The following is a 72089-nucleotide window of genomic DNA, read 5'->3' on the forward strand; positions in this document are numbered from 1 at the left end:
GGGCGCCACGGTGTGAGGTGACCTCTGGCTGTGCTTCGCGACGGCGGGATTCGCAGGAAATCGTCTGAATCAGACGCCGTAGGTGGTGCAACGAAGAGCTGCATCAAGAGGGAGAGATGGGATGTGAGAGCGATGGGTGGGTGGGGATGCGGCGAATCCGGTAGCCTCCGGAGCTGCGAGGTGGGAGGAGAAGGAAAGGAGGGGAGGGCCGGCGGCGAGGTGGGAGGAGGTGGGGCACGAGGTGGTTGGTGGCGGCGATTTAGGAGAGATGGGAGGCATCGGGGGCTCTGTTTCTCGCGAGTCCCTATCTCCTTTCCTGTGTTTTTTTTCCATATGTCCCATTTATTGGGTTAAGAGCTACAAATCTGCAAGGCATATTTGCAACCTTTAATATGCGTATCTATCACGAATTTGCAATGTATAGCCAAACTGTTGTACAATGTGTGTTGCTTTACATGGGGTATCCTTGTAGTGCTTGTAGACCTACGGGTCCATTGTTAGTAGCTAGATGGCTTCCTCTCTCTCTTTTCATTCTCAATACAATGGTCTCTTGGACATCCATATGATGAGAGTCTTTTTGTGGTGTGTTTGTTGGGATCGGATGAACTTTGAGTTTATGATCAGCTCTATCTTTTTATCCATGAAAGTTATTTGAGTCTTCTTTGAATCTCTTATATGCATGATTTCTTGTAGCCTCATATTTCTTCTCTGATATTTGGGTTTTGTTTGGCCAACTTGATCTATTTATCTTGCAATGGGAAGAGGTGCTTTGTGATGGGTTTGATCCTACGGTGCTTGATCCCAGTGACAGAAGGGGAACCGACACGTATATATCGTTGCTATTAGGGATAACAAGATGGGGTCTATTTCTACATAAATAGATCTTGTCTACATCATGTCATCGTTCTTATTGCATTACTTCGTTTTTCCATGAACTTAATACACTAGATGCATGCTGGATAGTGGTTGATGTGTGAAGTAATAGTAGTAGATCCAGGCAGGAGTCGGTCTACTAATCTTGGATGTGATGCCTATATAATGATCATTGTCTGGATATCGTCATGATTATTTGAAGTTCTATCAATTGCCCAACAGTAATTTGTTTATCCACCGTTTGCTATTTTTCTCGAGAGAAGCCACTAGTGAAATCTATGACCCCGGGTCTCTTCTTTAATATATCTGCCTTTGCGGTCTATTTTTATTTGCTTTTATTTTCAGATCCATATTTCCAAAAACCCAAAAATGCCTTGCTGCACTTTATTTTAATTTACTTTTATTCGAGATCTATTTATCCAATCTATCATATTTTTATCATGTCAGTTTGCTAATTTCTGGCGCCGTTGCCCGAAAGGGATTGACAACCTCTTTAACACGTCGGGTTGTGAGTATTTGTTATTTGTGTGCAGGTGTTGTTTATGTAGTATTGCTTGGTTCTACTACTGGTTCGATAATCTTGGTCTCATCACTGAGGGAAATACCTACCGTCGCTGTGCTGCATCATCCCTTCCTCTTTGGGGAAATACCAACGTAGTCTAGCAGACATCACACACCTATATGGGCTTGTACGGGAGAGGGTAGTATGTACTTGCATGATCGAATATCAGCATGTGTTTATTTGTCATGCTAGTGATTTATTCTTGGATTAGATTAATCAAGAAATTACCTATTTAATCAGCAATAACAATACAGTCTTGCTGCCTTGGAGGCATGACTTATTGAACAAAAGAATCTGGAATCAATCGACACCTTAGACAACCTTACCTTACCTTTTCTCCTATGTTTTTCCTTCGGGTTGACTACATAGGCTCTCCCTGGGTTCAAATCCCCTACCATGCACATCAGTGCCTGCCCCACCTCCAATGGATTTTATTATCCAAATTTGTACCGTCCGCCAAATAGCCTTTGCATATAAGTATCAAACAACTTAGTACTACCTCACACTCAGTCTATATTTATTACTTGATACGTCATTACAAAGGGTTTACATGTCAAAATTCCCAACGGTCATGCCCTATGCTCCTTTCTAGATGTTCTTGGCGGCTGTCGTGGCATCCAGCATCTTGGGCTTGCCCAAGCCCTTGATCCTCTTTGTCTCGTGATTTTGCCCCACTTCCTTGTCTGAGCCGAGACATTCAACGTGCACGATATGACATTCTAGTGGTTGAGGAGCTTGATCACCTCCTCCGAGGCATGGCCACAGAGATAACAAGGTGGTACCCCATGCATTGTTGCGGGTTTTGTAGATGAGAGCTGGTGTAATGATAAATGTTGAGATCATGAAAGCAAACTATACTTGCGTGCTCCATGCTTGCTATGTACATGTTGCCTGGCCTTGAGGCTGGCTGTCACATTTTGACAACTTTTGTTGATATGGTTGTCATCAATATTTTGGAAGCAATCTCACTTGAAATTTTGACATGGCCTATCTTAATTTTTGCACCGTTTGCACATGTAATAGGAAAATAGTAAATATTGACAAAAATGATAACGAAATCTACATAATCATAGCAATAAAATTGATAGAAGCCCATATAGATATTCCTAGTTCCATAAGGTGAATCCATATCTCACTGTATGCATAGGATCATCATGTAATTACTAATGGAAGTTTGACTGTGTTACAGTTAAAGCCACAATATAAATAATCTAGATAGAAGGCAATGTAGTTCAGCCCATATACGGTTGCATAAGCTCAATCCATACATGCATATGATCAACCTGAAGTAGTACTAATAAGAGTATGAACGGGTTACAATTTAAGCCACAATATAACAAATTTAAATAGAAGTATAGTTTGTTGCTGCTTGCATGCATGCTTGATGATGTCCTGCATGATATGTAAGAAGGTGCATATGCAAAATAATAAGAGAGGGGAGCTTGCATACCTATACAATTAGCAATAGAGCTATAAATCTATGAGGCGAATGAGAGCAGCAAGAGAACAATGAGGGAGCAGGCGAAATCGCTTTATTTTTCTGGATCAGAAAACGGAAGAAAAAAATTAAGCATGATATATAGCAGATACATATCTACATAATCCATGAGTACTTAGTTTTGAGGGTTGTATAACCTCTTGTCATAATATGGTAGAATACTGACAAAGTCATAGATATAAACCCCAAGTGGTGGATTACATGAAACATTAACCTCGTGAAGTAACACTTGAAGGGCATAATTACATAACCTCTTGTCATGATATGATAGCATACCGACAGATCCAAAGATAGAAACCCCAAGTGATGGATTACATGAAACATTAACCTAGTGAAATAAAACTTGAAGGGCATAATCATTTTTACCCGGAAGGTGATAATGTTCAGTTGTATTTGTATCATCGAATGACAAAGTCTCTTGAAAAACTTGCAGGGGGGGGATTCAACTTCTACGGTGTATGTTGTTCAATAGCATGCTCGGGGGTGGGGTCAGTTTGCTATACAATAGAGGTGGTTTGCAATCTAAGTTGCCACAACTTGTGGAAAGTCCATGTCGAATTCCAAGATACTCTTGAATAGCATGCAAAAAAAGTAGTCTTACCCGTTGCCTCTTTCCGGTCAGTTAATCTGGAGAAAAAGGTACTGATTCATCTTCAAAAAACTGCATATGTGAAATTTGAGAGGTTGAACTCTAGCATTGACAGATTATTCCTATTAGAAACGAATACAATCAATCGTGAACGGAACACATTCATATCAGAAAATAATATGGGACAAACAGAGGTTGTGTGATTCTTTTTCTTCGATGAACCAAGCAGCTATCAATCTGGAGCGCAAGCTAACAGATTCAAAAAGCATAAGCTCGTGGATAGGAAAAACTGGGAGTGGCTGAAAATAGGGGGCATCGACATACCAGAGTGGAGGGCTGAAGCCAAGGACACGAAGAATTGTGCGTGCTCCAGGACGTCTTTTTAAAGACAAAGGCAGCAGCGAGCAGAAGATTGAGTGGCAGGGTAATGGAGGGTGGAGTAATCATCCGCGTTGAATGCTACCGTTCATGAGCAATAGTGGCTGCCGTTTCATGGTGCGAGTAGAAGAAAGAGCAGCGGCGGCGGCGAGTAATAGAGAGAGCGGCGGTGGCGAGTGGAAGAGGGAGAGAGAGAGATGTGCCATGAGTTTTTTTTAGGATCAGATGTGCGATGAGTTAGATGGGCACCATTGGTTTGTTCCCAAAAATACACAATTGGGCTGGGAGCTAACGTGCAAAAAAATACCGGTTTGACTGAACCGTGCGGCCGCCTCTCATCTGGCCCAGTTTAGATCGTCTTCAACCTTCCGCACAGGCATGGATGAAAATAATAGAAACGCACAACTACCTGTAAATCTTACCGTATTGAACAATTTAGTCCATGGATTGCGTCAACTCTAAACATTAAAATTGTTCCCATATTCATCAGGAATGCATTCCACCAAAACGCACAAGATATTGTCCAGTAAAGAAGGAGAACGAGAAAAGGAGCTAGGTCGACCATGGGGAGCGACCGGGCGCCCTGTCGAGAGAACCAATCGAGGGAACTGCAGCTTCCGACTAGGGCGGGATCATAGTTTGTGTGCTGCCACGTCGAGCTAGGTTGAGAAAGCAATGGGGATGAGTTCTTGCGAGCCATGACTGCCTCTATTTTTGTTTTGTGTGCTGCGCTGTGTATATCCGGTTTTGTCGAAGACGGCTGAGAGAGGACGAACGAAACATTATTTTCACTTAGTGGTGGCAACTCTTCGTAAATTTCATCCATTCCCGATCGAACGGCTACATACTGCTAGGCTATACTGTATCAACGGCTGGAAGAATCCAGGTGTTGTGGCTTCATGAGGAGCCAAGGAAAATAATCTAGTGGGGTGCCCCTATTTAGATATAGAAGATGACTTCACTTCCATCATTTGAGCCCCTAAAAAAATTGGTCAGCAATTTTTCAAGGTTGGGGGCCGGGGCCCCCCCCCTCCCCCCACTAGCATATAGGTCTACCATTGCTCATCCTCAACAATGGATCAGCATATCTTGTAGTGTGCTACGTGGGTGTTAGTGGAATCTATCGCTGCAGGTAAGGAAGGCGGCTAAGTTCTAGCATTAGTTAGGTGGAAAAGGCTGATCTTGTGCGTGCCCATGAAGACCATGATCGCAACACAAGCTTCTGATTCTCCTCCTCTACGGGAGGCGAGGGCGCCATTCCCAAGCCCATGACCGCATCTGTTGATCATTCTAGATGTCCGTATATTTGCTAGCCTGGAGGAGAATCCAGTATCAATCCTATAGACATAGAGGAACGTTAGATTACACAAGCCCAGGAGAGATTTTCCATATGGGTGATCGCCATTGGTCATATGGAGCGCGCTCCCTATCGATATGGAAACTAGGTATCCATAATTGTGGGACCCACTCGTCAATGGGTCACCTGAAGTTTGCTTCGCGTCATATGGACTTTTACACGTAACTGCCATATGGAGTGTACTCCAAAAGGACGCCCCGAGGCCATATATGGCGACTGAGAAGCCGGATGGAGGACAATCCATAAATAATGGTGATCCCTGACAAGATGGTAACTGTGTTAGAGTGCCTTTTTTGGCCAAAATCACCATAATGACAGTTATTATGGTGATTGGCCCGATATGACGAATCTGCAACAACTGCGTGACGACTTATGCTACCCAAGTTCAAGCTCTCACTCTTCTGCAGTCTCACCGAAGTCCTTCGAGATCTAGGACCCGACCACCCTACTAAATCCATTGGATTTTGTGCAATAACTAGTGGCTTGAGTTATCTTTACTTGAGAAATGGTCATGCGGCAAGAATAATATGCTGCATGTTGTGGTGTTCTGTCACGGTACCCAAATCGAGTTATACGGGAGATCCTGAAGCGTGACATAGTGGCTCTAAGCCTTAATATCCTAGCCGCATGGATTGATGTGATTCTCCATTCGACCATAAAATCTCCCAAAAGAAAAGCATAATACAACACTGAAGAATGAGTTTTTCGATCCTTGTAGACTATACCTAAATAATAATTAGTGTTCCCGGTTTATTAAAATTAGTGGTGGGGCTAGCTATGGCAATGGTGCACTGGGTTCTAGTGATACAACCTAATGGGAATAAATCATTCACTAAATTATTAGTTATCAATATTCATTTATGGTAGATGATCCCATTGCAATGGACACTGCAAGATTGATCATGCTTCGCCCTAAGTACCTGTTGGCCACCAGTTTTGGCAAGCAATTTTCCATTTTCAGCGCCCAATTAGCAAGACTTTTAGGAGTTCCCGCACAATATCTGCTTTCATATAACAATAGTTTCTTTTACAACCGTTGGACCGCATAAACATATTTTGCTGTGACTTTGACAAAACCACACACATTCGAGTTTGATACAGCAATGGGCTAAATAAACCAAGTATTTTTTGTGGACTTCCACACTCTTCCATCTGTGATGTATTTTGAGTATACTAAGTTGATGAGTGGTCAACATAGTTATTAGTATAACACTAGTGGTGTCTACTATATGGCACCGATTTTTAATGTCTGATATGTAATTTTTTTGGCTGGCTATTCAAATCATACTGATATAAAATAAAAAATCCGAGTACCAATAATTAATTCAATAATACGTGCATCGTAATCACTGTGGAGGATTGCATGGTATACCATCAATGAGTTACACGTAGGTTCTTTTTGAGTTATATATAGAGGTAATATCACTGGCAGTCATAGAACTTGTCTTGGATGTTCAGTTTGATGCTAAAACTTGTAAAATACGGATGTATGGTCATCTAACTTGTTGTTTGGTGCAAATAATGTGCTTTCTACTGTATCTGAACGTACACCCTTCCTGCATGGCCTACCATGCATGTCAGCGGCCCACATGTCAGTGGATAGGAGTAAATTTTTCTAGATAACTCCCTAGATTTTTGTACTTACGGAAAAAAATCAGAAGACTCACTTGTCAGTGAACGTGTAAGAGAAAAATGATAATTACCATTTGGAGGGCGCGGGATTTGAACCAACGAGATTCAGAAGGCGAGCACAACAGGTGGAACCTGCACACACAATGACATTTGTTGTTTCGAAAGGATAACTACGTTATATGACCCTTCAGTAAGAACACCTGGGCCAGCTAGCTTAAATGTGCTAGTGGAGCCCATTTTGCACCTTTTGATTTTTTTTTAAGATGTATGCAAATTATGATCTTAGTAATCAAAATATATTTTTCAATTCAAAAATATTTTTATATTTAAAGTAATCCAATTTTTTTGTAAAATTACAGCTCAAAAATATTATACAAAATTGTACTGCTCATAGATCAGCAAATTTTTTATATAAAATAAGGAAGCCACTAGGTCTCGAACCCACCAGGCCGCGACGAAAGACACCCTTCACGCTCTATTGCCTAAACATACAGAAGATGATTGGTCAATCAAAAAGTTCAATATTAGCTTGAGTATTATATAAAAAATATTTAGTACAACGTGAGTAATAGCATTATGTTCAAACATTTGTGTGTTACAAATATTATACATACAAACGATGATTAGTGAATGAAACATTTAAATATAAACGTATGTATTATATTAGACACGACTGAATATTCATATCAACAATATAAATTTTAAATTATGAATATGTAATTACATGGAAATTGAACGACACAAATGTGCATATAATTATTGAAATGTTTGTATGATTAAAATAATATTTGGGAATTCTAATTTTACAAATATTTGTATTATTTTAAATTATACAAAGATTTTCGAAATATATAAATATTGTTTAAAATAAATAAGTTTTTAAAAATAATACATGTACAGTTTTGAAAGTAAGTTATTTTTTTATAACATGAATGTCTAAACTTTATTTTTCTGACCCAGATCATAATTTACATACTACCGACAAATTTCTTATAAAAATGAAAAGTGCAAAATGGGCTGCACTGATCATAGACCATTTGAGGTGACAGGCCAACGTGCTTTAAGGTAAGGATATAAGATATAGTTATCCTTGTAGTTCTCTAGGTCGCGAGTTCAAATGCCCGCCTGTCTGATCGATAATTATCATTTTTTTCTCTTATACTGTTCACTGACATATGGGTCTCACCTGGGCTTTTCTGCGTGATTAAAAAATTGAGGAGTTATATAAAAAGATTTACTCCAAGTCACTGACATGTGCGCCATTATCACACAGGCAAGGTGTACGCTCAGATATGGTAGAAAGCACCGTATTTGCATCACAAAACAAGTTAGACGACCACAAATCCGTATTTTATAAGTTTTAGTACCAAACTGAACATCCAGCGCAAGTTTTATTACCGCCAATGATATTACCTCTTAGAGCATCTCCAGCCACGCCCCCAGCAGGCCCCCCCAGACCACTTTTTGGCGCCGGCGCCAAAAAAAGGCCTAGTCGCGCCCCCAGGACGACGAAAAGCGCCGGTTCGGCCCTTTTTTCCGCCCGACGGTCGCAGGCCGAACCCAGCGCACTGGGGGGCGATCGGGGGCTCTGACGCAAGGGAAAAGCGCGGCTGGCCCACACCGTCAGGTGAAAAGTCAAGATTTTCTTCCCCGACTCGCCTCCCACCCCGCGCGCCCTCGGCCGCCACTAGCTATATCCCGGCGCCGCCCGCCGCCCTTCACTGCTAGATAGCCATTCCCTGCCGGAAAAATAGCAGAGGTTCGCCGCAGCAGCCCCTCCAACAGCAGCTGGGCGTTTCCGGCCGCAGAGGGGCAGTTTAGCGGCGGGTGCACGCCCACCGGGCGCAAGGTGTTCGGCGATTTGCCTGCCTCGGCGATGGACTCGGCTGACGAGGAAGCGCTCGCCGCGCTCCTGGAGGAGGAAGCCGAGGCCGACGTCCAGGAAGAAGAGCATCTCATGGTGCTCGCCGCCCTCGCCCAGCTGCTGGCGAGCAATGAAAAGCCGCGGCGAGGTGGCTCGGCGCCGGGGCGGGTGAAAGCAAATAACCGGCATCGTCTCGAAGGCTACTGCATGCTCTACTCCGACTACTTCGCCGATGCTCCACTTCACGGCGACAAAACATTTCGGCGTCGTTATCGGATGAGCCGAAAGCTCTTTCTTAGGATTGTGAATTCCATCTGGGAGTTCGATAACTATTTCAAGTGCAAGATGGATTGCACTGGCAAACTTGGATTCACCTCGATCCAGAAGTGCACGACAGCGATGAGGATGCTTGCATACGGAGCTCCCGGTGATTCACTCAACGACTACAGGCGCATGGCCCAGTCCACCAGCATAGAGTGTTTCTACAAGTTCTGTCGGGTAGTGGTGGCAGTGTTTGGACCGCAATACTTGAGAACACCCAATGCGGAAGACACTGCTCGGATCCTAGCACAGAATGCAGCAAGAGGATTTCCTGGGATGCTTGGAAGCATCGACTGCATGCATTAAAAATGGAAGAATTGCCCATTTGCTTGGCAGGGGATGTACAAAGGCGCCAAAGGCGGTTGCAGTGTGGTACTTGAGGCGGTGGCCACACAGGACCTCTGGATTTGGCTTCTTTGGTATGCCAGGAACTCACAATGACATCAACGTGCTGCAGTGCTCTCCTGTCTTTGCCAAGCTTGTTGAGGGTCATTCTCCTCCGGTGAACTTCGAGATCAATGGGCGGCACAACAACAAGGGGTACTACCTAGCTGATGGCATCTACCCGAGATGGTCTACATTTGTGAAGACTATCTCAAACGCTGTGCCAGGAGGCAAGAAGTCCCACTTTGCCAAGGTGCAAGAGGCTTGCCGGAAGGATGTCGAGCGAGCATTTGGTGTGCTCCAATCTCGATTTGCTGTTGTCCGGTACCCTGCTCAGACCTGGTCGAAAGATCAAATGTGGGAGATCATGACTTGCTGTGTCATCTTGCACAACGTGATCATCGAGAGCGAGCAAGAAGACCCAGTGTTTGACACTGAACTATACTACAGGCAGAGTCCTCTAGCCGAAGTTGATCACCAGCTACCGGCAACCTGGACTGCCTACCTCAGTATGCGTCAGGAGATCCGAGACCCACAGGTGCATAATCAGCTGCAGCATGATCTGGTGGAGCACCTATGCAGGCTCAAGGGCGACGCCGGGCGCGACGTGTGATGAAATATGAGTTTTTATTTGTTGAACTATATAATTTCTATTGAACTATTTGTTGTTGTACTATTTTGTTGAACTATTTGATTTTTCTGTGATGAAATATGTGATAAAAATTATTTATGTTCATAATTCAACGGCGAGCCACGGCGAACCACCCCGAATATGGGCCTATTCTCACCCATATGGGCCCTTTATTCGCTGAAAGGGGGCTGAAAAGTGGGCCAATATCGGCGCCTGGGGGCGACGACTGGGCACAAAACCGCCCCCAGCGCTGATTGTATCGCCGGCTCGCCCCCAGGGGGCGATTTTTATGTGTTCTGGAGGGCCAACGGCTGGAGATGCTCTTATATATATGTTGATTCTAGAAGGCAACTCCTTAGAGATGGATTTGCAAGTTACAAGGTTATTACTTAGTATTGTTTACAAGTTATCAATAGTATGAGATCTCCAAACTTAATAAAGTTTATTATCTCTATCCTACGGGAGATTCAAGTCAAGAAGTAGAACTCTGTGAGGTCCTGTTTAGCCACAAGCCCAACGGAGATGGACACAATTTAGCTAAGGCGTAATGTTTTCTTCCTGCTTGTCATCATAATTATCGCATCAAAAATGCTAGATGAAAAAAAATACAGGATTTTACAGGATCTCTTCATCTAGTAACCAATTATAAACTTGCCCCCCCCCCCCACCATTTTCAGGGAGGTGGGCCGTGTTCCTCACCTATTAACCAATCAAATTAACCCTCTTTATAAAACCTTGTAATTCTTTTGTACGTGTAGCGTTACTCTTATCGTATGAATGCTCCACACTTTATTAGTTAAAGTTAACAGGAATGAAATCGTTCACTAAATTATTAGTTACCAATATTCATTTATGGCAGATGACCCCATTGCAATGGACACTACAAGATTGATCATGCTTCGCCTTAAATACCAGTTGGCCACCAATTTTGGCAGGCAATTTTCCATTTTCTGCTCCCAAGTAGTAAACCTTTAGGAGTTCAGGCACAATATATATCTGCTTTAAAAATAATTGTTTTTTACAACAGTTGGACCCATAGACATATTTTTTAGTGACTTTGACAAAATGACACACATTGGAGTGTTATACTTAGACTGAATGCCACGTTGGTACACAAATGAGCTAAATACCTGCGTTCCTTTGGGTGAGGCGGGTCACCCGGGGCGCAGGGGCCCTCCTCCCTGATCTGAGCCGTCGCGGCGGCGCGGCAGATCTGAGTCCGCCGATGGCGCAGTGGCGGCATGGTGATGGGAGGAGGCGGCGGAGCTGCGTGCTTCGTGGAAGATCTGGTGGTGCCGGCTGCTCGGTGGGCGTGCTTGGTCATGACGGCGTAGGTCGCAGTGGCCGGCGGATTGGCCGGTCGGTGGCGGCGAAACATGGCTGGTGGCAGCGGCGTTGTTCTGACTGGATCCCGGGGCGGCGGCCCTGGAGGGTGGCGGCTGGTGAAGCTAGGGCTTCCCGCGGCGGCAATGGCGTGGTGCAGTCCCTGTCCAAGGCGGATCTGTGATGGCGATCTGCTATGGATTGGTTCGGATCAGAGACGGTGACGAGCGCGCGGGATCCTTCTCGGCGGCTCTTGCGGCTTGGCGAGGCGGGATGGGAGCCCTCCTCCTAGGCTCCAGTTGTGGCACACTCAGGCAGTGGCCGGTGCGCCAGGGCTCCTACGGTGGCACTGTTGTTGCGGCTGGTCGCCGGATCTAGGCGGCTGGATCTGGGGCTTTGAAGGCGGTCGAGACGGTGCACAGGTTGTCGGGTGGATTTCTTGGGACGGATCCGGGTGAAAACCTGGTCTTCGGTCGATGGCTGAAGCCGGTGATGACTATGACTTTATCATTGTTTCCTTCATGAAGGCATCATCAAGGTGAAGCTCCCAAATCCACTCAATACCTCCGGGGGAAACCCTAGATCAGCTGATCGGATGTTGGCGGCAATCATGTGTCGTTACCCCCTTGGGGGCGGCATTCTTGGAGGTGCACTCGGCTTCGCGAGACCAGCGGACAGCATCTTTGGTGGAGCGGTGCTTCATCCTACACATTGATGGCGACAGATCTCGACGGCGTGGCGCAGTGCAGATTCGGAGTTCGATGTGGGAGGATGGACTCGCGCAGGAGGACGACGCTGTTTGGCGTCGTGGTGGCGTCGATGGTAGAGAGATCTGGCACGGTAGATGCAACATTATAACTCTGAAGATGGATTGGTGGTAGCTGGCTGCGGCGGCCTCATACCCGGCAGACGTGCTGGTTAAGGAGTGCGCCGGGCTGGTAGGTGCCTCATACCCGGCAGGCGTCCTGGTTGGGACCTCAGGCCTTAGATGTTTAGGTTTGGCTGCGATGTCTGTTTGGTATTAGGCCCAGGCTATCAGCGCCCCTTCATTAATTGGATAGGTGTAGCCACAGTTGTTGCTTAGACGGTGGCTTTAGTCTTACTGTTGTATCCCTTTGTAAGGTCTTGTGAGAATAATTAATAAAGTGGCCGTATGCATCGCCCAGATGCAGAGACCGGGGATCCTCCTCTTTTTCTAAAAAAAATTGATTATTTTTTTCTTTACTTCCACATTCTGTTCCTTCCGTGATGTATTTTGACAATACTAAGATGATCAATGATCATGATAGTTATTAGTATAATGCTAGTGGTGTATATGGCACAGATTTATATTGTCAGATACATATTTTTGTTTGGCTGGCTATTCAAAACATACTGATATAAAATAATGTTTCCGAGTACCAATAATTAATCAATAATACGTTCATCATTACCAATGTGGAGGATTTTATGCTATACAATCAAAGTGTCATATGTAAGTTCCTTTTGAATTATATATGGTGATTCTAGAGACAACTCCTTAGAGATGGATTTGCAAATTAGTACAAGGTTATTTACGTATTGTTTACAAGTTATCAATAGTATGAGGTCTCCAAACTTAAGAAAGTTTATTATCTACCACTAAAAAAATGTTTATTATCTCTCTCCTGCGGGAGATTCGTGTCAAGAAGCAGAACTCCGTGAGGTCCTATTTTGCCACAAGTTGAACGGAGATGCACACAATTTAGCTAAGGTGTAATGTTTTCTTCCTGTTTGACGTCATAATATTCTTTTGAATTCTCCACACTTTATTATCTTGCTTCTGATGTTTTATCTTATTTTGAGAATTGTATTTTTTGAGTTAAAATAAAGGTAGTTTTTTTCTATAGAAAAAGAGTGGCCTATGTGGGAATTTCCTATTTGACGCATTATGCGTCAAACTGTCGATCTTTCGCACACGAGCCGGCGATCAAGCGGTGACATGGGCTGGCCTCTTAACGTGTTGCAGCGTTTTTCGGTTTTGCGAATCTTCTAGAGTTTTCCAGCCGTTTTTTTCTGGTTTTGAGAACCTTTTCTAGAAGGTTCGTAAACCGTTTTTTACTTTTCCTTTTCCTTTTTTCTTTTTCAATTACTTTTTGCCTTTTAGTTCCTTCCATTTTCTATTTTCTATTTTTTGTTTCTTTTTCTTTTTTACTTTCATTAAAAAAATTATTTTTCAATAAGAATGTTCCTGTTTCAAAAACAATGTTTGTGTTCTCAATTTTTTCTATATTTCAAAAAATGTTCACTTTTCCAAAAATTGTTCATTTTTGAAAAACCGTTTGTGTTTTCAAATCTTGCTCCATAGTTCCGTAAATTGTTTGCATTTTTTGTTTGTGTTTCAAATTTTGTTCTGACTTTCAAAAAATGTCAGCGTTCCATAAATTGTTGTGTTTCTAATTTTTTTAGGAATTTCAGAAAATTTTCCTGTTTTGAATGTTTGTGCTCTGAATTGTTTTCTGGATTATAAAAACGTTGACGTTTTGAAAACAAAATCGTGATTGTAAAAAAAGGTTCATATCCACAAAGATTGTTCAATTCTAGAAAAGTGTTCGCGTTCTAAATAATGTTCTGATTTTTTTAATATTTGTTCACAAATATGAAAAGTGTTCGCGTTTCATGTAGCTTTCACATTTTTGTTAAAAAATGTCGGACCTTCGAAATTTCAAAAATAATCGAATCTGCGTTATACTTGGTCATTGAGGCTCTCCGCTGCTGTACGGTCAACAGTGCCAGCTAGTTTAACTGGCCGGCAGGTCATCGCCTTTTGCGAGGTGTCTTAGATTCGATCCGTCGGGGGAGCAATATAATATATTTTTGCGTTGCTACCTTTGCATCTCTGAGACTAGCCACAATGGGTAGTAACATAGAGTGGTAACATGCTCATGTTACTACTCTATGTTACTACCTCTATAGTGAGAAGTAACATATGTGTAGTAACATGCAACACTTCATTTATTATGCTATAGACTCATCTTGCCTTGATATGTGTGATGTTACAGTAACTAGCTAAGTTACTAGAACTACCTCTCTTCATTAACTCATTGCCACATAGACAAATTTGTTGAGTTGGACTTGAAGTTACCGCTGAAGTTACTCCCACTGTGGCTAGTCTGAAGTAGTAGCATGTGTGTTCAGCCGACAATCTTAAAATCACTAATTAAGGAGTACTCATTGCAAAGAACACTCCACTTTCCCAGGTCAGGACAAGTGGCGCACATGCAGCGCGCCACTTGTCGCAACCTGGGAGTTTTTCCTTTTTTCGTAGATCCGTTTATTCAAAACGTTTTATCTCTTAAACCGTGCGTCCAAATCTCGAATCGTTTTCACCATTGGATTCCTCGCGTCGAGATCTTCAAAACTAGATCCCATGTTGATAGGTTTTGACGAACTTCTTTTTTCACGAAAAAATCGAGCGAAAAAACCGAACCGGAAGCACAGTTTTTTTCCTTTCCGAAAGAGGCACGCCCGTGCCTCTCGCGAAATCACAACCGTGCCTCTCGTGGAAACAAAATCGTGACTCACGTGGAAGGAAAAAAAAACAGAAAACGCGTTTTTTTTCCGTTTCCGAGAGGCACGGCCGTGACTCTCGCGAAAGCACAACCGTGCCCCTCGCGAAAGCAAAACCGTGACTCTCGCGTAAGAAAAAAAACAGAAAACGCGTATTTTTTTCACTTTTCGAGAGGCACGGCCGTGACTTTCGCGTAACCACAACCGTGCCTCTCGTGGAAGCAAAACCGTGACTCTCACGAAAGAAAAAAAAACAGAAAACGTGTTTTGTTTTTCCCTTTCCGGGAGGCACGGCCGTGACTCTCGCGAAAGCACAACCGTGCCTCTCGCGGAAGCAAAACTGTGACTCTCGCGAATGAACAAAAAACAGAAAACGCGTTTTTTTCGTTTCCGAAAGGCACGCCGTGACTCTCGATAAAGCACAACCGTGCCTCTTGCGGAAGAAAAACCGTGACTTTCGCGAAAGGGAAAAAAAAGAAAACGCGTTTTTTCGTGCAAAAATTTTTTTTTCGAATTTTTTTTGATCGAAAAGCTAAGAAAGACCGGGGAAAACCAAAACGTCGAAAAAACCCGGAAAAAAACCGTTTAAAAAGCCGAAAACGCGTGCGAAAAAATAAAAATAAAAATAAAATCCGAAGGGAGCGTCCAGAGCGTGACACATGGCGAATGGCTGAGAGCGCGCCAAGTGGCGCTGATCGTTGCGAGGCTCCCGAAGGAGCGCTCGTTAACTAGTTGCTCCCCGACAATCTGATAGGAGGAGCTCCCGCTATGTGGGCTAAATCCAGACAAACTTGGAGAAAGAGACATGCTAAATGGGCCGGAAAATCTAATGCACATGGGAAATTTAATCTAATTCAGCTATTTGTAATTCGCGATTTAATCACGAAACGCGCCACTTCTAATGTAAGGATTGCTAAAAGGAAAATTTGGGAAAAAGAACCCATTGTATGGGAAATACTTCAAGAAGTTATGCGGGGACATCCTGTACTGTTAAATAGAGCACCTACCCTGTATAGATTAGGCATACAGGCCTTTCAACCCATTTTAGTAGAGGGGCGTACTATTTCTTTACACCCATTAGTGTGTAAGGGTTTCAATGCGGACTTCGATGGAGATCAAATGGCTGTTCATCTACCTTTATCCTTGGAAGCTCAGGCAGAAGCCCGTTTACTTATGTTTTCTCATATGAATCTCTTATCTCCCGCTATTGGGGATCCTATTTGCGTACCAACCCAAGACATGCTTATCGGGCTTTATGTATTAACGATTGGAAAGCGTCGAGGTATTTGTGCAAATAGATATAATAGTTGCAGAAACTACCCAAATCTAAAAGTAAATTACAATAATAATAATAATTCTAAATATAGGAAAGATAAAGAACCCCATTTTTCTAGTTCTTATGATGCACTGGGAGCTTATAGACAAAAACTAATCAGTTTAGATAGTCCCTTGTGGCTACGATGGAACCTGGATCAACGCGTCATTGGGTCAAGAGAAGTTCCGATTGAAGTTCAATATGAATCTTTGGGGACTTATCATGAGATTTATGCCCACTCTTGGTCATATTCCTCACCCTAAGAAAAAAAGAAATTCGTTCGATATACATTCGAACCACTCTTGGTCATATTTCTTTTTATAGAGAAATAGAGGAAGCCATACAAGGATTTAGTCAGGCCTATTCATACACTACCTAAACAAGAAAGTTAGATTCGGCGATGCCCCTCCCCTTTCGGGGGGCATTCCGATTTCCCTAGTATCATCATTATTTGCCACGCGAATCCAGATTGAGATTGAGGCAAGTTAATTAAATTTTCGAATCACTGACTCAGGCCCATTGTCGAATCCTACTCAGCAATTGTCGAATCCTACTCAACCGAAAAGGGGGTACTTATGTATGGCGGAACGGGCCAATCTGGTCTTTCATAATAAAGAGATAGACGGAACTGGTATGAAACGACTTATTAGCAGATTAATAGATCATTTTGGAATGGGATATACATCCCATATACTGGATCAACTAAAGACTCTGGGCTTCCATCAAGCCACTACTACATCGATTTCGTTAGGAATCGAGGATCTTTTAACAATACCCTCTAAGGGATGGTTAGTCCAAGACGCGGAACAACAGAGTTTTCTTTTGGAGAAACACTATTATTATGGGGCTGTACACGCGGTAGAAAAATTACGCCAATCTGTTGAGATATGGTATGCGACAAGTGAATATTTGAAACAAGAAATGAATTCAAATTTTTGGATAACGGAAATTTAATCATGAAAATCAGAGTCCATCAGAAAGAAGTCCACATCACCCCCCGGGGTTTCAGAAACCCACTAATCCACCCCCTCACCTCTAAAACCGGTTAATTAACCCCCTAAGAGCTCTAATACCGGCCAAATGACCCCCTAATCCCAATTCGAGTGGTATTTGCCGGTGGTTTTGCTTGTGTGGCTCTCCACGATTGCCACATGGGCTTGGTAGGGTGGTTCTTGGACTTAACTGCTCCTCATGTTTTCTTGACGGGTTAACTGCTCCTCATGTTTGTTTGGGCCTCGTTCCCTCTTTCCTTTCAACGAGATGGCCGCGGGGCAAGACGTGATAATCGCCGCGTGAGCATAGCAGCGCGACTACTCCAGGTGAGGCGCTCAGCTCCTCTACGCCCCGCACACACGTCCTTCTCTGTGTGAACCACGCATTGAAACTGGTGCTTGCAACGATCCTTTCTGAATTCAGATGTCACACGCCTACCTAGATAGTCTTCGATCAGTCCAGTGATTAGTACTAACGCACCACAGTTGCACTGGGCTACTGTTTGTTTAGTTAATGTGTGTATATCGTGATTATCTCTATGCACTTGAACAGTCTAGGTTCTGAAGATTTTAAAGCAGTTTTTTCGAATTCAGAAGATACGACTTGGCTCCCTGGCCACTGCCATTTTCCAAGATTTCGATTTTTGCTCCATGACTAATCTGGACCGACATCTTAGTATTCTTTTCATGGTACTTGTGTGACCATAATTAAACAACTAGCCGGCCGGTGAGCTACAGTACACATTGAAACAGTGCTCTGCAATCAACAGTTCCCTTTCAGACACTTGCCTATAAATAGTATAATGTACACCATTTGGGCCCCTGGGATGATTCCCTGTGTTTTTTTCCTGCAAGTACTAATGCTCTGAGCATGCTTCAGTTTCGGGCTCTTGAGTAGTTCTCGCAGCAGCTCTGCTCTCTCCTTCCTCCGGTCCACGAACATCTGTTGCAACAAAACAGGGCATGTACTTCAGAAAATGGCATAAAGTTCAGTGCATATGCATCTGTATTGTACAAAATTAGTACACATGATGTACTCCATGCGCCGCTGTTACACCGAGCCATGACGAGGTGGTCCATGTCCATGGCGTTTCCATGTCCCGGGAGATGGATCGGAGGAGGAGAGAAACTAGGGAGGTGGGGCGGCCATGGAGACAAAGAGAGGAGGATAGGAACTAGAGAACAAGGACGGGCAAGCTTCAGCTGGCGTCCATGGAGACGAACAGGGGAGGAGGAAGAGAGGAACTAGGGATGGGGATTGGGGATTGGGTGAAACTTCAGACTTCTGCACGCCTCATATCTCTTCTGCACGTAGGCAAAACCGCTTGCAAAAACCACCATAATCAGCGACATGGGGTGCTTTGCCTGGTTTTGGATAGTCCAGGGGGTCAATTAACCGGAATTAGGGCTGGGGGTGTGGGTTAGCCTGTTTCTGAAACACCAGGGGGTGATGTGGACTTCTTTCGAGTCCATCACCGAGTCTCTCTATCGCCGGAGCCCCGCGGAAGAAAAATAATCTCTCGCCGGGGAGGGGCCAAGCACAGCCCCGCCCCTCCCCGCCGTCGACGCTTCTCGAGACCCTTGTGACGGCGAGGATTTCTGGGCCAGGCACGGCGACCCTTCGCCGGAGCTCGCAGGGGCGCAGCAGCCTTGGTACCGGATCGGATCTCGCGAGGTACAGATATCTCGCCTCGTCTCATCGACCCGCCGTCGATTTCAGATTGAACAAGGTGCTTCTTGCTGCAGCCCACTCAATCAATATCGTGGCTGATTAATTTAATTTAATTTAATTTCTGCAGATGTTTTTAGACGTGGCGGAACAGAGAGGAGAGGGCACTTCTCTTCTTCTTCAGATGTGCGGCTCAGCCAAAATTTGTGTCGGGTCAGGTACCGAAACAACTCATGCTAATTAACTACTGTATTTTGTTACTGAAATGGTGATGGGGAATACTAGCAATCTCGGAACACGGTCCAAAAACACAAGCACATAAGCTGCTATGACAAATGGGTCAACATTCCATCAGATTGATACCAATGTCTCTGATCAGAGAACAAAACGAGGCACTGCAGTTAAAAATAATATATTTTTTCAGAGAAAATGGGCCTAGCCCCGGCTCCATTGCATTAACAATGAAACCCAGCAGAACACGGTCATGTATCAATCAAGTATTACAAAGCTTAACAGCTTAGAAAACTAAAGAGCAACATGCCCGCCGGGGGAAACTCCCCTCGACGCTAGTTAAAATAAAATCAATCTGCGTTTGTTTGTATGTTGAAATATTATTATTAAGTGAAGTAGAATAACGCCTAGCCAGCATAACTCGGACAAAATTGTCATCGTTGGCTATCAGAAAGTTGTTACAGGGTTGGAGCGCTTTTTTTTTTCTATCTTAGGGTGAGGAATGCAGGGAGGAAGATGTCAGGAATCCGAGGGCATCTGCACTGCTGTGCAGGTGGCGACGATAGGCAGAGGTTTGTGGTGTCAGTTTCAGGGGAAGCGAATCGGGATAGATTGGTGACATGAGATGCATTCTGCATGATGACACTGACCTTAATTCGAGAGGATTACTGCATCTCCCTTCTAATGATAGTAGCAATTAACGCTAAGAATTGAGCAATTATTACAGTTTATGTATAAGTATCGCAATGAGCTAACGACGTTACATAAGCATGACAACACACAAGTTATGATAGCTAATAAGGTTTAAGTATGAGCATATATCAGATGACTTATTACAACACAAACTTATAGCTCCCTCCGTTAATAGTAACATAACTGTAATGTTGGCATAGTAATGGTTGTTACTGTTTGATGGCCTTTGTCTAAGTCCGTAGGGCTATTTGTTTTCAGTGATCTACATAACGGTTTATCCAGCGACTTATCCATCTGAAAGGGTGACGCATGGCAAGCCGCGCCCTGAATCTAGGGAGTTAAGCTATTCCACAGAAACTGCTGGTGGACAACCGACTCTTATAAATGTAGTAACAGTTGCTGCTGAAGGTAGAATATAAACTCACTCTAGCAGAAGACTGTAATGCTAGACCATATTTTGTCAACGTAAGATAGTGCCTTTTGATAACTTCTAGCCTGATTTTCCTCAGTTTGCTTAATAGACTGAAAATAAGGGGACTAGGCAAGTTCATCAATAACCAATTCTTGAGGTTTAGCTTCTTGAAATAAAATTACCAGATTTTCTGGACGAGGACAAGAGCCAAAAACAAAAAAAGAACATTAAAATAAACTAGAGATCAGAGTATCTAACTCCTTGGCATACATATATAGCACACTGAAGAAATGGCATTTGTACTGGGCTACTGGCTAACATTATTACTACAGAAACATATTTACTGTTTACTAATGCGTCCCAGCCACAGTAGTAATCCACGCATGACACAACTGCAGTAGTGATATAGGTGGAACCGTGGAAGTAGATTACTATGGTAATATATGTCTGGTTCACTCTAACAGTGTACAAACAAACAATCATCAAGATGAACAACACACAGAAAGAAGGAACAAATCTCACACATCCAGTGGTCTGGCCTGGCTGTATTTTGGCTTGGTGTCTCAAGTTGTAAACCACCTTCCTGCTGGCTGCACATTCCTTCACAGCTTCACCGCATTGTGAAGCCTAAAGCTCTTCTGATGTAATCCCATCAGTGAGTGTCTTCTTCTGAACCTAGCAGATGGGTCACAAAAAACATAAGCAGAGTTAGTAGCAGATCGTCAGTTATTGAGGCAATGTTTACACAACACCAAAATAATTATTGAGGAGTTAGTAGCAGATCGTCAGTTATATTGAGGAAAAAACCAAAAGAATTATAATCTTTAGCCTTCACGTGGTGGCTCGGCTCCCTTGCACAAAACTCCAATGCTAGCTTTTGCTTTGCCTTGTCCTTGCCTTCCAATGGATGCGTATCATCAATGGATTTTTTCCTTTTGATTTGGACCTGACTGCCTCTGTCCTGTACGGCGACCCGACCCTTGCTGCTACCTAGTAGCGCACCTGTAGGTTTCCCAGTCGAACACGAGGACTTAGTTCTGGACTCGGTCCAGTTTTGTTTTCCAAACAAATCTCCGGCTTGCTCTTTGCTTCAGCTTGCACACGTAGCTCTAGCGCACGACTCAGCGCTGGTCATCCGGGCCCCTTGGCAGCAGCTCAATCGCCTGGGCCGCAGCCTCCGCTGCCGCTGGCCTGCCAGCCGTCGTTTGCCTGCACACACGCTGCTGCCCAGAGGATCCTCGTTATCCGCTAGCACGCTTTTCCGCTGTACGCTCGCCCGATTTATCTTCTGATTCATCGCCCGCACGTCCAGCTTTATGTGCGCACACGACCATACTATCCGCCGCTACGTGCAGTCCAATCTCGACGAGATGGCGAACTCGCCGCGATACGGCGCTTCCGATTGCGAACTCGCCAGCTTCTCTTGCGTTCCTGTACTATTATATTGGCATATGTTACATCGTGTGTCTAGTCCCGCTATATATGAGAGGCCTAGGATACAAGTGTCCTACTAGGACATGACTCCATATCCTATTTAAACACAATACAACTACAAGTCCAACTGTAACCTACCTTGTACACTATATTCGACACAACTCCAACAGATACAAGCGGGCAAACTCAACCATACGAACTAACCAGTAGAGCATGGACTTACAACAGTTATTGAACAAGTCAAAGGAGCTGCACAAGCAATAGGACCATCTCCCCGAGAAATTTGAGGGTGCAGTCTGGTCGGCATAACATATGGTAGATAACAGAAATCCACGCATGCATCGGAACCACCGAAACAAGGTGGAGATGCTCTGCGTCCACTGCAGTAGCCGGGACGATCCGCTCCGGATGATTCCTGTAATCGTCAGACGGCTCCTGTTGAAGCAACCAGTGCTGGTCTGCACGGCGCCATAGAGAATGTCGCCACTGACGATCTTTTGCTTAGCATCATCGAAGATGTCTTCCACTTGCTCCTGGGCGTGCCTCAGCATGGCGGCCATCTTGTCCAGTGTGGCTACATCAGGTTTCAGTTTTTCTGATCTCTTTATCATCCTCTCTTGATCTACTGCCTGCATCGTGTGCTGCAGTTCCGGGATGATGCAGGTCTCCAGTTCCAGGAGTTTCTTGGATGCGTCGAAGACCAGAAAGGAAAGGATCTTGGACAAGAGAAAGGCGATGATGGGCAACATCAACCAGCCCAGCACAATGGCCCAGCCAGCTGCGGCAACATCCCAACTAGTGGCCATGGAATGCTGCTTCGAAATGATGACTGAGCGGATGATGAGCTAGACCAACCATTCCAACACGCTTATGGCCAGAAGCACGAAGACAAACATGAAGATGATGCTCATCAGTAACCCACCTATCACCGTCATGGGCTTCAAGAACCAGACCGGCACCTCCTGAACAATCATCGTCCCACTTAGCTCCTCCCTTGGTCGGTTTCTGGGTCCACCACTGTGTGTCACCATTTCTCTACCTTCGCCACCATAATAAATTGAACCCATGGATTGCAGCATTTGATTTCTTGGATTGCTTTTACCAGCGACTTCATTGTTCTCATCTTGAATTCCATCAGTTTCATCCATGATTTCACCTCCCCCCGAAACCTTACCTTGAGCTCTGTAATATTCCTGGGCTTCATGTGTCACCACGTGTCCTGTACCTTCGTCGCCAACATAAATCGAGCCCATCCATTGCACTTTAGGATTTCTTGGATCGTTCATAATTGCTTTCTGGCAGGCAGACTCTGCGCCAACGCTCACACAACCAATTATTGCAGATATCTCTTTAATGCATGACAAGTGCTCAATAATGATCCCTTGTTTATCCACTGTCGTAGCATTGAAACCTAGCCTGAGCTTTTGGAGATTAGGCATTACATTCTCTTCAAATTTCAGCCAAGGCACAGTGCACGTGAACTTGAAGTATATGAGAACTGAGAACCCTCCCTTGCCAAAGACAATCATTTCTGCAGACGTTGTCATGACATGCAACGACAGAACAGTTAGGGCAGGTAGTCCTTTCAGGATATCAGTATCTTCGTTCGATAGCTCCTTAACTGCAATCTTAAGAATGCAGAGTCGCGCAAGTTCACCAAGCCATTTTGGGAGTCTGGAGAATATGCAGCAGCAACGTGACAACTCGAGTCTCCGAAGATGCGCTGGGGCAGGGGACGCGCTGCTGAAGCCATCAAATGAAATGATCATGCTTGAAGCACCAGTATCATTATCAGCCTGTAAAGTATTTACATTGGAGGAGCCTGTAGCAGGTACAAGAGTTACAGACTGCAGGATGCTAAGTTTGTTAAGGACTGAGCTCAGGAGTTGCATATTCTTTTCAAGGCATTCAGCTGGCGGTAGTGTAGAACAGGTGAGCTGAAGATTCTTCAGATTTGTCAGCTTCTTAAGATCCATCAAATTGATCTTTGGGTTACTGTTGAGATCAAAATAACCCAGAGTACGAAGAGATGTCATATGGCCAACCCCGTGAGGCAAAATAGACTCGCTCCGAAGGCGGAGGTGCAGCAACTTATCCAGATGAATAATATCAGATGGAACAACCGCTAATCTTGCATCTACCTGCAGAGTACCCAAGTGCCGCAGCCTTCGAATCTTGCCTGGAAGCTTGACGGTGATATTACACTCAATCTTCAGATATCTCAGTCGATATAGTTCACCAATTGAAGTGAGGTCAAAAGTCTTGTCTTGATCAGACCAAATATGAAGAATCAAAACTTGAAGAAGCCCATATTCTACAATGGAGGGTACACCTTTGAAGAATCCAGAAAATAGTAGTGATCTAACTTGGGATGTTCTCATATTGTCTGGTATAGTATTTGCACCTTTTGCACCTCCCAACTGGACAGACAGTCTACGGACCTTGTCAGGAAGTCCTAGAATTGTTTGAAAATAATTCACAACAGTGACAAAGTTTTCCTCCATGGATTTTTGTCTGATAAGATCCAGTACGATGTGGTGAAGCGTACATGACAACACCTCACCATTATGATCGGTATCTATGGATTGGACCAGTCCACTACTGACGAGAGCATCAAAATAACATCCCGCGGTGTTCTCTCTGTCTTGTCCGTGTACTGAGCCGATAAAATCTTCAGCAACCCATTGCTTCACCAATTCATCCTTCCTGGTCGTGTACCCTTCTGGATACATATTCATATATAACAAGCATGCCTTCAAATGGGGTGGAAGATTATTGTACACAAGGTTTAGAGCTTCTTTCAACCCTTTGGAACTAGGATATGTAGTACAACCACCCTCGGATTTTCCTGATTGATCATCATTGAGAGGAGTAATCTTGTATATATGCTTTAACTGGTAACTGCAGCATGCCAGTGCTACATCCTCAACCTGTGTTGTGGCTATTATTCTGCAATAATCACCATCAGGGAGAGCTCGGATAATAATACCCAGACTGACGTGGACCATAGATCATCTATTATAATCAAGTACCTGCAGATTTTTTTGGCCAAACGAAATATATTACTACTATATTACACAAAAGACAAGAGATAAACACAACAAGATACATGAGGCAGGACAAAATTACACAGAAAATATGTATCACATACAAAGAATTGGCTGAAAAAGCTCCTATTTTTGCCCCTCTAGTTGATAGACCTGATTTTCAATTGGTATCACAGTAAGGTATCCCCTTTGCTTATAATTTTACTGTTTTACTCTTTTTATGTATAAACGCTTCATTTTGGCCTTTATTTGGGGCTTTATCCAGACAGCCCCAAAGATAGGGTAGCGCAGAATTATGTTAGTTGCCATTAGCTTCATTTTATGAATAGCACAGCACGTTTTGCTTAATTAATTGATAGGAAATACCTTTTTCCTTGCAGATGTTTGGTGATACTTTCAATAAGTCCTTGGACATCAGAAACTGTATGGGTTGGTGGGGCCTTGATTTGTGAGAGCATGTCGGTGAGAAGCCTCCTCATATCTGGATCTCGAGACACCCGTAGAAAAGCCCGGTACTGGAACTTCCCTCCATACCGGTGATATAAGGTCCTCGCAACTGCTGTCTTGTCAGAAGTTGCAGATCCAAAGATGCTTACCACCTTGAGTTCTTTTTCTATCAAATTGTCGTCGTGGTCGAAGGCCAGCAGCTTGATGAGCTTGTCGACATGGAGTTGGATGGGAAGTCGGGCCATGGGGTGGCTGATACCGGCGCTGGCGGCTTGTGAATAGTCATGTTTGCTGGCTTCCGGTGGAGAAATCTTGAATCTTTCGCGTCTTTCATCTACATCCTCGACACGAGCTAGCAATGCTAATAATTTTGCAATCATGAGGCCTCGCTTCAACCTTTTCACTTTTGGCAACGAAACCCAGGTGAGCCTACGGGAAACCCGAAAGATCTTGGATCCAAGACGTTTCCCCAAAAAAATACGGATCTTACCCCTACCAGTACCGGAGTATTGGATGAAGTGCATGACCTGGTCGGGGTAGTCTGTTTTATCATAGCACAGATCCCGGACCTGCCTCATCCAGCACCTGGTAATGCTATCCTGCGGCGCCTCAAATAGATCCTTGCTAAATCCGTTGCACAATCCCTTGAGTCCTTGGCCGAGAAACAGGATCTCAACCTTAACCCTCTTCAGCCGACTGTCTTGCGAAGCAATGACAGAACGGAGCTTCTGGAAGAGAGGGCCCGAGGGCCCGAGCGAAACAGTAACTGGGTCCTCCTCCATCTCTCTCGCCCCCTCAAGCCAAGCAGACTGGTGAGGATTGTTTTCCATGGCCGCCCGAATCTTTCTTTTCTTCAAGTTCCGTTTTGAGATAGCACCGACGCCAATCTTTAACACCTGCAAGAGGCAAAATCTCAAATGAGTATGCCAGTCAGATATCATATCAAAAATCATTGGTAGAACAAAATGACCACATGGGAAAAAATAATTTGGTATTAGTGACTCCATAGAATCGGTACGGACTTTGCCGAAATAAAATATTATGTTTACTAATTTGAGGCTCCCTCCATGATAATTTTAAGAAAAACAAGTAGGAAGTTGTGTTCTCATCCATCTGATATACTCCCTCCTTTCTGATTTTGTTGGGCATATCTAAAAAATATCATCAACGCAAATGGTGAATGGAGGAACATTTTTCGTATTTTGCCAAACTACCACAAATAGCGATTCCATAGAAACAGTATTTATGCAACGCAGGTGCAAAAATTATCTTTCGTTCATGAGAATTTACAGGCTCGCCGAAGATGTAAATATATACATGTGTACTTCTTTTTCGAAAAATTGGCATTTGAAAATTGTTTCTCTTGCTTCAAAAATATAGTTTCAAAAATATTTTGCCAAGTGTTAGCAATAATGAGGGCACAGGGATAACAAATAGATATATGTATCTCGAATTTATCAACATATCACTATTTACATGTACTTTCAGATGAGAGCTCACCTTAAAGCTTGTCTCTCCTGGTGCGTCAGGCGTATCTTGATGCAGTTCATTTGGAGCATCTTTGGCCTATTAAAATAACCATCAAGGACACTTCACTTCATCTGCTAGCTCGTACACCAAAAGTCCAAAGGGAGGTGTACACGAGCTCTCAAGATTAAGTATTGTGGGAAGGATATCATGGATGGCATGTGAGTGATATTACCTGATGTGAAGTAATCATGCCAGTTTTGACATATCCGTCCATGATTTTTATCTGATCGAGTCTACTGATTATATGTTGTGTATCCGGTCTCTTTGCCGGGTTGAAGCGGATGCACTCTATTGCTATCTCAGCACATATGCGTACCTGTTCCATCTGTACGTCGCTATGTGATTTCTCCACCATGTTACTCCAACTTTCAACTACCTATGAATAGAATTTGTGAGTTACGAAAAGAAGCACCATCTCTTAAAATATGAAATAAAAGTATGCAGTACTACATACTAACCCCATACATGATGTCAACAGCTTACACAAAACCACATCAACTAAGACCTCAAGCTAACAATGAAAAATTCTCAAGAACTTAATTAGGGTGTGCCCCTAGTTTCTTCTCACATATCGGAAGAAACCAGGTATAAGTTGAATTAAAAAGAAATATGCATCCAAAGTTCCAGTTGGAGATAACTGGGACATGGTTGGTGAGGTTTTTTCTCTCAACAAAACACAAAACATGCGCCAAGATGAATTGATAGAAAGAAAAGATTTCCAACTTTATCAGCCCAAGACCAGGCCGAATAACCGGTCACTCAAGACTAGAGCATGGCCGACAACCGCCAGATAGACATTACGATCTACGCCTAATCAAAATGAATATGAATATAATATACTCTTTTTTGGAAACTGCTACTCATCCAACCATATGTATTTTGATTCATTTTATTTCCATTTTCAACAATTTATACTACTGCTATGAGTGTCTCCGTTAAGTGCATGCTCATTTTTGGTCCATTTGTAAATCTAGTTGTTATCCTGATGCTTTGAAAGTCGAAAGGAAATGTTGTTAGATCCTTGTGCACTCAATTTTCTCTTTCCACCATTCGATGTGTTACCAAGAACTACATTAGGCAACATTAGAAAGGAAAGGTATATTCGGGCATGTTGAACCATGTTTAAAAAAATTACGACACAATGCACTAAATGTTATAGCTAAAAGCCTAAAACCATGATTTCAATCTGGTTCAACATGCTAATTTGAGGGATTTTGAAGTGCTAAATATCGGTGCAACATGACAGTACTTCAGATGTAGTTCAACATGTCTTTCTTTTCTACATATATAGTGTGGTAGGGTTGTGAGTGCCTTCCATCAACTAGAGGTTCAAACCTTCAAATCCTAGTTTTCATATTTATAATGTCACAGGATCTTTTTAAGGCTTTCAGTCAAAATATGTAGTCCATGGTGGATTTATTGCTAAAAATGAAAGAGAGAGATATTATGCTGCATCTAAACAGATAAGCAAGTAATGCATTAGTTTTAAAGTACAACCTTTATTTTTGAAAGAAGACCTAGTTGTTCTTACCTCATCAGCGTCAATATTCCACTTCTGGCTGGTGAGTATCTCTATTATTATTATACCAAGACTATAGATATCAAGAAGGGGCGAAAGCTGGTGTGTGACTTCAGTATAGTTATAATATTCGGGTGCTATATATCCACTGCAAAAAAATATATCCATGTGATTGGTTAATGAGCAAGATGTTGTAGTATTAGTATAAATCATAGAAGAAGGAAAAAGATTGAACTTTCAAGAGGCTTAGCAAACTTACGCTGTTCGACGTATCGAAGTACTAGCCCAGTTTTGTGATTCAACAAAGCATCTAGATAGACCGAAATCAGCAATTTTTGGTACTAAATTATCATCCAACAATATGTTTGTGGGCTTTAGATCTAAGTGCAGAAATCTGTTCTGATGAAGATAATGTAGCCCCTGACAAATTCCTGTGATAATTTGAAAGCGGTCTCTCCACTGAAGTCCACGAGATGTATCTACAAAGGGGAGATGATAAAGGCAGCTTTGTATTATTTGACGTACTTATTCAAATGTATAGATAGTATGCGACATGGTGAACTGAAAATAGATGATCTTCAATGATGATAATACAGGTTAAAAGAACCTTTGCGTGCCACATGATCCTACCAGTGATATACTTATCAAGGCTCCCATTAGGAAGATACTCGAAGCAGAGCAATCTTTGGTTTACATCTGCCATGACGAATTTTCCCTCCTGGGTTACCATAGTCCAATGTGTTTCAGCATAATATCCCAGAAACCGTACTATATTTTTGTGTTTAACCATCATGAGACATTGAACTTCTCGGTGGAACTCCCTTTCATCTACATACATATTGGACATCCTCTTCACTGCCACAGTCCTATTCCCAAGCTTTCCCTACAGAGAGAAGTTGCCTTGTCAGCAACAACTACAGTTTTCAGATATAGTTATATCAAGACCGGATCAGCTCAGAGTTGCTGTACCTTATAAACCACTAAAAACCCTCTGCCAATTTCATGCTCAGCAGAGAAATCATCGGTGATATGACGCAGAAGTGTCGGTGGCAGAGCCATGGGCTCTGCCGTTTCATCAATTAGCATGCACTCCAGGTCCATTCGTGTGACAGTAGATCGGCGTTCCATTTGCAATTAGATGTCACGGAACCCCTACAACAAGAGCAAGCGCATTATTTGTGAAGGTACCAGGCCCAGCTGCTCCATCGATTCGTAATTTTTTTTTCTTTCTACGATCACGCACTCCTGTGTTTTGCAAGAGAGGTTTTGCAATAGAATAACGAAAAGATGCATAGCCGCACTCCTATTCTGTCGGATGAGCATGGAATTTGAAATAAAATCCCATCCAGCCAAGACGAGCTAGATGGGATCCGAACATGGACTCAAAGAGGTCCAGAACAACAGTCGTCTGTATTATTACTGGACACATATATACTGGTTGCAGTTTCGATTAGCAGAAGAAACACACAGATATCTCCATACGGTGATTGCGCATGCAACTAGAACAAATGAGATTTGGAGAAGATACGGGGTCAAAATACTCTGGAGAAGCTCGTTTCAAGGTGATTACCTGCCGATCGAGGCCCTGCAGCTGCAACCTAGTCAAGGGGAAATTAAGCTTGTGATGATTTCTTCCGCACTAGGACGACGGATCAATTCTCAAGCTGTCCAAGAAAGAGGATAGGAGACTTCCATAGACGCGAGGTGAGATCTAGATCCTGCTGTGTGAAAAGGGATGAGATAGAGGACGGAGACTTATGATTAAAGAAGCAACTCCGAGGTCAATATTTTAATGATTGTCTTACACTAATCAGGCCGGGGTGACATGAACCGGTCCCAGAGCGAAGCCGTTCCTTTCAGGCACATGTGGCATCCAACCACATCTTTTTGTCACCTTCCTGTTTGGCTCCAACCACCCTCTCACGCACAGCTCTGAGCTCGCGCAGAAAAGAAAGAACACACCACTGTCAGCGAGGGCGGAGGCACACCTTCTCAACAATAGGCTGCGCCTTGGGGAGCTGGTGGCTGCGTGACCAGATCTGGGCGCTCGATCCTGGGTCTCGCGGCGGGGAGAGCTGCGGTTCGCGGGCAATCCGATGGTAGGGGTGGCCGGCCGGCGACCTCCTGTGGGCGCGGCCTGGGGGTGAGATGTCTAGCAGCGCTCAGGCGCCATGGAGGTGATCTGCTGGAAGAGCTGGCTGGGTCCTTGGTTTGGGCGGGTGAGGCTGCCGGCGAAAGCCGTACTCCGGCTGCGGCCGGAGCCGTCGATGGCGGTGCCTACGGGCTCCGTCCCCTTGTTGGAGGCATCGATGTTGCAGTCCTCTCCTTCCCTTGCTCGATATGCTTCGGGGGAAACCCTAGATCTGGTCTCCCGGGTCGGATGATGACGACGCCATTGGCTATGCCCGGCATCGTGTTTCCTCTCGAGGACATCGTCTTGGAGCTAGACTCGGTCAGAGGGACTAAGTGTTCGTGGAGGTGGTTGGCGACGGCTTATGTGACATCTCCGTGAGAGCAGCAGAAGCACCCTTCACATGCAAGGTGCGCCAGGCAAGTTGTGTCTGCCAATCTCGTGGGATTGAAGCGGCATATGTTTGCTCTTTCGGACATAGCGTTCCTCTTCGATGTCGTCGAGTTTTGTGGAGATGCTTGTGGCAGCCTGGATTGACATGACGGTTTTCGGTGTGCACTTTGGTAGCAGCGAAGGCGCTCGAGTACCCGGCCGGGTGTGTTGTGGGGTGTTTGCCTTCTGGCGTGTTGTATGTTTTGTGGTGCTTGGCGCTGCTTAGGTTTTCGCCTGGTTTCCCTTGATAAACCGAGCAATCCTTTCTTTCTTCTTTTTTAGCACTCGTCTTATGCGGTGCATTCCTCCTCTGGGGGTGTTACTTGTAATACCTCTTCTGATCAATGAATTTGGCAGCTCTCTTGCCAACATTTTAAAAAAAGGAAACATTAAAAGGTACACACCTCAACAATAATTAAACAGCAAACTAAAAGACAACAATTAAACAGACATATGATGTAGGGGTTCTTCGGTACACACCTCTTAAAATACTTTACAACAACTTTTGATAAAAAGGTAGCATAGTCTTTTTTTTTGGACAACTTTTCTTCCTCTTTATTCATTCGTGATCAGGCTTACATCTTTAAGTAGTAGGGGAAGAAGCTCAGAAGGAGCATTATCTAACCACTCATTACAAAGCGAACTTCTAGCAATCCTAGCTAGTTCATGTGCAACCACATTCGACTCTCTGGGGCAAAATTCGAAGACAATAGAGCTAAATTAACACGCCAGATGGTAGCAATCATCAACAATGGCCGCGGCATCTCCAGCATATTGGCCATCCTTATTCATTATTTCCATGAGTTCCAGAGTATCCGAGTTGACAATCAGTCTATTGCACCCAGCTGTCAGCGCCATATTCAACCCAAACTTCAGAGCCACTGTCTTAGCAGTTAGTACATCATAACAGGAATCAATGAGCTTGTTTCCAGCTACAACCATATGTCCTCTATCATCTCGAATGACTGCTCCCGTCGCCCCCTGAAGCAAATCCCAATCAAAGGCCGCATCAACATTTAACTTGACATATCCACTAGGGGTTTTGCACCAACCTCCCCTCTTTAACGAGGCCTTTGGATCACATGCAATAGCATAGTTAGCTGCTAAAGCACATACCGCTTGCGCAACTCTCTTCACATCTTGCACCGGCTCACGTTGGCCGGACTGGGATGTGTCTATTAGCAAGAACCACATTGCATGGCAGCGTTCCATGTAAGGTTCTCCAAAGAAAATTTTTAACTTTCGCCGGACAATTCAGTTTCCAAACCTTTTGCATGTTGGGTTAGCACTAGTGGCGCCCAAACCATCTGTCCTCTGTAATTTACGGCCATGCTGGTAGTACCATAGAGCATGGTAGGCCGATTTCACTGTAAAAATTCCATGTTTATTCAAACTCCATGCTACAAAATCACTCATATCATGTGTGGGTAGTGATAAAGCAAGGACCCGTTCCACATCAATCGGCCAGAAGGTTTGCTCCACAAGTGGCACATCCCAGTGACCTGTAGCTGGATCAATTAAATCACTCACCTTTGATAGTAACTGGTTACCCCTCTGGGTAATAATCATTCTGGATGGTGAGTTAGGAATCCGCACATCCCTCCAAATATTTATTTTTTCACCATCCCCTACTCTCCAAATGTATCCATGTTTCAGGGTATTCACCCCTTGCATAATGCTCTGCCAAGTGTAGGAGGAATTCTTTTTCAACTTCCAGTTTAATAGATCACCATCAGGAAAGTACTTTGCTCTCAAAATACGTGCACACAAGGAGTCCGGGTTTTCAGTTAGTCTCCAGGCCTGCTTTGCTAAAAGAGCAAGATTAAAACAATGGATGTCTCTGAAACCCATACCTCCTTGTCGTCTAGGTACACACATTTTCCATCATGCGAACCAATGCATTCTCCTCTGAACATCCCCATCTCCCCACCAGTAATGCGACATCACGTCTGTTATTCCCTTGCACGTTTGTTTGGGAATTTTGAAGAACGACATTGCATACGATGGTATAGACTGAGCAACTGCTTTAAGGAGCACCTCTTTTCCACCTGCTGAGAGTTGTCTCTCTTTCCAACCGTTTACTCTTTGCCATATACGATCAATCAAGTACTGGAAGGTGTCAGTTTTATCCAATCCCACATGAGTTGGTAGGTCAAGATACTTATCGTTCAATGCTTCCGTCATGATATTCAAGATGTTACAAATTTGTACCCTTTCTTCAATGCTTGTGTTTGGACTAAAATAAATACTGGACTTTTCAACACTCACTTTCTGACCTGATGCTGTGCAGTATGTGTCCAGTATGTTCTTCAACACAATTGCATTAGAAGAATTGGCCTTCATTAATATCAATGAATCATCAGCAAAACGCAGATTTGAAACAGTGGGGGCATCCCTGCACACTTTGACCCCTTCCAACAAACCCGTTTCTTCAGCATGGTTAAATAACGATGTAAGACCTTCAGTGCACAACAAAAACAAATATGGGAAAAGTGGATCTCCCTGTCACAGACCTCTACTGGGTTTAAAGCTTTCTGTCACATCGGAACTTAAGCGAATACGATACTCAACCGAGGTCACACACTGCATAACCATATCAACCCAATTGGCGTGGAACCCTAGTTTTAACAGTATATTATGCAAGAAGACCCATTCAATTCTTTCATATGCCTTTTGCATATCCAACTTTACGGCACACAGACCCTCCTTGCCCACACGTTTGTTTTTAATAACATGGAAACTCTCATATGTAACAAGCACATTATCAGTAATTAACCTTCCTGGTACAAAGGCACTCTGTGTAGGGCTGATTACTTCTGGAAGAATAAGTTTAAGACGGGCTGCGAGCATTTTTGAGATTACCTTATAAACCACATTACATAGGCTTATGGGTCTAAATTGTGTGACCTTCTCTGGATCTTTAACCTTTGGAATCAGAACGATAGTTGTGTCATTCCACCCTTCCGGTATGTTACAAGAATTAACAGCAGCTAGGACCTCCATTACGAGATCATCGCCTAACATTGGCCAGAATCGCTTACAGAAAATAGCATGCAAACCAACTGGCCCTGGGGCCTTGAGGTCACCAATATCAAACAGGGCTTTGCAAACCTCATCTGCTGTATATGGTTTCAACAGGGCATCATTCATCTCCCGGGTAACACATTTTTTAACTCGAGACAGAACCACCGGATCTGGATCCAGCACCTCAGATGTAAACAGATTAGAGAAGTAGGAAGTGACATGAGATTTGAGCTGATCCGTACCTTCATGCCACACACCCGACTCATCCAATAATTTCTTAATTTGATTTCTTTTTTTCCTAGTTGTTGCTGCATTGTGGAAGTATGTTGTATTGCGGTCTCCATACAATAACCAGTTAGCCCTCCCTCTCTGTATCCAATATAATTCCTCTTAATCCATCAGATTTTCCAAAAGTACTTGCACCTCCCTTAGCCTAGCCCGAGACTCTAAAGTGTTTGGTCCCGAGCGAAGTTTCTCCAGTTCTTTCTTTAGCTTCCTTATGAGCTTCTTTGGGCTTTTGAGAACATTGCGATCCCAATCATGGAGGTCCGCATGGACAACCTTGGTCCTGTCGGCAAGAGAGGGTCCAATACCTGCTGCCTTTGCTCGGTCCCATGCCGATTTGACTATCTCATTAACAGTTTCCTCCTGAAGCCATCTCGCCTCAAAATGCTGGACACCTGCCGGGCTGACAAAACGAACAGCTTCCTCATATCCAGTATCAAGGATCAGTGGCCGGTGATCCGAGTGGACATGTTCAGCATTAGTAACTGCAGACAAGGGAAACTTCTGCAGCCATGCTTGGTTAGCAACAACTCTGTCCAACCTCTACTGAATCTCTCCTCTTTGCCATGTAAAGCAGTCACCCTTGTAGCCTAGGTCTTCCAGACCACAGTCCAAGAGGCAATCACGGAAAGCTTGCATCATACTGTTAGACCTAGCATTACCTCCCTCCTTCTCTGAAGCAAACATGATCTCATTGAAGTCTCCATAGACCACCCAGGGATGTGATCCTTTTGCATGGAGATCACGCAAGAACTGCCAAGATAAGGAACGCTGATCCCATGCCGGAACACCATAGAATCCTGTCAATCTCCAGTCTACCACATCATCGGCCATAAATAGAACATCTATAAAATTGGCCGATTTATAATTCAGGACCACATCGTAATCTTTCATATAGAATAACACAAGGCCCCCTGCCTTGCCATCACTTTCAGATTGATACATGAAATCAAAACCTAATCAAATCCATAGATCATCTGCCTTAGCTTTATTCAAGTGTGACTCAGATAGGAAAATCACACTTGCTCTCTCTTGCTCTTGCATCTCAAGGAGCTCTCGACTTGCCGTGTTTGAGAGCATCCCACGACATTCCAGGCTATGTGTCTCATTGCTCTTGGCAGTCCTCTGATCCAACTCCACCAACACAAATTGCCACAGCACCTAAACAATTCACCCCATCCAATCTATGAAGCGCTAGAGCGCCACTTCCCCACGAGAATCTCAAAGAACCATGCACGGTATGCTCCTCCGATCAAAACCGGCTTAGCAGAGAACTAATCTACTACGACGACCTGAGCGACCATAATATCGTAGTGGAGACAGAGAAACCAGCGACGGCGCCACGCGACGCCGACCAGGGACAGCAGATGCCGGCCCCCGCACCGCCGCCAAGGAGGCGGCCGGCGACGGACCAGCGAGAACCCTAGTCGCCTAGGTGATCGCCTCTCTATTTTTTTTCTCGCCCTAACATGCTCTTCTCCTTGGTCTACCGAACCCTAGTCGCCTAGGTGATCGCCTCCCGGGTCGTTGGTCACACATAATAGCATGTTCCTCGGCCACCCTCTCGCTCCTTTACTCCTCGACCTCCATTGCAAGCTTTTGCTCTTGAATCTTATTTTTTTCTCCATTGGCCTCCAATGCAGGCCTTTTCTCTTCAAGTTCAAGTCTATCTTTCTTCCTCCGCCAGCTTCCTCTATCAGCCACCAACTTTTTCGTCTAGTTCCCCTCCTCTATCATCTTCATCTCATAGAAACAAGTCATCTACTCCTCCTTCCATTCGGTAGCCAATGCCCTCTTCCTCTCCACCATCGCAATCAATTTTTCCTTCTATGCTCCAACACTACCATTCTTCTTGACGGTCTTTGCATTTTTTGCTCTGGCCAGATATATGGAATCAGTGGATTCTCTACAACACTTTATTCTCATATCCATCAAGCATTTGTCTAACAATGATGCAAAGTGAAGGGTTTGGAGCCGTTTCTCTATTTCATTTCCTTGTATATAGCTTGAATGATGGGCTCATACTTGTGCTTGGGGATTTCACTTGGCGATGCAAGGTTGACTTGCTCAACGCATCTGGCCCATCGGTTGCATCAGCCTTGGATCACACTCCAGCGATGAGTGAGAGATCCGATTGTGCATTTGGAGTGAGCAATCACATTGTTATTGTAGTACTCTTTGATCCTTTGACAAAATATATCGTTTGTTTGGGTGGCTCCTACTATGATGTCAACATGAAGTTTTTGTCTTCCTTGGTGATGGAGTCAAATACAACAGACATCGGGTAGGGGGTCCCAAGCTGGTAGCCTTTGCACGATGGTAACTGGGACACATGATCTTACCTAGGTTCGGGCTGTCTCAAAGAGATAATACCCTATGTCCTACTTTGATTGTATTGATTTCGAGGGAGTAAAAGTTATAGGTTGATCTACCACGAGATCTATGTGTGTATGAGGTGATCATCCACGGGCCTCACCCCTCGGTTTATATAGATACTGGGGTTGTAGATACGTTGGTCACATCTAAAGTAAAACGTGATGTTGATGAACTCTAAGTCTTGGAGTAGGCGCCAAGTATTCGAAAGTTTCCATCTTGACGCTCTTAGGATGAACAAACATGCCCCATTAATTGGTTAATAATCTTGGGGGTCCTTGGCCCGACCCACATGGCCGGGTGGCGATGTGGTGAGACCCCCTAGTCCAGGACACCATTAGTAGCCCCTGAACCGGTCTTTCATGTCGAGGTCATGCCTCGGTTCTTCTGACTGCTGCTTCATCTTCGGTCATCGGTCTTGCAAACTGGTTCATCAAGTCCTTCACTTGCTTTTCTAGAATCGGTGAAGCCCTACCAAGGAGTTTGTTCCTCGGGCATCATTGGAGTATCTCGGATTGGAGCACTGCTATCTTAATGACAAAGTATCCTTGTGCTCGGGCCTGACCGGTGGTCCAACCCCGTTCTGACAACTTTGACCGCCAATGTGTCATCACATCAAGGGTCATCATAGCATGCCCGTGTGGCTCAGACTACCCACAGTGGGAGTAACATAGGTAGTAACATCACATATCTAGATAAAGTAGATGATGTGGCAAGCAATAAATGAAGAGAGAGAGGAAAATGGTAACATAGCTACTACATCCTTTCCGGTTTATAGGGCTCAATTCAAAAATCTCACCAACCAAGGTAGATGATATGTGGTGAAAAAAGTTTCGTGGTTTGTAAAAGTACTCAATTAATGCACTCGTTTTCCTCAAAGAATTGTGTTTACCAATGCATTAATTGCAATGCATGCATGCGCGCATGAAGTACATGCATTGGTCAAGTTTCTCATAATCCTTGCATAAAATGAATTAATGCACCTTGAAATACGAGCATGTGATGGGGAACAATCAAATTTAGACATATAAAACGAGAAACTGAAAATTTTAAGATAAGCCATATAAACTGGGAAGGAGGGAGTAGTTACTAGTAGTATGAGTAACATCACACATATCAAGGCAAGATGTGTCTATAGCCTAATAAATGAAGTGTTGTATGTTACCATACATATTTTACTCCCCACTATAGAGGTAGTAACATAGACTAGTAACATACGCATGTTACTAGTCTATGTTACTACCCATTGTGGCTAGTCTCAAGGTTCCACCATCAGACCGTCTCCTGAATTAAGTGAGCACGCCCTGAGGACATGTGTTACGGCGTAATTAATCTTCCCCTAGATTCCCATGCGTGCTTAATGAACGACGCCTAGGGAATACACGGTTTTACCACTGCAGGACTCAAGTGTCCCGGCATTGCCTCACAAGAAGAATCCGTATCAACAACAAAATCTTGTCTATTTTGCGACATTTCACTTATGTCACATAATACTGTTTTTCATCACAGAAAATGTCCTGGTGATGTTTCCCAGCCGTCACTCCTACCGTCACTGAAGCGCCATAATAAAAAACAAAATCTTGACAGTACAACTTCCTCTATCAAGCAAGATCGTGTCATAGGTGAGCCAAAAAATGTCATTGATGGCCATTTTCGGTGACAACCCAGAATGTCACCTATGGTAAGCTAATCTGTCACCTAAGATCATTTTCTGGACGATAATCTGTCACCTGTGATCGGTCCGCGAGTTTGACCGGTCATAGATTTGGTCCAGTGGGGCCAACAGTTGCTAACGTGGCTGCTTCCATGTGGGTCCGCCATGGGTTTTTATCGTCGATGGTCCCGTCAATAATAAGTCGGCGTTAGTATTGACCGGTCAACGATGTTGACATTGTTGGGGAACGCAGTAATTTGAAAAAATTTCCTACGAACACGCAAGATCTATCTAGGAGATGCATAGCAGCGAGAGGGGAGAGTGTGTCCACGTATCCTCGTAGACCGAAAGCGGAAGCGTTTAGTAACGCGGTTGATGTAGTCGAACTTCTTCGCGACCAACCGATCCAAGTATCGAACGTACAGCACCTCCGCGTTCAGCACACGTTCAACTCGATGACGTCCCTCATGCTCTTGATCCAGTTGAGGACGAGGGTGAGTTCCGTCAGCACGACGACGTGGTGACGGTGATGATGATGTTACCAGCGCAGGGCTTTGCCTAAGCACTACGATGGTATGATCGAGGTGTGTAACTGTGGTGGGGGGCACCGCACACGGTTCAGAGAAACTTGTGTGTTCTAGGGTGCCCCCTGCCCCCGTATATAAAGGAGGGAGGGGAGACCGGCCGGCCAAGCTAGGGCGCCAGGAGAAGGGGAATCCTACTAGGACTCCAAGTCCTAGTAGGTTTCCACCGAAAGGAGAAGGGGAAAGGAAGGGAGAGGGGGGCCGCGCCCCCAACCCCCTGTCCAATTCGGACTGGGCTTGGGGGGGGGGGGGGCGCCACCTCTTGGCTGCTGCCTCTCCTTCCCACTAAGGCCCACTAAGGCCCATCAACTCCCCGGGGGGTTCCGGTAACCCCTCCGGCACTGTTTTTATCCGAAACTATCCGGAACACTTCCGGTGTCCGAATAACATGGTCCAATATATCAATCTTTATGTCTCAACCATTTCGAGACTCCTCGTCATGTCCGTGATCTCATCCGGGACTCCGAACAAACTTCGGTCATCAAAAACACATAACTCATAATATATATCGTCATCGAACATTAAGCGTGCGGACCCTACGGGTTTGAGAACTATGTAGACATGACCGAGACACATCTCCGGTCAATAACCAATAGCGAAACCTGGATGCTCATATCGGCTCCTACATATTCTATGAAGATCTTTATCGGTCAAACCGCATGACAACATACGTTGTTCCCTTTGTCATCGGTATGTTACTTGCCCGAGATTCGATCGTCGGTTTCATCATACCTAGTTCAATCTCGTTACCGGCAAATCTCTTTACTCGTTCCATAATGCATCATCCCGCAACTAACTCATTAGTCATATTGCTTGCAAGGCTTATAGTGATGTGCATTACCGAGAGGGCCCAGAGATACCTCTCCGATACACAGAGTGACAAATCCTAATCTCGATCTATGCCAACCCGACAAATACCTTCGGAGACTCCTATAGAGCATCTTTATAATCACCCATTTACGTTATGACGTTTGATAGCGCATAAAGTGTTCCTCCGGTATTCGGGAGTTGCATAATCTCATAGTCTGAGGAACATGTATAAGTCATGAAGAAAGCAGTAGCAATGAAACTGTAACGGCCATAATGCTAAGCTAACGAATGGGTCTTGTCCATCACATCATTCTCCTAATGACGTGATCCCGTTCTTCAAATGACAACACATGTCTATGATTAGGAAACATAACCATCTTTGATAAACGAGCTAGTCAAGTAGAGGCATACTAGCACTAGTGCAGAACCTGGCTATAGCGCTGGTTCGTAAGGGCCTTTAGTGCCGGTTCCACAACCGGCACTAAAGAGTGGGGACTAAAGCCCCCCCCCCTTTAGTACCGGTTCCTCACGAACCGGCGCTAAAGCGCCACCACGTGGCACGAGCCAGGCCCGGGTGCGTGCAGGACATTAGTACCGGTTGGTAACACCAACCGGTACTAAATGTTTGGGGGGTGTTTTGGTATTATTTTTTATTTTTCCTTTAATTTTGTGTTTTCAATTTAATTTAGTGATTATTTTAGTTGTTAAATCATTAGGTGAAAGTACCGCAGATTAGTTTTGACTGGATGCATGTGGATCCTAGCTAAGTGATCAAGTATATGCCATATCCATATTATACTTGATCACCTATAATTAAGTGACCAAGTATAATATGGATATGGCATATACTTGATCACTTAGCTAGGATCCATCCAGTTGAAACTAATCTGCGGTTTCTTTCATAAATGATATAATAACTCATCATCATCATCATCATATTAATATAAAAACTCTTGCATCATATCATCAACAACAGTATACTAGCTAGTTAAAAATCATCATAGTCGTCATTACCACTGTTTAATCATCATAGTCACTACCGCTATCTAATCACCACCAACACTAGCTTAAAAAAACATTCACTTGTACCAGAAGCAAAGATATCATCGAGTTCAACATGGTCATGATATTATAAGCGTTCATAACACCACAAAAGAAAATCACCCTTTGAGATTAAGTTCAGGACGAAGAACACGGACATGAGAGGACAAGTACTAAGAGCATGAACTAGCTAAATCACTCCTGCTGCTCTCTCTCAAGTAAAATAGCATAGAACATGTATAGCTCTCCTGATTCATCATTCTAGAGCATGCAGATGAACCTGTCTCCTAATCGTGGGCTGCGCTTCTCATTGCTGCCCCCTAGTACTTCTCTGCGATCGTTAACAATTTTGTTCCAATCTTTCACTATTAAGCATTCATCGCTATTAGAAATCCTGAATGCACTCCTGGGCAATGTAGGATATCTTGGCCGTAAGCTAACCATTGACACGTGACCTTTAGTCTCGATCCACTAAGGCACAACTGTCATCGGGAGTCCCTGTTAAAGAACATCGTATATTAATTAATATACTTAGCAATGAAAGTTTAGCAAAAAATAATGTATGCAAAAGATGCACTGAGGACAAATAGTAAAAATCTTACTATCTTCCGTAAATAGATGTGACCGTAGTTCAATACGATCACTATTGGTCGCACGTTTTGAGTACTAACATTTCTATGTGCAGGAAGAAAATTTGTCATGACAGTATGAAGATCCTCAAGCCATGAAACATAATGACTTATCTCCTCGCAGTTTAGTTCAGCTCCGGGACAGTAGTAGGTCCTGTCTACCAAGCGCCGGACATGTTTGCTTGAATGGAAATAAGCTGTCAATAGAAATTAGTTGTCAACTATTTTTGAATAAACAATATCAAAGACTTAAATTAAATAAGGTTGAGAAACTCACATAATGGTAGAACTAGAGGCGTCTGCACATCGACCCAGATGTCTTTATTACCTTCAATATCATCTTCCGGACGAATATCAAAGGTGATAACCATATCAGGCTCAAATGCATAAGCCTTGCATAGTGCTTGCCAAATTTTGCATTCAAAATAGGTGTACGTGTCTGCCTTGTATAATTTGACGTTGAAAGTATAACCATGCTTGGTCTTCAGGTAAACTCTCTTTACCTCCATAGTTTCCATAGCACTGAAACCTATCTTATCCAAGACAAAAATTCTTGCATGGCAGGGGATGCGCTAGTAGAATAGTGAAAATTTAAAATTATAAGTTGAAGCAAATGAAGCATATATAAGTCATGCTTAATTACGAAAAAAGACTTGTCGTTGTGACTTACTGTATCCACTTCGAAGGTCTCATCCAGCTTGATGCTGAAGCGCCTATCATCAAAGGAAATTTCTGTCGCACAGGCCGCGCTGGTCTTCACAGTATTCGCACTTAATGAAATCATTTTCGTTGTCAGACGACATTTCCTATGTTCATATAGGTGAAACATTAAACACTTACTAGTTCTATTAATTCAACTAATTCAACTACTTCTATTAATTCAACTAGTTCTATTAATTCAAATAATTCAACTAAGAATTTATTAAAAATAAACTAGTTCTATTAATTTAAATAATTCAACTAAAAATTTACTAAAAATAAACTAGCTCTATTAATTAATTTTCTTACTAAAATATATAAAGTAGCTATATATAGTAATATTTTAATTAGATCATCAAATCTCATATACCTAAATTTTCTTACTAAAAATAAAATAGTTCTACTAATTGAACTAGTTCAACTAAGCATTTGCTAAAAATAAACTAGTTATATTAATTCAACTAGTTCAAATAATCTCATATACCTAAATTTTCTTACTAAAATAAACTTGTTCTATTAATTTTCAAACTAAAAATAAACTAGTTATATTAATGCAACTAGTTCAAATCTCATATATATACCTAATTAATATATATCTAGCTAATTCATCTAAAATTGACATTAATATTTAACATCTTTTTCGTATAATTCATCTAACATTAACTTTCTAACATTCTTATGTACATAATTCATCTAACATTAATCTAAACAACAGAAAACGGAAAATAAGTAAAAAAATATATGTGTGTGTGTGTGTGTGTGTGTGTCTCTGTGTGTGTGTGTGTGTGTATGAGCGGGGGGCGGCGGCGTACGGGCGGCGACACGACGAGGACGGCGCGACGGCGGGCGGAGGGCCGGGGACGGCGCGCGGTGGGGGCAGCGACGCGGTGGGGGCAGCGACGACGGCCGGCGACGCAACGGAGACGGCGACAAAGGGGACGGCGACGACGGGCGGCGGGGGCGACGACGCGCGGCCGGGGCGGCGAGGGTGGCGCGTGATGGGCGACGGCGCGGCGGCGGCGGCGATGTCGCGCGAAGCAGTTGGAAGAAGAAGTGGTGGTCGATGAAACTGAAATTTTCGTAAGTGCCATATATATAGGCGGGGCCTTTAGTACCGGTTGGAGCCACCAAGTACTAAAGGCCAATTTTGGCCAGGTCAAGCGGCGGAAAACGACCCCTTTAGTATCGGTTCACGGCACCAACCGGTACCAAAGGCCCCCCCTTTAGTACCGGTTGGAGCCACCAACCGGTACTAAAGGTGTGCGCTGCCACCGCCGGTGCACAATGTTTAGTCCCACCTCGCCGAGCGAAGGGCAGCCGCACTGGTTTATAAACCCAGTCGCGGCTGCTCCTTCGAACTTCTCTATATAGCAGGCTTCTGGGCCTAACTATGGCGCGCTGCCCTGTGAGCCTGTTGGCCCTTCTGGGTCTGAATTTGCACACTCTAGGTCTGGCAGGCCCATTGGACAGCGCCCCAACAAAATGTCTGGAGTTCAAATAAGTTTAAAAAACATGAAGTGCCCGTGTAACACATGAGTTCTCGTCCGAAGCCCTGATACTCCAAAAGAGATTGTCCAGTTTGTACACGAAGTGCGTCCAGTTTTTGCCGTAACCCTCTCTACTCTCTTACACATGCTATGTGGGTGAAATGATGATACCATGCCAAGTTTCAACATTTTCCGAGTTCATTTTGTAGCGATTTTTAATTTCACGGTCATTTAGCTCTGAAAACAAATCGGTAAATGACTGAAAAACAACAAATGATGTCAGATTATGTTGGAAATTGATGATGTTGCTTTGAATGGTGCGTACTGAACGCAAAAAAAATTCTGGAGTTGTAATAAGTTTAAAAAAATGAAGTGCCGGTGTAACAGATGAGTTTTCGTCCGAAAACGGCCCTGATACTTTGAAAGAGATTGTCCAGCTTGTACACGAAGTGCATCCAGTTTTTGCCGTAACACAAGAAGTCCAGAGTTGTAATAAGTTATTAAAAATAAAAAAGAGGCGCAATGCTCGTTAATTAGCTTCAAGCCTTTCGGAATAGTGTAGACTGCACTGCACATAGCTCCGTGCAGTCTACCCTATTCCTCAAGGCTTGAAGCTAAGCAACGTGCAGGTAAGTATTGAGCCTCTTCTTCATCGTCTTTGCACTCAGGGCTTATAAACCGCTCCTAGTGCCTCTCTCTTCGCGAGGTGGGACTAAAAAACAGCTTACTAAGAAACTCTAGTACCGGTTTATGCCATGAACCGGTACTAAAGGTGCCCATGGGGCCCCAGCCTGACCACAGCCTGACACAGCCTCATTAGTACCGGTTCGTGGCACGAACCGGTGCTAAAGGTTCGCCACGAACCGGTACTAAAGAGCTCCTCCCGCCTAGCCGTTGGAACCGACACTAATGGACATATTAGTGCCGGCTCAAATTCAAACCGGGAGTAATGTGTCTCACATTTGACCCTTTTCTACTAGTGTAGGGACACTTTGTTTTGTCTATGTATCCACACATGTATCAAGTTTCCGGTTAATACAATTCTAGCATGAATAATAAACATTTATCATGATATAAGAAAATAAAATAATAACATTATTATTGCCTCTAGGGCATATTTCCTTCAGACATATGGGCCCAGAAGGTGTTGTCGTGGCTTCTTACATGTGGGACCAAGCATCGTTTTTTCTGTGAACATGTGTTGTTTGACCTCTCAATGATTCTGACACGTGGGCCCATTGTAGTGCTGACATGGATGCTGGTAAGGGGGTCCATACATGGGTGACATGGTTTCTTAGAAATGGGACCATACGCTGGTGACGGCGGTCTATTTGTATTATATTGCAATTGGCGGGCACATTTGGTATAAAATTGTAATATTTGACAATTTTAATATGATTTTGCGCAAAATTTGTATTTGAATGCAATTTATGCTCTCACTACTTTTATTTAATTGTAAACTTGAGATTGTCAAATAGACTATCTAAGACAGTACAATAACCAACCATGGGACAATGTCAGAGTATAAAATTAGGCACATGACTCAGTTGCAGGGTGTACTAGCACCGCAGCCCTAACGATGTTCCTAAAGGACATCAAGTTCATCACACCTCTTTTCAATAGCCATAGTTTTCTCTTCCTTGGCATTCTTGCTGACTGCAAGTTTTTCTTCCGGCTCTTGGAGGCCAATGTTGATATATCGAATAAGGTTGTGTTGATCTAACATGCCCAATTTCAAATTCTCAATGTCATACTGTTGCTCTGGCAGGACATTCTTGACACCTTCAAGTACTTTTCGCTGCTCTAGAAGTGTAATGTTGACAAACTCAAGTTGATGTTGCGCATCTAGTAGGGGATGCTTCACAGCATCACGTTCTTGCTGCTGCTCTGCCATGGCCTTCTTGACAACTTCAATTTCTAGCTGCTGCCATGCTAGAGCCTTCTTCAAAGCATCTAGTTCGTCATGATGGTTGTCAGGCCTTGCTCGATGGCTTCTTTTTCTTCCTGATGCACTGCCAGGGCATTGATGACTGCTTCTGATTTTTATTTCTGGGGTGAAAGACATGCAGTAAGGTCATCATTTGAGAATCCCAACTTTCCCTACAGGAAAAATATATACATGTTACAACATACGGAAAGAATCGCAAAATGTAGACGCATCTGCCGCAAAATACAGTGGTAGGGTGAACAAAGGTCATAAGGAATTGTTTACACAAAAGACTTGCCTACTCACCAGCTGAACCCGCTTTCTCTTTGATTTGCTTGAGCTTGGTAGTACATCTACAGTAAGAGACATGAGTTGTTTGAACTCTTGAAGCAACACATGTATACACTTAGTCACTACTTCCAGCTGATGACGATAATATGCCTTCCATAATGTAGATGAAGACATTAGATTGTAGTGCACAATTTACATTCCGTGACACATGCCATAGAAAGTAAACATGTTGCAACCATAGGTGGAGAGTTTCCGATAACACTGACATCTACATCTTTATTCATGGTCGGATCTGCATCTTTTTGTTCACTTTCAGTGCCACTTTCTATCAGTGCTTCATGGTGAGTACGTCTATGTGAAGGACCACGAGCTCGTAGATCTGACAAAGTTGGGTAACTGTTCATACAACGGGAATACAACGCAAAGCTAGTAAGTTGAGAAGCTTTTCCAGTCGATATAGGTCTTTCTTCTTCATTCGTTTCGTAAGCTTCTCCCACTCCATTTGCGACATGTCAACATCTGCTACGTAACGATAATCAGTGGTTGACACTAGCGCAAAACAAGACAATGATAATTTTAAATATTGGTGCCAACAAAATGAGTAAACACACGTGTAATTACTCTTAGATCAGGGTAATGAATAAACAATAAGAACCCTAGCTAGATTCACCAGCAGCCTTAACCCTAATAAGAAACTTAAATTTTAAATCTTGAAAAACAACAACTTTCATATGGAAAGCTAACTACACGCACCAATGAAAACGCACATGCAAATTTGATGGGGTACATGGGAAATAATTTGATGGGGTACACGTGCAAACTAACTATATGCACCAATGAAAATAACTATCCGCTTCGCGAAAACTTTAGCGCTTAGTATGAATCCCTGTAAAAAGGTGAAGACATCTACTACAACACAATATGAATCAACAACAAACAAAGCAATGCCCTAGAACATGCAGATACATAAGTTTAGAAATACCCGAATTTTTTGGTATGACCTCTGCATAAAAATGGACATATTAAGTGCTAGAAATCTGGTTAAACGGAAATAAATCAACGCTTTGCCAAAAATTAACGCTTACTATGAATCCCTGTAACAAAAAGTTTTTACAAAGTAAACTCAATATGAGCAGACATAATGTACACAATAATACGATCTACGATCAGGAATATGAACAGATTATACAATCTACAAACACCAAAAAATTCTACAAGCTGAATTCAATATGAACACAAATACTGCACGCAATAATACGATCTGTGAACACAAATATGAACAAAATTTTCTATAAATTGAACTCAATATGAACAAATAATACGATCACAATTACGATCTACAAACACAATATGACCACAAATACGATCTATGAACACGTTATATGAGCACGAATATGATCTACGATCTATGAACAAGATATATGAACATGAACACGAATACGATCTACGATCTATTGTGTACATATATTCAAACCCGGGACATTGGAAAAATCCGTTCACAGATAGGAGAATACTTTAATGTTTTCAGGTCTCTTATGTTAAAGATAGACCACATCAAAAGAAATTTGAATGGTGTTGCTCATAACTGTGCAAAAGAGTCGTTGAAAAAAAAATCTACTGTATCCCCTACCACATACTGTATTACGTCATCTCACAGGGGTATGCAATGCCCAGTGTTGCTCGCTTTGAGCAACTTTGTAAACTATGAAATTTGTATCCATAATGTAAGATGTGTATGAAAGTTCAATGAATAGCCCCTTCGGGCGCGAAAGTATCATTCTTTTTCTCGAGCTCAAATGCTCCTAAAGTGAACAGTACAATTAAAAAATATTACTGATCTTTTTGGCAAACTTTAAGAAATGTTCGAAGTGCATGCAAATTTTCATCGCGGAATCACATTGGAGGAAATCGTGGCAAAAAAAAAACACAAAAACAGAGATCTAAAATGTCTTTGAGAGTAACACTTTCAGAGCATCGATTTTGTTTTTTTATCACCCCTTTCAATGATGTGATTTCGTGATGAATTTTTGCATGCCCTCCAAAAATTCCCGAAAGTTCTCCACAAAAGAATTCAAAAATTTTCCTATTTCATTTTCTAACTTACTGTCATTTGAGCTCGAGATTAGAAACTCCACGTCCTGGCGCTCCTTCTGTTAAAAGAGCTCCCTCATTTTCTGTATTATGTGTTACAGAATTATGAGATAGTATGGGGACTAAATGTAAAGTGCACAGACACCGATCTGAATTTTACCCCAATGTCTCTTCCTCTTCTGTCCTCTCCAACTCTAACATCAAAAGTCCCCAAAATCAACCAAGTCAACCCGTACCCCTCCCCCCAGCAACCCCACCCAGTTTGGAGTGTTGCATCATCGAGCAAGGAAAGGAGAGATGGAGGCCGCCATAGTGGGCGCCTTACTGAAGGCCACCCTGCCAAGCCTGCTTAAGCTGATAGGCGACAGTTGCAAGCAGCTGGAGCCTGATGTTCGATTCATTCAAAGTGAGCTCGAGTTCATGCAAGCTGCCTTCGGAGATTCTCGCTGGAGAGGCAACGAAATCAGCGATTTGCGGAGAACCTGGATCTTGCAACTCAGAAGGTTGGCGCATGAGATCCAAGACTGCATCGACAGCTTCCAGATCCACAAGACCTCCGCCACACAGTTTGCCCACGAGATCGCTGACCTCAAGAAGAGAATACAAGATTCATCCGAGGGGCTGCACCGTTATATCGGCCAGGGGGAGCCGAGCAACGGAAAAGTTGCTCCAAATCCGATGGCGAATGATGCAGAGGAAGATATTCTTGCCTTCGTACAGAACCAATCGGAGATGAACGCCAAGGTCATCTGCGCTATTGGCTTCGGTGGCCAAAACACTGATCTTGCGAGGCGAGTCTACGAGAATGATGAAGTCTGCTGGCAATTTGGTCAACGGGCGTGGGTCAGTGCGGTGGACAGAACCGTGGATGATGTTCTGACGGAGATACTCAGGCAACTTGAGCGGCGCCCTGGGCTGGGCATGCTCATCCTCAGCTGGCTCCTTTCCATCTTGTGTTTTTTTCAAGGACTGCTTCTGAAGGTTTTCGGCACTGGGATGACTGTCGCATCCCGGTCCGGCGTCAGCTCCGGCATCGATCATCAGCTCAGATCACTACTAAGCAAAGAAAGGTGTGTCTCCAATCTATTTTATATCTAATTTTACCCCCTATTTTCAGTAACAATGTTCAGTTCAGGGAGTGTCCATTTCCTCTGCTTTTACTCTGTTCCAAACAGGGAGTGTCCATTTTCCCCTGCTTTTAACAGAGTGTGCACATTTTGGGTAACTGTTCTTATTGGGGAAACATAAATGAATGCAAAAAAACCACTAATTTCAGAACCTAAAAAGCCATATTCATGTCACTGATAGTCAGGCAAAGCAATAGAACATATTGTGGGTTGTCCTTTTATTCGTGACCTTCCTAATCCACTAATACTCTTATTCATTTATTTTTATTTTCGAACCATTTTTCATAACCCCTCTGGCTGCAGATGAGAATCGATAGTGTTTTATTTACCTCATTTCTTTTCAATTATATGTTATATAGGTATTTGATTGTGATTCATGATGTCACGAAAGAAGAGGTGTACAATAAAATATGTGCCTTCCCTTGGGCCAACAGAGTGGGCGGCAGAATCATCGTGACGACGGACATCCAGTCAGCAGCGAGACCCTGCATCTGTGGTAACGACCCACCACTGCTTGCTCCAGATAGCATCACATCTCGCCTGGTTTTGGTTGGAGAGGTGGGCACTGGGATGTTTTACAAAGAGATCTGCTCTGCACTTTGTGACGCAGCCGTAGCAAGAATGCAATGTTTTGTCGGCAGTGACTATGAGAGGATTGTTGTTGAGGACATGTTGCTATATTTCAGCATGTTCCCACTTCATCATCATGTTCGGAGGAATCCTCTAATAAGGCGATGGCTGGCTGAAGGACTACTTGTCCATGCCATACAGAAGGTGCCTGAGAATGTGTACCGTTTTCCACAGGATGTGGCGGCCGAGCATTTGGACATTCTCATCGGCCAAAATATTGTCAAGTCCATTAAGAAGAGCAACAATGGAAAGGTGAAGAGATGCCAACCTCCAGGTATGGTGTTCAACCACATTTGCGCCAGGGCTGTGATAGATAATTTCAACACCTTGCTGTGTGGTCCAAGTCAGAATGAGACCATCCAAGAAGCATATGTTCGCCGGTTTTCTCTCCATCCTTACATGGCTGCTGCAAACGGCGGACTCAATGTGCCAGATGTACATTGTCTCCATACTATGGTGGTCTTTCCAACTGCGGGTGCCCAATATGGAGCTATCTTGAATTTTGACAATCATAAGCTGCTGCGGGTGTTGGATCTTGAAGAGTGCGCTGATGTGACTGCAAATCACGTCTTAAAAATATGTGATCTGTTGCTGCTGAAATATCTGAGCCTCGGGAGCAGTATTAAAGAAGTTCCGAGTGAAATAAGGCGGCTGCAGCAGTTAGAGACACTCGATATGAGTACAAGTGCGGTAGTGACGGTGTCCTCAAATGTACTCAAGTTGCCCAAATTGAAGCACCTCCTTGGCAAGTTTCGGCTATCTAGAGTGGACTGCCCAGATGAAAATCCAAGCATGATGAAGAAGGGCGCAAAGAAGGTAAAGAAGGTGTTGAAGCTCAAGGATGAATTCTCAAAGCTGAAGGACTTCTTGAGGGACAACAGTGTCCTGGAGACTCTAGCAGGAATTGTCATTGGCAACGGCATGGGATTTCCACAACTGTTGAGTGATATGGGGAAGCTGAGGAAGGTGAAGATGTGGTGTGATTCCATGACAAATGAGTCTACAGACTTGACTGGTCTTAAGGAAGGCATCAAGGCATTCACCAGTCACCGAATCCGTACGCCCAACGTTGATTACTCACTCTCTGTTGACTTCAGCGGGTCTTCACAATCCTTCCTGGATTGCCTGGAAGATCCTGGCATGCTTACATTACTCAAACTGCGAGGCAATCTGACACACTTCCGTCCAGTTGCTGCAAAGCTGGTTAGTCTACAGGAGCTGTGCCTCTCGTGGACTAATCTTAGCGGAGCTGCAATCCAAACTGGTCTCAGTAATTTGAGATGCCAACTGAAATTTCTGAAGCTGGTTGAGAACAATCTTGTGGGGCTTGCCATACAAGACAAGGATGCATTCGTAAGCCTGGAACGGATATGTCTCGTGGGCATGCAAAGTCTTGAGGAAATAATTATTCAAGATCTGAGGAAGCTTGTTTCACTCCACTTGCTCTGTCCAACTCTAGGTGCTCTTCCCGGCGTCCAGATCCGAAAGCTCCAAAGTCTCAATGAAGTCGGACTCCATTCTCAAGTTGAGGGTGACATCAAACGTGGATGGGAAGATGCTGCGATAAGCCATAAGCGCAAGCTCAGTATTGTGTCCATTGGAATACAGTAATGCCAGTTGTGTCCAAATCCTCTGCTAAGCATCATCATGTATGGTCAGTTTTTTTTGGGTCCATCTCCTCCGCATATTTATTATTCGTTTTCGTTCTTCTGCAGGCTAATTGTTGCTGCCGGCATACAATTGGATGTAATAACGACATTAGGTTCTTCTTTGTGTGCAGTGCAAAGCATTACGACAAGCCAATCACTAGAGGAACCACTTTCCGTTCTCCAATATCTTCGCTGCATTAGTATTTTACCTCCTTCCATGCAAACAGCCCAACGGATTTTACAATGAAGTTCATCCCTTAGTATTTCTTATTACTGAAGACAAGCCAAAAGGCAAGCACAGAACAAGGAATTTTCCTTACTAGACCGACTCAAGATTACCGGATTTACTCTGAGACTCTCCTCTTCATGGTTGGTCCCCAATTCAGGAGGATGGAAATTACTGGTTGGGTTAGTAACCAAGAAAGAAATGGGATTCTTACAAATGATATTGAGTCGTTTCAGTAGTAAGCCAATTGCCGTTGTAAAGAAATTTTGACCAATTCTCACAAGCAGGAGAGTTGCGATAAGGTCAGCAAAAGCCCTTACAAGTTAAATGTATTCCTTGGCACTATGCTTGACCTCCAACCCCCCCCCCCCCCCCCCCCCCCCCCCCCCCCCCCTCTATATTTCTACCACTTGCTATCGTTGATATTATTGTACCTTAAGATTTTGCTCTTCATTACGTGTTGTTGTAAATAACCCTGCTACCGTTATTACGTTTGATAATTTTAACGATAAGGCTTTAGATGATGTTCGTTTTGAGTGTTGCTATGCAAAAGATTAGGTTCATACCTCTTGTTGAGCAACTTAATTATAGTGTTCTATGACGAGGAAGAGCTGGTTGCTTTATTTAATAGGTAGCACAGGGTTCGGGGTTCAGCGGCACAGGTTTGCACTGGACGGATGCTGATGGAGCACAAGATACTAGAGCTCCATAGGCCGTAATCTCAATGACTGCAACGACCTTAATTATGCCGCCGTGCCGACCTGTATTGTGTGCGATCATTGTACAGTACCACAATTTTACTGCTCCGGATGTTGGTGCCTAGCATCTGCAGTTTGTTGATTGTGCATTGTCAAGTAGTTTGCATCCCAAGCTTAAACCTTTTTTCAGTTGGAATGAGTACTAGCAATCTCTGAACTCAAGAACACGACACAAGCGCAAAAGATGCTATGACAATCGATTGATAAACATTTAGTCACAATTGTACCAAGAATTTGGTACCTGAATTTGCAAGCGGAAAAGAAAATAATTCAATGAAGCTACAATAAAATCAAACTGTGTTTACTTCCATTGGGTATATTGGGCATTTATGTAGAAACATTATTAAAACCGTGCAACTTTTCTACCCTTTAAGGCCATCAGCGTTCATGGCCATTGGATCGTCACTTTTGGGCATTTTGGGCCATCCGATCGGCTCTTAATCGCACCCCCAGTGGCTTGGTTCGATCCTAAGGCCAACTCCAGCGCACGACCCCAAACGGACGTCCGTTTTGCCCGGATTCTGTCCGTTTGAGTAGGGCAATGGGGTCGTGTCCGGGCCATTTCTCGGACGCAGTGGCCGTGCGCCCAACGCGTGGACACATCCCGGCCGCATCCTGTCCGTGTACATTTTCTTTGCAAGCCCATAACCTTTTTTCATCATTGATTTTTGATACATGGGAATACATCACCAAATTTTGACTAGAAAAGTAAGACCAAAGAAAACAAGAACCACAAGAATACATTTTAGAAGATATCCAACTTTCATAACTGCTCCTGTAAGTTGGATTAGTGCCTTCTCGATGCACTCATTGTTGATCTGCGGAGGCTCGATCTTGCGTGCTTCTTTCTTCAAGTGTAAAGAACATCTACTAAATTGTGCGCTATCAGTATATCGATGTACTCTTCTTTCCAATACCAAAACTTACATCCATTCTACACAATAAAATGTTAAGTTAGCACAACTAGTCAAATCCGAGAGCACAACCGAAGCTAAAGTAGTACATACCCCGTTGTTTAAGCACTTGATGAACACCCATCCGGGATGTTCCGGCGTTGTAGACACACGGTGCACGACCTTCTTTGGGCAGTCGTCGCACTTAATGAGTGGCAACGGTGCGCCGACGAGCTTTGGGCTAGCACCGAGCCCGGTCGACTGCCATTCGTGTATCTGCCGGCGGACCACCGACGGTGTAGATCTGAGCGGCTAGAGGAGGAGCCACTACCTGCATGCGGCTTTGTCGGGGCCTTCTAGCCCGGTGCCCGGCCAGTCCATCACACAGCGCGGCCTCCCACAGCCGGGCGAGCTCAAGACCGACCGGAATCCGCTCCAAATCCGGCCGCGGGGTGTGCTAATCAGGTGGTCGTGGTTGGGTAGCTCCGGGGCGTCGAGGGGAAGTGGGATGGGCGAGGGGCAGAGTGGAGAAGAGTGGAGGGGTGCGGCTGGAGGGGGGAGGGGGCGGATAGAAAAAGGGGTCATTGTGCCACCGACGGGCAGGCCAGGGGAGGACACGCGCACACGGCCTGCCCGTCCACGCGCTGTCCGTTTCACTCCAAAAGCGACCCAAACTTGGGCCCGGGATGGGTCGAAAGCGGACAAAATATGAATAAAAGTCCATTTGCGTCTACGCGCTGGGCCGTCTAGTTTGTCCGTTTTAGCCCAAACGAACCGGGCCGGACCGGATGGGTCGTGTGCTGGAGTTGCCTAATGAGCGCTAACCCTTATTGGGTCGTTGCTCTGGTGGCTATTTTCGGCTTGGGATTAAATTGGGCCTACTAGGCCTGTAACTGCCTCTCGCCCGTGCAACCCAAAAGAGCAGGACGCTTACCTAAAAAAAGAAAAAAATGCAGGACGCTCGCAACCGTGGTCTTCGCTCGCAAGGTTGCGGCCTTCGTGTGGCGGTGTCTCCCATGGGCGACCAAAAACGGCACCGGACCGGGCTCGATTAAACAACTTCCTGTTACAACTTACAGGAGACAACGGCCGAAGCCCTGAGAGATTTGCGGGTGGGCGTCAGCACTGCAAGATGTCGGCGATGGCAGATGCAGGTAAGGGGGACACTGTTGTGGCAATGTTTGTCGTAGGCAGGGAAGCATGATAGATTATTAATGGTATTGAACATGCGCGAACACCGAGGACGCGTCATGGGCGGCGTTCTCGGCCGACGCGCCGCTTCAATGACGAAGCTAGAGAGGTCATGTCTGCTTTGAGCCGACGTCAATTCGGAGCGGCTGATCTATAGCGGCATGAATGCGGGTAGCTGATGCCAGACAGAAACGCGCATAGCAAGGAGGGGCAGGGGTTGGGAGGGCTAGGGTTGTGAGAAACGGGTGTGGCTGCTGTCCGAACGCATGCAAAGTCCCCTGTAATTTGTCTTTGGTTTACAAGAGAATGTGGGTCCGAACTGCCATGCAGACCAATGCAGAATCATATTGGATGTGACAACACGTCTGGACAGCGCGGTCCGAACGGTTGGGATCGGTTGAGGGTTAACGTGAGATGCCCTAAGTGGGCATAGAGATCAATACATTGTTTTGGTTTCCAGATAATGACAAGAAATCAATTGCAGAGCGTTCTTAGGGAATCTTTCGGAACATCTTTTGGGCCTTCACCATCAGGTTGTCGGTTCACATGTATAGAAATGGCATCTAATTCTTCCTTCATGTGCTTGATGCTTGCTCTGTTTTTTCTGCCTAGTCTCGTGAGCATTCAGGCCTGTGGCCTTTTCAACGAGGTCCCCTATATTCTCTTAGCACAATTTAGAGCCACGAGAATATATGATGTAAGAACATCTGGGCGTCTTAAACCGGCGTCAAACGCCCATGCCGCCCTCACGGTCACAATTTTTCAACCTAGACGGCCTTTTTAAACGAGTCTCACACGCCTGGACTCACCAACACCCCTCATATCCAACCCAAATATGGGACGGATATAAGGCGTCCGGGCATGTCCGTCACGTCGGTCTGATGGCGGGGTCCCATGCATGCAGAAACGCCTGGAAACACGACGGCTTGACGGATGCCGTGGTGTGAACATCGTGTGGCGCCGCTCTGACTCGTCGCCCGAGACCAAAACTGGCTATTTAAGCCGGCCGACGTCCCGCAACCCTAGCCCATCCACCTCCTCTCTGCGACACCAGCCCGAACCCATTCACCTCCTCGCTCTCCCGCTCCGGCGCTCCGCCATGCTCCGAAGTAAGGTCATCTACTACGCAATGCTCACGCCGGAGCACCGGTAGGAGATCCAGCAGGAGATCCGGACGAGATAAGCCGTGCGCGCCGCCCGCATCGCTGTCAGGCTGCCTCTGCACTAGACGGAGCCGAAGGAGGAGGAGAAGCAGCCGGGGGAAGAGGAGGGAGAGGAGCTGGCTCTGATGGAGGTGGAGGAGGCGGAGCCGGAGCAGGAGCTGTCGGGCTTCAACATGAAGCAGACGGAGAAGGAGTTCGACGTCGCCCAATCGGAGGAGATGTCGGAGTAGCAGGCCATCATGGAGTCCATCCAGGATGAGGCATATGTGGAGGCCAACCGGGCGTTCCTCCGGCAGGAGCAGATGGCATCCGACGCGCTCTTCGCCGAACTCGACGCGGAGATAGAGGCGGAGGAGGCCGGAGCAGAGCAGCCAGAGCTGCAGCTGCCGTCCATGCTGCCGCAGCCGGTCACGGAGATCGTCGACATCTCCGACAACGAGTAGCTAGATCATCGACGTAGTACATAGGTTTATTTCGTTTGCATGTCTTTGTATGGATTTAAGAATCTAATATGAGATGTCCGGACGCAACTCGTGAAATTTGAGGCGGCAAGGTCACTGTCCGTGGGCATTTGAGGAGCCATATTTGACATATCCGGTTGTAGATGCTCTAATGCTACCAAGATTTAGTGATGTACTGCGGTACCACTCTCAAAACATGAATACAACCTGTCAAGAAAAATAAGGGAAACAATACTCCCTCCTTCCCAAAATATAAAGCTCGCTTGATTTTGCACGATTTTTGATGCACAACTTTGACCACTAATATATATCAAAATAAATGGATTAAACATGTATAATGACATCTTCGTATTTTTCTTGCAAAACAGTTTTATTTCATATGTCTGTATACTAATTTTACAGACATATGATACCTGAAATCATATTCAAAATTGTGTAACGAAGACTACAAAAGTCAATGGGCGTCTTATATTTTGGGAAGGAGGGAGTAGCATATATAAGAATTTAAGTGCTTAGGTTGACATAGCACCTGCCTCCAGACCTTGCCATCAGCCATGTCAAGAAGGGATGGCAATCGCTGGACAACAGGCTGCAGTTTCTATGTACGTTGATGCAACTTGTCATGAAAAGTAATACAATAACATTAGCATGGAGTATAAAAATTCAACAGCTTCAGGAGGTCGGCTAGAGTTTCAATGTGGGTCCACGCCAGCGTCAATAGCATGGCTGCATCTTTTCTTGTTTTGAACCAAATGTGTTTGTCTTTCTGAAATAGAGCCAACAGTGTGGTGCCATGGTGGAAGAACCCTCCTGCTGTAAAATCGGTATGATTTTGAATCGGGTCGACGCTAGTTTCAAACTTTCAATGTTGGTGATTTTGAAGCCAAGCCATAGTTTTCTTATTAGATGCCAGTACAGCGTTATCTTATCAGACGTGAGTACAAGTTTGATTGCAGCGTTATCTTTTGGAGCATCTGGTTGGCCTCACCATCAGGTTGTTTGGTTTACATATGTATAGGAATGACTGTGGCATCTTTTTTTCTCCATCACGTGCTTGATGCTTCCTCTGTTTTTTGTGCCAAGCCTCGTGACCATTGCCTGTGGCCTTTTCAGTCAGATTCCACGCATTTGCCTTTTATAGCACAATCTAAACGCACAGGAACATATCCTGTAATACTAGCAAGATTTGGTCATACAATGGTGCCAATGTCAAAATGTTGTGTTTGTGTCGAATATTTTGTACTAGTTGGGTTACGTTTGGACTTGGTGTTGTAGTGTGGGTAGGATACTTGTAGTGTCGGAGTCGGACACGTTGTACCCTTGGCCTCTTATATATGAGGAGGCACCCCACGTTGTAACCCATCACGACTAGACAGCGACAGGCTCGCAAGGGGGTGCCGGCGGCTTGTGCCGGCGCCCGGGTGGCCGGTGTTGCGGTATCTCAAGGAGGAGCGCCCGTAGTCATTGCCCCGGGGAGTAGGCGAGTTCGCCGAACCTCGTTAACAAATATCGGTGTCTTCATTGTCTGTGATTGCTTGTTCCTCGGTGGATCGACCGCGTACCTCGGATTTATTCTAACAAGTGATATCAGAGCTAGGTTACGAGGCGTTTTGTTTCGTTGATCCAGAGGAAGTTGATATCGTGGACGGGGCCGTCGACGAAGTCGGAAGAATCGGCGCGGCAGCACGATCGCGTGAAGCAGCGTCGAGTTGGAACCGCAGTCGGAGTCGACGAGATCGGAAGCAGCAGCGTGTGCGCTGGCATTGGGCCAAGGTGCGGTCCAGCACGGACTAAAGCAGGCTGCTGGAGGCGAGCCAGGGCAAGGCAACGCACACCTGGAGGCAAATTTGACAAATTTGACCTATAGACGAAATCAAATCACAGAATGAACTGTCCGTGAAACTATTTCACGCGGCTGACCCGTGGCGCCTAGCTCTCAGGCGCTGCACTAGTGCAACGCCTAGGAGCTAGGCGCTGCACTAGTGCAACGCCTAGGAGCTAGGCGCTACACTGTATAGTGTGGCGCCTAGCTCTCAGGCGCTGCACACTGACTTAGTAATTTTCGGATCACACGGGTGCGACGCTAGCCGTGTAGCGTCTATCTGTGAGGTGTTGCATAGTGTAGTGTGGCGCCTTCGTGTCGGGCGTCACACAAAAAGGTCAGTCGCGTGAAATAGTTTCACAGACAGTTCATTCTGTGATTTGATTTCGTCTATAGGTCAAATTTGTCAAATTTGCCACACCTGCACGCTGCATGTGCAAGTTAGCGATGTTGTCTGGGTGCAATCGGAAACAGCGACCGAGTTTGTTTGGAATAAAAAACAGGACCAAGTCCTGGGAAGTCCTCGTAGCCGAGCCGGACTGCTGGAGCCGTGCACGCGCAGTCGCGCACTATATAAGAAGGCAGCCAAGCAAAGGGACACGACGAGGCAAAAAAAAACAACAGATCGAATCGGTAGAAGAGAAAAATCCATCAGATCTTACAGGGGCTGCGCATCCATCAGGGAGCACTACTAGCGTAGGGCTCAGAGGCAGAAGACAATTGCTAGCATCGGAGATTGAGCCAGGAGCAGAACACGTGAAGACCGGAAGGAATTTTTGGTTGGCTTTGCTATTAGTACGCGGAGATCTTGTTCGTGTACTTGGGGCATCGCGTGAGCTCGGATAATTTTTCGCAGGATCAGCTGTACAAAGAACCATGGCGACATCGGGTACCAGGTTTGAGGTGGAGAAGTTCAACGAAACTGAAAGCTTTGGGTTATAGCAGACAAGGGTGAAAGATTTGTTGGCACAACAAGGATGCTTGAAGGCGTTGTTGCAGGAAGCCAAGCCAGCTAAGATGGAGGCGGATGACTGGGAGGAGTTACAGTTGAAAGCAGCCGGCACTATACGGTTGTGTCTGTCGGACCAGGTTATTTATCATGTGATGGATGAGAATTTGCCGAAGAAGATCTGGGAGAAGCTGGAAAGTCAGTTTATGTCCAAGACTGCGACGACCAAGGTGTATCTGAAGCAAAAGTTGTATGGGATGAGGATGCAGGAGGGGTCAGATCTTGTGGAGAATATGAATGCCTTTAATCAAGTCGTGACGGATCTAGCACGCTTGGGTGCGACGGTTGACGACGAGGATAGGGCAATTCTGCTTCTTTGTTCGTTGCCATCATCCTATGACCATTTGATCACTACTTTGACGCACGGCAAGGAGACCGTCAAGAATGAGGATATTACTGCGGCATTGCTATCTTATGATATGAGAAAGAAGAACGCGGTGGAAGTCTCTCATGATGAAGGTTTGCTAGTCAAGGGTGAGGAGTGGCGGAAGGGATATGAGGCTGGGAAGAACAAGAAAAAGAAAAAGAATATACAGTGTCACAAGTGTAAGCAGTGGGGACATATGAGAAAGGACTGTACAGACCGGGCAAGTGGTAATAAGGCAACTCATGGTGATGACTCAGACAGCAGTAGTGATGTTCTCATAGTATCAGACAGGCGGTCAACCAAAAGTGAAGTGTGGATGTTGGATTCAGCTTGCTCTTTTCATGCGACACCCAACAGGGAGTGGTTCTCTTCGTACAAGTGTGGTGAGTTTGGTTTAGCCTATGTGGGCGATGACACAGGTTATCGTGTTGCTGGAGTAGGTGACATCAAAATTAAGATGTTTGACGGAGTTGAGCGGATGCTTCGGGGAGTCAGGCATGTGCCGGGGCTAAGGAGGAATCTAATTTCGCTTGGTGTTCTTCATGATGGTGGTATGGTATTCCGTTGTGATCGGGATAGGAAGACCATGAGAATCATGGAAGATGAGGTGACCGTGATGATTGGAGAGAGGACGGCTTCGCATCTTTACAAGCTGCAAGGGAGCACTATTGCAGGTGGAGTCACGGAGACTGGAGTTGCGGGAGTAGCAGCGGGGTCTCACGACGGCGGCGGGTCTGGGGCAGACTCGTCGAGTAGCTCTCAGTAAGCTACAAAGAAGACAACACAAGTCCGGAGTACATGGAAGTTTGACGCATGGACAAATTCAAGGTGGTGGAGAATATTCGCCAAGGTGGAGTTTGTTGTGTTTGTGTCGAATATTTTGTACTAGTTGGGTTACGTTTGGACTTGGTGTTGTAGTGTGGTAGGATACTTGTAGTGTCGGAGTCGGACACGTTGTACCCTTGGCCTCTTATATATGAGGAGGCACCCCACGTTGTAACCCATGACGACTAGATAGCAACAGGCTCGCAAGGGGTGCCGGCGGCTTGTGCCGGCGCCCGGGTGGCCGGTGTTGCGGTATCTCGGGGAGGAGCGCCCGTAGTCATTGCCCCGGGGAGTAGGCGAGTCCGCTGAACCTCGTTAACAAATCTCGGTGTCGTCATTGTCTGTGATTGCTTGTTCCTCGGTGGATCGACCGCGTATCTCGAATTTATTCTAACACAAAACATTAGTGCAACTTGTCTTGAAAAATGAGAGTGACAATAGCATGCAACTTGTCATGCCTCCAGATCGTGCCATCCGGCACATCGGGGAGAGCTTGCGGTTACGGGCCGACTGCAGTTTCTATCTGGGTCAATATCCAGAAATAAGAGACGAAGCTTTCACCGAGCCTCCACAGAGCTCAGGCGATTCTGGCCATCCGATGCATTTGCTTGATGGGTTTTAGACCGTCGTGTCAAGCCATTGGATGACGTCGGCCGTTGGATCGAATCCGAGGCACTATAGGAATGAATAGTTACCGTCTCGCGGTAAAAATCTCGTGCCACCGCGCGTAATTCCTGACCCCCGCCGAGGGCATTTTCATAATTTCTCTATGGGGTATAAAAGCCCAATGCCCATAGGGTTTCTCCCCAATCCTCATCCTCCCTCTTCCTGTTCACGGAGGGGAGCCGCCACTGCCCCTGCCCCTTCCAGAGCTCGTGCTCTTCCTCTCTTCCCCGCCCTCTCGCACAGCTGCAGCCGCCGCCCCTTCCCCTTCCACAGCTCGTGCTCTTTCTCTCTTCCCCGCCCCCTCGCACCGCTGGCCGCTGGCCCGCCGACTCCTTCACCTCCGGGAAGCACCGCCTTGTTTGCTCATGTTCGACGGCGGCCGTGGTTGAGCTCGAGCCCGAACGCGGCGGCGCGTTGTTGAGCACGGCTGCGGCCCGAAGCGGCGGGGGTAGAGGCGCAGGGCGACGCGAGGCACCCACTGAGTGCCTCTCCACCAAATCCGGCCGCCACCAGCTCGCCTCGGCCTCCTCATCTTCGTGCATCTTCAGGAAGAAGATGACCCGCGCTGAGTCGCCTCTGATCCGCGGTGAGAAGACAGCGGTGAGTGCCCTTTCGACTTCCCCCGTTTCCACGGTCTCTCTCTCAGATTATTTGTTCATCCCCTCACGATTCGATTACGTGTGTCTGTCTGTTCATTTGCAGGGGGAGCTGGATCCCAAGGGCAAAGTTGCAGTCCTCTAGAGCTGCGGGGAAGAAGAAGATGTGACTCATATATTGCCTCTCTCTGGTGGTGAAGACTCTTCCCTGGAATCAAAGATATGCCTATCCCTGCATCATATAAAGTGTGGCCTGCAGGTATCCCCTTACTTCTATGTTGCTATGTGCCTGCGTTGTTCAAGTGCATACTATGTTAGTTGCTACCTGCTGCAAGGAAAATTTAATATCTTTTAATATTCATCATCCACTGCTGGATTCCCAAAGAAGAGATTCATTGGTCTTTGTTGTTTTGTTGGTACCTTGCTGTCAAAGAAAGATCTTCAGGTCTGGCTAGGTTCCAAAGAAGAGATTCTTCTTTGTCTTTGTTGTTTTGTTAGCGCTTTACTGTGAAGCATGGCCTTTGCTTTGTCTGGCAAAATATAATACTCAAAAGGAAATGGAAAAGGTACAACATGGACGGATCCACGCCATGGCCAGACCAAAAAAAAATGATGGAGATGTGGTTACTGGTAGTTCAAGTCAGGTCAAGTCCTCCTTTTTTGTGGTTGGATCTTAAGCATCATCGGCTCTAAATTTGAGTTAGCTAGCCCATGTTACTCTGTGAGAGTCGGGCTTAGATTTCGTGTTCAGTTTATGTGTTTCAAGAACATATGCATGTAGATTGTCACTAATATTTGCCTGCTTCATTCTTATCTAAAACTGCAGGTATATTCCCACACTGAGCTGGATTATTGCTATGATTCGGTTGATTGGACATATACTTTATCATGCAGCAAAGCAACGGAGTCATCGATGCAGTGAGAGCTCAGTGTCGTGTCTGTTCGCTGAGCAGCAAGCTAGAGCTGCAGTAACAGAATATAGTGGTTCTACAGTGAGAATCTCATGTCTCTCTCACTATGTGTGTATCTCTCTCTTTCCTGTCCCTTTTTGCCAATCATTCATGCCTTTCATGATCACTAACTTTTTTTTGGGTTTTGTAGTTGTGGATTGCTGGGAGAATGATTACCCTGATTAGTTAGGATTTAAACATGTTAGCCCAGACCAAGATGGATTAGTTTTGATGTATTTTTTGGGTTAGAAAAATGTCAAGCCTTAACATTTACAGGAAGATTTACATATGTTTGGATTATGGTTCTGCTGTAGGTTTGCATAGATAAATAAATAGCACTCTTGCTATCAAAGTGTGTGTTTCATGGGCCTTTCTTTGTTTAAGGGAAATAACTCAATTTTTGTATCAGCTATAATTCTGCTATATGGAAACAAGCGGTGACTATTTCTTTTTTATGTGAACTGAGACATAATTCTGATGTATGTAAACAATCATTGGTTCTTTCTTTTTTATCTGAACTGGGAAATAACTCTAATCAGTTGTTTTTATTGTCTAAGTATCTTCCTTACCTGAAACTTGTGCCAAAACTGGTATTTCTTTCATGTGTGCCTTGTGTCATAGATTATCCAACCCCCTCTACTTCTGTACAATTTTTTGTGGCGACAGATTGCTGGCACCATGTGCATCTGAAGCTCCACCATTTCCTAATTTTTCTCTCCTGGTCGCCTCTAGGTTTCCTGGCAAGGCGATGATGTGTGAACCCTCTGCGCATGCCTAGCTATATTGTGGGATGCGGCGGAGGTGGCACATGAGCAGATGAAAGAGGAATAATTGAAGCCCCAATGCCTCCACACATTCTTGCTCCCTGACAATGGGAGTACTAGGTTGCAAACTCCTTCCCATTCCCTGACATTTACAATTCATTTTCGATTAGCCATCACCGATGTTGACTATTGACTGAAATATTTAGTTCTGTTGCTGCACACCTAATATCTGCACACTGTGCGTCTATCGATTTAGTTGGTCCTCACTGTTTCCGAAAATAGATAGATTGTCCATGATGGATGTCAAATTTGTTGTTGGAATAGTTAATGAGAATCTAGAGTGCTGAATGTTACATCAATCTTTCTTTTGCCCGGATAAACTATTAGTGTTGATCAGCTACAAAGAACAGAAAATAATGTGGCTGGATTAAAATAGAGGTACATGGATTTAGAACAGAGTAAGATATGCTTCTGTACAACAACTATTGAATCAGTAATACAAAATACATTTCTTGAATGGATTTATTATTAAGAATAAAATAAGGCGTGAGAGTTCTAAAGCATCCACTGATAAATCCATGTAATATTTCGAGAAAGAGTTAAACCTGTATATGTTGTGTTCTTGTTATCTAATATTTAGATTCTCAGTTGTATGGAAGTAATAGTACATTTAAGACTATGATAACCATTTATTTAATAGTCACTTGAAACCGTCGCGGTCCTGACGCTTCTGTCGAACTAGATTATTTCTTTTTTGTATGCTACATTTGTTTTTCTGCATAGAAGTGATGATGATAATAACATGTTTGGTGCTGGGTTCATGTGCGCTTATGCAGGAATATGTATCAGGTTGCATCCTCAAGCACTAATGCTTCCCCTCTTGGATTCTGGTTTCTTCGTCCAGGAATTACCCGAGGTATGTGAGGAAACAACACTCAGCAAGAGTTTATATTTTGAGCCTGCTTTCCTGAAGAAATGTCCCGTTGTATAAGCATATTCATTTTCCCATGAATTTCATTGTTTGACATTAAGTAGGAGTTTCTTATACTAAGGATCAAAATCGTTTCCCATCAAATATAATGTCTTTCTCACCTTCCCTCACTGCTCAGTCTCCTGGATGTGCCACACATCACCTCCTCGCGTCCTTGGCCGCTTCGGTGCCCGTTCATGCTCATCGGCGGGACGGTGCAAGGCGCAACTCCGATGCGGTTCCTCGCCGGCTGGACGGCGTTGAGGCGCAACCCCGGCACCCACTGAGTCCTCGGCTACAACCTCCCTCAGTGAGCTCCATCTTCCTCCTGTTCCTCTTCTTCGGGACATGGTCGTGGCTATATTGATGTGGTGCTCGTCTGGTTGATGCTCTATGCCCTACTCATGCATCGGTTCCTGCTTGAGCTCTGTAGTTGTGGATCCATGTTTAGTTGCTATCATAGGCGCTCATGTGATGCTCTGGTTTACATGTGGATGCCCTGGTCCTATAGCTATGCTACTGGATCTGCTAAATTGACCAATGACGTTCGTGCTAGGGCGATGATGATTAACCGTGGCTGAAATATGTATGCCTTTGAGTAATCGAGGCACCTGTGGGTATCAAGTTGGATCCTCCCTCTTGTCTCTAGGATCCTTTTTGATCTGTAATACTTGTTGTTCTGTCCTTGGATGGTCATTCTTGTTGAGTGATAACCAGGGCAGCTCCCCTGTATTAACAGATTGATCTAGTGATAAGAGATGACGGGGGTAGGTTATATGACCGAGGAAAGGCCAATCTGAGCCCATTATGCAATGAACCCTGAACCCTTTTTATTTGTATTTAAAGGTGTTGCTTATCCAGAAACATCCAGAAATAAGAGAAGAGTGTCTCACCGAGCGTCCTCAGAGCTCAGGCGATTCTGGCCGTCCGATGCGTTTGCTTGATGGGTTTTAGACCGTCGGATCGAGCCACTGGATGACCTCGGCCGTCGTATCGAAGCCGAGGCATTGTAGGAATGAATAGTTACCGTCTCGCGGTAAAAATCTCGTGCCACCGCATGTAATTCCTGTCCCCCGCCGAGGGCATTTTCATCATCTCATGTACAGGGGTATAAAAGGGGGGGCACGCCCGTGGTAAAACCCTAGCCTCCTCTCTCCTCGGCTACAACCATCCTCGGTGAGCTCTATCCTCGTGCTGCTCCTCTACTTCGGCTATTGTATGTAACATGGCTGTGGCTATATTGATGTGGTGCTCGTCTGGTTGATGCTCTATGCCCTACTCATGCATCGGTTCCTGCTTGAGCTCTGTAGTTGTGGATCCATGCTATTCTAGGGTTCGCAGGTTGTTGTTCATGTTCAGTTGCTATCATAGGAGCTCCTGTGATGCTCTGGTCTACATGTGGGTGCCCTGGTCCTATAGCTATGCTCCTGGATTTGCTAAATTGATAAGTGACGTTCGTGCTAGGGCTATGATGATTAACCGTGGCTGAAGTAAGTGTGCCGTTGAGCAATTGAGGCACCTGTGGGTATCAAGTTGGATCCTCCCTCTTGTCTCTAGAATCCTTTTTGATCATGTGATACTTATTGTTCTGTCCTTGGATGGTCGTTCTTCTTGAGTGATAACCAGGGCAGCTTTGCTGTATAAATAGATTAATCTGGTGAAAAGAGACGACGGGGGTAGGTTATATGATCGAGGAAAGATGAATCTGAGCCCACTATGCAATGAAGCCTCAACCATTTTTTTGAATTTAAAGGTGTCGCTTATTTATGCTCAAGTGGTTATACCCATATTATGTAAAGATTTCTTCTCTTTCATACCTTTATTGCATATCAAAGTGCTGCTTTCAGGTGCTAGATTAATTTGGTCCTTGCTTAGCCATATAATCAAATGCCAGATAGGTCGCATGGTTGATTAGAAAAAGATCATTTGAGGGTCCATGCGTATTGTGGTTGTAGTTCTGCGAATCAAAAATGTTATTCTTGGTTGCTAGATTAATTTGGTTATCCAGTCGGCTCCCAATTTCCAGTTTCTAATTATATGAGGAAATGGTGTTTTAATGTTAATTACTTTGTTCGGTACTTCTGTTTTCTAATTCTTTGCTTGATGTGTTTTCAATTGGGAGCTCTCCACTCGAAAGATACCTCAACGCCCAGCCACCTCTTCACCACCACACGCCAGTCAGCGCACGAGGCAGCGGAACTGGGTTTGTCTTCGTCCAGGGAAGTGAAGGTCTACCCCTTCTCTCTCTCCTTTCTCTGTTCTTATTTGTTTGTAGGCCCGGGCTTGTAGATTTTTTGTCTTCTCTATCTGGAGATGCTGTTGGACTAAGACTATATTCCAAATACAGGGGCCTTTTGTGCTCTCTGGTTCGGCTAGATTCCAAGTATTAGGATTTTTTGGGCTCTATGGTCTGATGTTGTTAGTTTCGGCTTATTGTAGCTTCAGAAATGATCAATTTTGGACGTATTGAATTGGAATTTTCTCTCTGTTGGGCCCATCGGTGGAGTTCGCCTTGGGGCCTTTGAAATCCTAGAGCCGGCCCTAGGTTTAGTATGTCATTTTGCCTGAGCGTTTTCCTGAGTATGAGCGGCTGATCCTTAGAGCCATTTGCTACTGAGTGTGATCATAAGATTAAATAATGGTCTCTTACACAGCAATTTGCTTTCTTACACTGTTTGTTACTTAGTTAGTCTTTATTATATCATAACTCACGGCTTCTCTACCTCTTTTTTGTAAAGAAGAATTAAATCAATCCTAATCCTGCACCACAAATATTTGTTTTAGCACCACAATTATCGTATGGAACTGATATTTGTTTAAAAGTTATTGTGCTCTCTGTCTCTTCTTCTACTTGATTTGTGCTACATTTTGTGCCGCCAGTAAAACTTTCTTTGCTATTTCATTAGGCTCAGTTAGTGATTCGTCTCGGGCATTTTCAATAAGCAGGAGCACTTGTGAGCGGCTACCACCAGGAGGTGACCAGTACACGAGCAGCTGCATACGACAAGAGGAGATGCACACAAATGACGTAATATTCAGGTTGACCTGACCACCCAACCTTTTGCTAGGTCTGATTCTTATGCAGACTTCTCTTGCAATGTGAAGCAGCCTAACCAATTCATTACTGCTGATTCATTTATTACGATGTAATATTAGCTAGAAATACTTGCTTTTTTTACGGGGTAGAAATACTTGCTTCTGTGATGATAAAAGAAATGGTTATAGCATATTCAACATGTTCTCTTTAGCCTTGCGGCTCATAGTATTCGCTTGATTCAGTGACTTCGATTCAGCTACATTAGAACAAATAAATATGGGTCAAAACATTAGTCACAGTAATTTGGTTACTTACATCCCTCGGATTAGATGCATAATATTGCGTGGACATGACAAGACAATTTTTTAGAAAAAAGCGATCAGATCTGAAGCCTATATGCTATCGACGGAGTGATTTTTCATGACCTTAGACACATGTAGTTTGTTCCCTCTCTCCAATATGCTTTGTTATCAAGAGATTTGCTAAAGAACTAAATGGTGCTGCCTAGCCTACTGCATGCAGCCACAAATTGAATCAATTAATAGCGAAAGCACAAAATGTTTTACTTGCAGAGTTTTTATGCTCCACTTTCAACTACTTGCATGTTTATGTTGCCTTTGACGTGACTTGTACACATGATTAGGTGGGTCATGGATTTGTGTAGCTAGCTAGCTAGCATGGCTAATCTTATGTGGCTGATGCGCAAATAGATCGAGTGTCACTTTAAATTTTCTCCACCTAATGATTTTCTTGTTATTTCCTTCTGAATACTTAGCCAGGCACTGTTTCATTCATGTGAAACTCAAGATTTGATAGTGGCAGCCTGAAAGAGATAGTGGTGCATGTACATATCTCACAATTTGACAAATAGTTAAATTCCCTATATTTTAGTATTTCTTTCTTATTCCTATTTCTGGTGACTAAATTGAACTTCTATCCTTTTGTTCCCTGAGTTCTTGATGGAATCAGCACTCAGTTACACGAATCTGTTTCAATTTGTAAGGATTTGAAGGGGCTTTTACCATTTCCATCTATTTTAACTGCAAGTATATTCAGCTGTAATTTTTATTTCAGTCTGCAAAAACTGGCGTCAGTCATGCTCTTGAAATCATTACCACGAGTTATATCTGTTGATTTCTCATAGTTTATGTGTTTCTCAGAGCTTGTGGGAGAACCCAGACGTTCTCTGCGCTCGTTTGATAGTCGATTGACAAGGTATATCTGTTTAAACCTACTTGGAACCTGCAAAATTTGATGGCAGTTTTGTTGTTCTAAGTGATGATCTTGCTGCTACCTCGAGGTATCTTCCTTCGGTTTGATACAAGTGTTTAGAAGTATATGCATCATTGTTGCTTTCTTTTACATGGTTGTTATCTGTCCTTGAAGCAAATCAACTGAAGGCTTGGTGGCAGGTGAAGAAGAGCCCTCCAGCTAAAAAGGCCAAGCTTTAGATCAAACGCCCTTGGGCAACCTACTCTTTTGGTGGGCCTATTCAGTGCCTTCTTTTATCATCTTTGTCTCCTGTGGTGTACACGGTCTTATTCTTATTTGAACTTGTGTTTTTACAGGATCATAATGTGTTAGGTACGTGCCTGCTGGAAATGCTGATCTAGCGATGGGCCATATTAGTCACACCTCTCTTAGAGTTCACAACTCGATGTGTCTTGACCCAAACCCTAGCTCAGTTCAATCGACGCCTGGTCGATTGAACAAAATGTAACCGTGCCTCTCTTTCTTTTTTATTGTTTTTTGCTGCTGCTTAGTTAATCTCTTCTCGTAGGTTATGCCCTTGATGGCGCCGCCTTTTGTCGACCTGACTGGCATTTCCTCGGCCATGTGGAACCAACAAATCTACCTTACCTCTCCTGTGATGCTTTCTATGTTGTGGTTTCCTTGTATTACATAAGGGCAAGCGCTTACTTAATCACCTTGCCTGACTTTCAGTTAACAGTCTAATTAGTTTTCTCAGTATAATTACCCAGCGCTGCTTGGCCTATATACCCTTTTGATTCTGATTAGCCTTTCCTTAAAGTTCAAGATAATAGAGTTGATGCTTGAGTACAACTGCATATAGATTGTCCTTGGAGTTTCCTTTGCAGCAAATTAAATGGATTGTAAATAAGGTTACCTTGGCCATTATTCTTTGTACGATGCAGGCAACAGTCTGCTGGTGTATGTAATTTTTTCTTGCTGGACTGAAAATTTCATGATCTATACTTCTATACAAATCATGATATGTCGTATATCTCACATTGTTAGCATCAGGTTCATGTGAAGTGGTGCCTATCAAGTTTATCGAAAAGGCGAAGCCACTTAGTATGCTTAGTAGCCATGTCTCTGTCGTTGTCTCTCCTTTATTCTGTTGCTGCTCCTATAACTCCCTCCTATATTTGCACTTTTGTTATCAAACTTCATGTCGGTGGCTGTGCTTTTGGTATCGAATTTCATGTCGAGTGGTCATTTTTTGTGGTCTTATGAACGCACTGAACTCGACCTACTAACTTGGCACTAACTGTTGACCAAAATGTTTAGACCGGCACCCTCGCGCCAAGGCGTGATCCCGATCTAGTTCAACAGGATGGCCGGCTTCTTCTCGTGCGTAGAAGCATAAGAACCATCAGGTTGCAATTTAGTTCAACCTGCAAATCATGGTCCAGAGCCTTTTTTTTAAACATCAGTACAGACACAAGCACTCATAGACACGCGCATACGCTCACCCCTATGAACGCACACACGCATACCCTACCCCTATGAGCACCTCCGAAAGTCTGAGCCGGTATATCATCTTGTAATTTATGAAGTCACCGTAGGCACCTCGTCGTCGACGGGAACGTCTCCTCCCACTGAATGCACATCCCCGAAAATCTTGAAATAAATCCAGGAATAAATGCGAACATTCCCGAAAATCCTGAAATAAATCCAGGAATAAATGCGAGCACCAGGATTTGAACACTGGTGGGCTGGGGATACCACAGTCCCTCCAACCATCCAACCACAGGTTGGTTCACCATGGTCCAGAGTCCAGAACGTCCAGTGCTGGGCTACTGAGCTCAAGTAGAACAACTCCCTGATACGATCAACTCCCTTTGGTAACCTTCGGTCCAGATCCCGATCTCTGCCTTCCCTCCCGCCGCCGCCAGATCCCGGCTGGGAAAAGACCGGGGGGGGGGGGGGGTTATGGCGGCGGCGGGGCGTCCCTCCGTCGCGGCTTGAAGGCATGGCTGTGACAGTGGATCTTCAGCGGACGCCTTGGGACGACGTGTGTGTGGCCATGGCGCCGGTCACGCAACGATGTGACCTCCTCAACCTTTGGCTGTCTTCATCATTGGACCAAAGGGATCTGGTCGATGGGTTTTGCCTCGCGGTAGCTTCCCGACGGCGGATCAACTGGAGGAAGAGATGGTGGCCTAGCTGCTGAAGTGGGTGAGGATGCCACCATCGTCGGCGGAGCCCGTGGGTGTCGTTTTCCTCGTTGGAGGCGATGGTGGGGCGTCCCTCGCTCCATTGTTTCCCGGGGAAGCCTCAGATCTGGAGGAGGCGACCATTGATGGCGGCACCCGTGGGTGTCGTAGCCCTCGTTGGAGGCGATGGTGGGGCATCCCTCGCTCCATTGTTTCCGGGGGAAACCTCAGATCTAGAGGAGACTACCATTGACGGCCGCGCCCGTGGGCACGGTAGCCCTCGTTGGAGGCGTTGAGGGGCCTCCTGGATCGGTTGATGGCCACGTCTTCACCGTCACCCCCATGGGGGCATCATCTTTGGAGACATTCATCGGTTGGACGAACATGTGGACGGTTTAGTGGTTCAGCGTCGGTAGGCGGTGGATCGGTACTTCATCTTACACATCGATGGCGGTGGATCTCGGCGGCGTGGTGCAGTGGAGACTCGGCGTCCGATGGTTGGCGATGGACTCGTGCAAGAGGACGATGCTGTCTGGTGTCGATGGCAGAGAGGGATGACAAAGTCGATGCGTCAGTATCTGATCTGTGGATGATCGATGGATGAAGGAGGTGACGTCCCTTGCAGCATGCACATGTGGTGCCCACTGAAAGTGCGCGGGACCGGTTCGTAACCCAGTCCAGGTATTGTGGCTTGGATGGGGCATCCGGCATTAGATGTTAGGTGTTGGTATTCGGCACCCCTTCATCACGGGGATAGGAGTAGCGACGGGTGTTGCCAAGATGGTGGCTTCAGACTTACTGGTGTATTATCTTATAAAAACTTTGTGAATAATAAATAAAATGGCTGCATGCAGTGCTTAGATACATTTTCTTCGATTTCTGTAGTGCTCATAAGAATATCGCAGGTGGTCTGAGGGATGTGTATAAAGTAGACCTGTACCTCTGGCACTTTCTATTTATGAAAGCGAGCTTGGAACCATGCATGCACCGAGATAGGTAAGGTAAAAGACGGCGTAGGTTTCTCTGATATTCAGATATGTGTTCAAGTTTTACCTTCCAGTTTTCTAATCAATTTAAGAAAAATCTCTATCATATTATGTTAAATTTCGCATGTTCTATTGTCCAGTGTGTGTGATACATAGCTGCAGGCCTGTAGAAAGCTCGTCCGCTGACGAATGAGTCAGTTGAAATAAAATCGGCTGCTAATTAATTTTCTTTGAGGGAAACACACTCCCTCCAATCCCAATTCAAATTTGAACTAAAGCTGAACTAAAGCCGTGACACTTTTTTGGATTGAAGGGAGTAATATATATGTATATTAATCTGATTTCATTTCCAGGCTCCAGAGCCAACAATTTACATACACACGTCGGAGTGTAGTTGAGCTTGCAAGATAGATTCCGGGAGAGACTAGTGTAGAATCTGGGCTTACAGTGAAAGAATAGAAAAATGATCCTGGGCCATTGGATTTGGGATGTAGGGCACAAATTAGAGAGGAGGGATCTGTACAGATTATTTGCGAAACTTTCCCTTTGCTTCCCACGAATTTTCTTGAGGTCCTTCTACTTCTAACGACACAGCTCCCTCTCCGGCTGCCCAGATCCGGTGATTCCCTGGTGGACGACGACTACTCCACGACCGCTCCCTGCCTCCTCCCCCTCCCACTCCGGCATCCAGGTTGGGTGACTCCATCTCCCGGTCACCCCATCGCCGCGCTGCACATCGTCGTCAGGGACCAAGGCGCCGCCGCCACGGCGTCCTCCTCCCCGGTGGCCGCGGGTGCCCCGCCCACCAAGCTACCCCTTCTTATCTTTCCGGAGGCGATCTGGTAGTGCTCGAGCTCGCGGTGATGCGGCCACGATATCCTCCTCCCCGGTGCTCCTAGATCTAGCAATAG

At 44.7% G+C, this 72089-nt stretch overlaps 2 protein-coding genes, 2 long non-coding RNA genes and 1 pseudogene across 5 annotated transcripts in view; 3 read left to right on the forward strand and 2 right to left on the reverse strand.

Moving 5' to 3' along the window:
• The first annotated feature begins 18106 nt into the window (after positions 1–18106).
• LOC123080841 (uncharacterized) lies at positions 18107–25847 on the forward strand. The gene is made up of 3 exons (XR_006438554.1): positions 18107–18922; positions 19047–19134; positions 25114–25847. It is a non-coding gene; the product is annotated as an uncharacterized lncRNA (long non-coding RNA).
• Positions 21671–22492, reverse strand: LOC123080840 (uncharacterized). Its single transcript, XM_044503787.1, has one exon. The coding sequence runs from the start codon at positions 22490–22492 to the stop codon at positions 21833–21835; it is 660 nt and encodes a 219-aa protein (XP_044359722.1). The 3' UTR covers positions 21671–21832.
• On the reverse strand, positions 21671–29980 carry LOC123080838 (disease resistance protein RGA5-like; annotated as a pseudogene).
• A 17913-nt stretch (positions 29981–47893) lies between these two features.
• Positions 47894–51678, forward strand: LOC123080842 (disease resistance protein RGA4). 2 transcript variants are annotated; one of them, XM_044503788.1, is made up of 3 exons: positions 47894–48757; positions 49174–51098; positions 51225–51678. In XM_044503788.1, exons 1-2 carry the CDS (start codon positions 47985–47987, stop codon positions 51053–51055), a joined length of 2655 nt encoding a protein of 884 aa, XP_044359723.1. In that variant the 5' UTR covers positions 47894–47984; the 3' UTR covers positions 51056–51098; positions 51225–51678. The 2 variants fall into 2 exon arrangements, with proteins under 2 accessions (XP_044359723.1, XP_044359725.1); XM_044503790.1 differs by having other exon boundaries at positions 49174–51093.
• A 20050-nt stretch (positions 51679–71728) lies between these two features.
• LOC123080843 (uncharacterized) overlaps positions 71729–72089 on the forward strand; it is a 2728-nt gene continuing 2367 nt past the window's right edge. Inside the window, exon 1 of the long non-coding RNA XR_006438555.1 lies at positions 71729–72089. This exon is cut by the window's right edge and continues 73 nt beyond it. This is a non-coding gene — a long non-coding RNA (uncharacterized lncRNA).

The sequence above is a fragment of the Triticum aestivum genome, chromosome 3D (assembly GCF_018294505.1).
Source record: "Triticum aestivum cultivar Chinese Spring chromosome 3D, IWGSC CS RefSeq v2.1, whole genome shotgun sequence".
Classification (NCBI taxonomy): domain Eukaryota; kingdom Viridiplantae; phylum Streptophyta; class Magnoliopsida; order Poales; family Poaceae; genus Triticum; species Triticum aestivum.

Bases quoted from the DNA above. Each gene is read 5' to 3' on its own strand.
- LOC123080840 (XM_044503787.1), bottom strand. From the start codon at position 22,492: ATGGCCACTAGTTGGGATGTTGCCGCAGCTGGCTGGGCCATTGTGCTG.
- LOC123080842 (XM_044503788.1), top strand. From the start codon at position 47,985: ATGGAGGCCGCCATAGTGGGCGCCTTACTGAAGGCCACCCTGCCAAGC. The intron at 48,758-49,173 runs GTGTGTCTCCAA...TATGTTATATAG, and splicing joins TCACTACTAAGCAAAGAAAG to GTATTTGATTGTGATTCATG.